The 59852-nt window shown below is 50.0% G+C and overlaps 1 protein-coding gene across 2 annotated transcripts; it reads right to left on the reverse strand.

The window, feature by feature from the left end:
* Positions 1 to 1589: 1589 nt before the first annotated feature.
* On the reverse strand, positions 1590 to 54599 carry WDR74 (WD repeat domain 74). 2 transcript variants are annotated; one of them, XM_075325829.1, is made up of 11 exons: positions 54518 to 54599; positions 54284 to 54390; positions 49314 to 49435; positions 48294 to 48357; positions 47610 to 47753; positions 42196 to 42297; positions 37425 to 37525; positions 34193 to 34248; positions 33960 to 34102; positions 25097 to 25153; positions 1590 to 2059 (listed from the first exon to the last, which is right to left on the reverse strand). In XM_075325829.1, the coding sequence occupies exons 1-11, from the start codon at positions 54573 to 54575 to the stop codon at positions 1874 to 1876; spliced, it is 1140 nt and encodes a 379-aa protein (XP_075181944.1). In that variant the 5' UTR covers positions 54576 to 54599; the 3' UTR covers positions 1590 to 1873. The 2 variants fall into 2 exon arrangements, with proteins under 2 accessions (XP_075181944.1, XP_075181945.1); XM_075325830.1 differs by lacking the exon at positions 25097 to 25153.
* Positions 54600 to 59852: the final 5253 nt, after the last annotated feature.

Here is a 59852-nt window from a genome sequence, read left to right on the forward strand (position 1 = left end):
GAGTGTGTATGACGTCGAACGCGTCATTCACCGCGGCTTCAGAAGGACGACAGAGGCGGCGGCAACGAAAGATGGCCAAAAGAAGCGGCGCCAGTACCGGAAGATGAGAACGTCCATCTGTGCCACCTCCACCGCAGTGACGGGTTTAGGCGAGTATTATAAAAAGTGTTTATGTTGTACACAGCAGCCTGGGCTCTTATATACAACATGTTAGAATACTGTATATAAGAGCTCAGTGGTGGTGGCTGCAGCTTATAGGGCAAAAAAAACAAAAAAAAAACAACAACTTGACAGGTTCCCTTTAATCCAATTCCCTGTAAAGCAACCACTCTAAGTACCTACTTTCCATGTTTTGCCCAGTAATTTACGCATATCTCAGCTGGCAGCGGATGCCACCCTCGGCTTGTGTGCGGTCATCAGAGGTTTAGTGCATGTCCAGGACTCTGGCTATAGAAGTTTCATGCTCTCTACTAACAGTAGTAGTCTCGGGCTGAGTGCACATCCTAACATGGGATAAATATTCTAGAATCACCTTATGGAAACCAGAACCATGACCCGAGATAACCCCAGTTATCAGCCATTAACAGTTCAGATTGCTGTAGGGATATAGATGTAGCCACATGAACACATTCAGAATTTGGTCAGTATTTTTCATCAGTATTTAGCCAAAATCAAGAGTAGAACAATCAGAGGAAAAGTATAATAGAAACACGGGCACAGATTCTGCATTTCTTACCCACTCCTGGTTTTGGCTTACAAACACTAATGTAAAATACTAAGCAAATACTCGACGTGGGCCAAGACTGAGCCTAGTTTATCAGCATGTACTAGCTATGCATTCTGCACTACTACATCTTTGGAGTGTGCTTTAGACACGAGCCTGCATGTATCCTGCATATGCATCTCCGGTCTTTTTTGTTGCACAGGCTGGCAGTATAAATGTCTCCACAGCCATCATTCAATCAAAGAGTTACACAAACTGATATCTGGTTATTACGGATTTATGTACAATGTCAAAGTGGCAAACCATATGACAAATTTGGGAGGTAGGTTATCTTCACCACCCCCCTAGTCTCAGATCTTGTGCATCTGCTGTAAAAGCAGATGGTATTAAAAGGGTTATTCCCATATTTATAGTATAGGGTATAACTGGTTGCTAGGAGCAATCCTATAAACCACAAGAATGGCGTTCTCTACAGAGCCCCTTCTTGAATGGAGCGGAGGTGCACATGCTCGCTCTTCACTGCATTTGTTGTCTATGTGACTGCTACACATAGTCGAGCGTTCGACGCTGCTTTCTCCAGGAGTTGCCTAAACAATAAATTCAGGGCTATGATTAGAGTTGAGCGAGTACCCAACTATTCGTACTCGCTATACTCATGACGAGTACTGTCTAATACTTGTGTATTCATTCAGAACGTCAATGGGGAAAAACTCGCAATGTAACGAGTAACCCGAATTCCGCACTATTCACTACTCGCACGAATAGTACGGAATTCAGGTTACTCGTTACTTTGCAAGTTTTTCCCCATTGACTGGCATTGCACACGCTATTCAGAACAAATACACAAGTAGTAGAACGTACTCGTTATGAATATAGTGAGTATGAATAGTTAGATACTCACTGAACTCTAGCTATGATGGAGACAGCCCCATTCTCAGGCTCTCCAGGGGTCCTGGTGGTCAGACCCTCCAGCGATCAGCAAAGGTATCCCCCATCTTATGGATACAGGATCATTTACTATTTTGGGAATAACCTTTTAAATATAAGTCTCCAATAATATTGTGTCTAAAGCAAGGTGCACAGTCCTGTTGCATTGGACACTGATGATCAGCGAAGTATAAAATGACAAAGTCTGATATAAAAAAAAAATTAAACTGCTTTCTTCTTTTTCTTCTTCTTTGAGGTCTTTTCTGTTGCTTCATCCACCACACTGGGCTCCTGTGCTTCTTTCCTCTTTTTGGAGCTGGTTTTTTCCATCACTGTGTCCATGTTGTTCCAGACCTCATCCTCTTCCTCTTTTACATCTTCCGCTTCAGCTGGGGTTACATCTTCATCCTGAAGATTTAAGAGTGAAATTAATGTATACTGCTAATATATGTGCAGTGAAAACACGTATCTAAGTGCATAGACTTCCTATCATCCTCGTAAGTGATAAATCTGTTTTTTCTTTTTCAGATGCAGTAAGTGCACATTAAGATGTGCTGAGCACGGCCATTAAATGACGGCCGATCGGCTACACGCTCTTGTCCAGCACACACATAATGGCCTGTTCAGACCACAACGCTGTGCACATAAAAACTACTGACTGCATTAATAATCATTCTGTATATATAGAGAATCATGTTATAGGCAGCAGATCATCTGGTCACACAGGATAACGCGTTACTGGCTCTAAAATACATCACCCCACAACAAACAAGGATTAGGCTAGTTGTCGAATGTTTGCGGGCTGATTGTCAACGAATGTTCCTATGTATTCCTATTCCCAAATTATCATCCCGTAGAGCTGGGCCATTGGGCTCAATTAGACGTCCATAGAGTTCAGTCCGATATCGGATTGCAATACAGGGACTGGCCACTGGTCTCCCAACCCAAGCAGGACAGATATGAGGCAGTCACAGTTGGGACGGTGGAGGCCAGGCTTTAGGGGTCTGCGCAAGGACCAATTGGCACAAATGCCTGAATGAGCCTTTACTGTGAAGCTTCAAATTACATAAATCACCTCTTTTAAAAAAGGATTTGATGCCTCAAGGACAAGCCTTTTTCAGGGCGGCACGGTGGCTCAGTGGTTAGCACTGCAGCCTTGCGGCGCTGGGGCCCTGAACAAATAAAGTACTTTGTATGTTCTCTCCATGTTTGTGTGGGTTTCCTCCAGGTTCTCCGGTTTTCTCCCACACTCCAAAGACATACAGATAGGGAATTTAGATTTTAAGCCCCAATGGGGACAGTGATGCCAATGTATGTTAAACACTGTGGAATTAATGGCGCCATATGTTATGATTATTATAATTTAGCAAGCAATTATGTATCTATTTTAATAACAAAAAAGGCAGCAGAGAAAAAAAAAAAAGGATGTTAGGATGATGTGATGAAATCCTCTTGTTGACTCGTCCTTCACTGATGTGTCCTACATGTACACAGCCTCTGCAGCAGACTTCAGGCCTTGGCAGTCTTGTACTATGGCACGTCACCACTGAAGTCAGAGATAAGTGATACGTAAACATGTAGGACATCATCTACAGGACAAGTCATGATGATGGATGAGGACCAGAAGTGCTGGAGCAGTAGGCGGACTTTGACCTGTTGAACAAGGTAGAAGTACATTCGAAAGATGACAAGTAGACGCCCTGTTGATGACATACTCGGACATGTTCCCTCTTGACCCTCCTAGGGGGGACGTGGGGGTGGACTACAAAATGTCCTAATATCTGGCATCAACAAGTTAGGTATAGGGCATCTCGCTCTTTTTTTATATACTTCTGGGCTGTCCTGTGTTCAGATTGTTTTGTTTTTTGGGAACAGACAAAAGGATCCAAAGTCAAATGGATTTGTTGTATTACTAATTTACTCATGTAAACTGAAGCAGAGGGAACACATTAATGATGATTATGGGGAACATACAGGGTGGTCCAAAAGTAGGTGGACAGTATGTGTAATAGGGTTATCAAACATGGTGTAAAGTGAAACTGACTCAGTTGCCCTTAGCAACCAATCAGATTCCACCTTTCATTTTCCAAAGAGTCCGTGAAGAATGAAAAGTGGAATCTGATTGGTTGCTAAGGGCAACTGAGTCAGTTTCACTTTACAGCATGTTTGATAACCCTATTAGGCTACATGCGCACGTTGCATCTTTGTGTTCACAAACTGCAGCCAAAGCTGCACGTTGTCAGAGAGAGCCTGGAAAGGTCACAAAAAATTGTAATTGCAGGTGCGTTTTTGCTGCGTTTTTGGTGCATTTTTCACAACATGCCTTTTTGCGGTGTTTTTGTGACAAATGTTGACAAACGCAGGAAGAATGAACATGCTGCATTTTTTTGTCACAAAATTTTGACAAAACACTGACAAAAAAAGAGAATTTTGTTACTTACCGTAAATTCTTTTTCTTATAGTTCCGTATTGGGAGACCCAGACAATGGGTGTTTAGCTTTTGCCTCCGGAGGACACACAAAGTACTACACTCAAAAGTGTAGCTCCTCCCTCTGAGCTTATACACCCCCTGGAGAACCAGATCTAGCCAGTTTAGTGCAAAAGCTGAAGGAGAATAGCCACCCACAAGTAAAAACAGAGCAAGAACCGGAACAACCGGAGACTCTGTCCACGACAACAGCCGGTGATAACACGCGGAACAAGAAACTGCCAACAGGCAACAGGGAGGGTGCTGGGTCTCCCAATACGGAACTATAAGAAAAAGAATTTACGGTAAGTAAACAAAATTCTCTTTTTCTTTATCGTTCCTATGGGAGACCCAGACAATGGGACGTCTCAAAGCAGTCCATGGGTGGGAATAAACATAAAAACTAAGAAGTAGGCGGAGCCTAACTTCACAAATGGGCGACAGCCGCCTGAAGGATGCGTCTGCCCAAGCTCGCATCTGCCGAAGCATGAGCACGCACTTGGTAGTGCTTTGAAAAGGTATGCAGGCTAGTCCAAGTGGCAGCCTGACAGACTTGCTGAGCCGTAGCCTGGTGCCTGAAAGCCCAAGAGGCACCGACAGCTCTGGTCGAGTGTGCCTTGATCCCCGGCGGGGGAGGCACCTGAGAACACTGGTAGGCATCCGAAATGGTCGACCTAATCCAACGGGCTAAGGTCGGCTTAGAAGCAGAGAGGCCCTTGCGCAGACCTGTGGTTAGCACAAAAAGAGAGGTGCACCGCCTAAGAGCAGCGGTGCGAGACACATAGATCCGGAGAGCACGCACCAGATCCAGAGTATGCAACGCTTTTTCAAAGCGATGAACAGGAGCCGGAAAAAAGGAAGGTAGGGTAATGTCCTGGTTAAGGTGGAAAGGAGAGACCACCTTAGGAAGAAAGTCCGGAGTCGGACGGAGAACCACCTTGTCTTGATGAAAAAACAAAAAAGGTGACTCCGAAGAGAGCGCAGCCAAATCAGAGACTCTCCTGAGGGAAGTTATGACCACTAGAAAGGCCACTTTCTGTGAAAGACGAAACAAAGAATCCTCCCTAAGAGGCTCAAAGGGGGGTTTCTGCAAAACCGTGAGAACCAAATTGAGGTCCCAGGGATCCAAGGGCCGCCGGTAAGGCGGAATGATGTGAGACGCGCCCTGCAAGAAGGTGCGGACCTGAGCCAGCCGGGCGATACGCCGCTGGAACAGCACTGACAGAGCCGAGACTTGTCCCTTGAGAGAGTTGAGGGACAGTCCCAGCTGCAGACCGGACTGTAGAAAGGACAGAAGGGTCGGCAAGGAAAAAGGCCAAGGAGGATGGCCGGAAGAGCGACACCAGGACAGGAAAATTTTCCAAGTCCTGTGATAGATCTTGGCAGAGGAAGACTTACGGGCCCGAGTCATAGTGGAAATGACTTCAGGAGGAATACCAGAAGCCGTCAAGATCCAGGACTCAAGAGCCACGCCGTCAATCTGAGAGCCGCAGAATTCTGGCGGAAAAACGGACCTTGTGAGAGAAGGTCTGGACGGTCCGGAAGATGCCACGGCACCTCTACGGACAGATGGAGCAGGTCTGGGTACCAAGCTCGCCTGGGCCAGTCCGGAACAATGAGGATGACTCGACAGCCCTCCATTCTGATCTTGCGCAAAACTCTGGGCAAGAGAGCTAGAGGGGAAACACGTAGGACAGACTAAACTGGGACCAGTCTTGAACCAGAGCGTCCGCGGCGAATGCCTGATGATCGTGGGAGCGAGCCACGTAAACCGGAACCTTGTTGTTGTGACGGGATGCCATTAGGTCCACGTCCGGAGTGCCCCACTTGCGGCAGATTGACTGAAACACTGCCGGATGCAGGGACCACTCGCCACTGTCCACGGTTTGACGGCTGAGATAATCTGCCTCCCAGTTTTCCACGCCTGGGATGTGGACTGCAGATATGGTGGACTTGGAGGTACAGCGCATCCTTCAATGGGCGGAGGACTCCAACATTGCCAGGCGGCTGCGTGTCCCGCCCTGGTGATTGATGTAGGCAACCGCTGTCGCGTTGTCTGACTGGACTCTGATGTGCTTGCCCGCCAATAGGTGGTGAAAAGCTAGGAGAGCCAGAAGCACGGCTCTGGTTTACAGCACATTGATCGAGAGGGCTGACTCGGACGGAGTCCAAGTGCCCTGTGCTCGGTGGTGGAGACATACCGCTCCCCAGCCGGATAGACTGGCATCCGTGGTGAGGATCACCCAGGACGGGGCCAGGAAGGAGCGCCCCTGAGACAGAGAGAGGGGCCGAAGCCACCACTGAAGAGAGCTCCTGGTCTGTGGCGACAGAGCCTCTAACCTGTGCAAGGAGGAAGGCCGCTTGTCCCAACAGCGGAGAATGTCCAGCTGCAGTGGACGCAGATGGAACTGGGCAAAGGGAACAGCCTCCATTGACGCCACCATCTGACCCAGCACCTGCATCAGGTGCCTGATGGAACAACGGCGGGGCCTCAGCAGAGAGCGCACCGCCAGTTGGAGGGACTGCTGTTTGATTAAGGGCAACTTCACAAGTGCCGGCAGAGTCTCGAACTGCATCCCTAGGTACGTGAGCCTCTGGGTCGGGGTCAGAGTGGATTTGGGCAGATTGACAAGCCACCCGAATTGGGCTAGAGTGGCGAGAGTGAGCGAGACACTCCGCTGACAGTCTGCGCTGGATGAAGCCTTGACTAGAAGGTCGTCCAGGTAAGGAATCACTGCCAACCCCTGGAGGTGCAGAACCGCAACCACTGCTGCCATGACCTTGGTGAATACCCGAGGGGCCATGGCTAACCCGAAGGGAAGAGCCACGAATTGGAAATGTTCCTCTCCGATTGCAAAACGTAGCCAACGCTGGTGTGAAACTGCAATTGGCACATGCAGATAGGCATCTTTGATGTCGATGGATGCCAGGAAATCCCCTTGGGTCATTGAGGCAATGACTGACCGCAGAGACTCCATGCGAAAATGCCGCACCTGAACATGCTTGTTGAGAAGCTTGAGATCCAGGATGGGCCGGAAGGAACCGTCCTTTTTGGGGACTAGGAAGAGATTTGAGTAGAAACCTCTGAACCGTTCCCGGGCGGGAACCGGTACAATTACTCCGTTGGTCTGCAAGGATGCCACGGCCTGAGAGAAGGCGGCGGCCTTGGAGCAGGGGGGAGTTGACAGAAAAAATCTGTCTGGCGGTCTGGAAGAGAATTCTATCCTGTAGCCGTGGGAGATGATATCCCGCACCCACTGATTGGAGACGTGTTGAAACCACGCGTCGCCAAAGTGGGAGAGCCTGCCACCGACTAAGGACGTTGCTGGCGCGGACAGATAGTCATGAGGAGGCTGCCTTAGTGGCAGCAGCTCCTGCGGTCTTCTGGGGACGCGCTTTTGTGCGCCAGTTGGATTTTTGGTCCTTGGCTGAGTTAGTGGACGAGGCCGAGGGCTTAGAGGACGACCAGTTAGAGGAACGAAAGCTCGACTGATTCCTACCCTGGACAGGTTTCCTGGTTTTGGTTTGTGGCATGGAAGTACTCTTCCCGCCAGTAGCTTCCTTAATAATTTCATCCAGCTGTTCACCGAACAGCCGGGACCCAGCAAAAGGGAGTCCAGCAAGGTACTTCTTTGAAGAAGCATCTGCCTTCCACTCTCGAAGCCACAAGATCCTGCGGATAGCGAGGGAATTAGCCGAAGCCACCGCAGTGCGGTGAGAAGCCTCCAGCATGGCAGACATGGCATAGGATGAAAAAGCTGAAGCTTGGGAAGTTAAGGTAACCATTTCGTGCATAGATTCCCTGGCGAGGGAATGCATCTCCTCTAGAGAAGCAGAGATGGCTTTGAGAGCCCACACTGCTGCAAAAGTCGGGGAGAACGAGGCCCCTGCCGCCTCATATACAGATTTGGCCAGAAGGTCAACCTGGCGGTCAGTGGAATCCTTAAGAGAGGTGCCATCAGCCACTGATACAACGGTCCGGGCTGAGAGTCTAGACACCGGAGGGTCTACCTTTGGTGAATGAGCCCACTCCTTGACCACCTCAGGTGGAAAGGGAAAACGGTCATCAGAACCACGCTTTGGGAAGCGTTTGTCAGGACAGGCCCTGGGCTTGGTCACAGCGGCCTGAAAACTGTAGTGGTTAAAGAACACACTCTTTGTCCTCTTAGGCGAGGTAAACTGGTGCTTTTCTGCCAGAGAGGGTTGTTCCTCCGATACTAGCGGATTGAGATCCAGTACAGAATTAATGGACGCAATCAAGTCACTAAGATCTGAGTCACTTTCGGACAGATCAATGGGGCACATGGAGTTAGCCTCCGAGCCCCCTGTAAAGGCATCCTCCTCGTCCTGCGAGTCAGCTTCTGAAACAGAGCTGCGGGACGAGGAAGGAGAGGGAACCCTGCGTCTCCTCTTAGGAGGACGGGGTCTGGGACCAGATGATGAATCCTCTGTGAGCTCCGCTGAGAGAGCCCTAGCAGCAGAGGCACCCTGTGAAGGGGGCTGATGCATGTTCAGCAAAGTCCTGGACAGCTGTCCCATGGAGTCGGCAAAAGACTGGGAGATAGACCTAGATAAGGATTCTACCCAAGCCGGTGGTTCAGCCACAGGAGCCGGAGCGACCACTGGGGGTGCGATTCCAGGCTGAGGCATCGTCAGGTTAGAGCAGGCATCACAATGTGGATAGGTGCTCGGTTCAGGCAGTAGGAGCTTACATGCAGTGCATACTGAATACAGCTTTGGAGCCTTGCTCCTCGTGTGAGACATGCTGCTGGAGTGGGGGCTCTGCCAGAATGACCCCCAGAGAGTATATACAGAGGTCCACAACCAGAGGTTGTGGCTTACCAGACCGCTGGAGAGGTGTTGTGTGCCCTCCAGATCCCGAAGCCCGGACCCCCAAGCACCTCAGCAGGGATGCTGCAGACCAGTGCTGATCGCAGGGAAAACGCTGAGAAAATGGCCGCCGGAGCGAAGAGAGGGGGCGGGACTTACTCTGGGAGCGGGATCTGGAGGGCCATAGAGACTTACAGGGGAGGAGACATGTACTCAGTGAGGAGTGTCCCTTCCCTGTGCAGAACGGCCGCTGGGCGGAGCCGCGCTGTCCCTCTGCATGAATGACATGCGAGGGCAGTGAAACCGAAACTAGGCCTCCGGCGAAGCCGGGGCCTAAATTTGAGCGGTGCGGCCGGCGCGCAGGCACCATCGGCGCGGTTCTCAGGCGACAGCCAGAGAACCCGCCGGAAATGTCATAAAACTCACTCAGCACACTCTCCCACAACAATAAAGTACAAGGGACCCCCAATATATAAACGTCTCAGGTACTTAGCTTGCTGAGACGCAGGGTTCCAAGTCCCTGGGGATGAGTGCTCCGGTCCAGCAGGATCCTGAAGGGCTGCGGATGGAGACCGGTCTCCTGCCAAGCATGGAGAACCGTGCTGGCTCCCACTTCAAGCCAGAGCCCAGGAGGGATGGTGAAGGAGCACGGCATGTAAGGCTCCAGCCTTGGAATCAACCTTAAAAGGGGTTATCCGGCTTATTTTGTTTTTTTTTCATTATTTCCCTATTGGGCTACATTGGGGCAGGTAAGTAGATAGAGACCACTTACCTGCCCTGCTGTCAGCCCCTCTCCCCCGGCTCAGAGCGGTCATGTGACCGCTCCTGTCGCGATTTTGCTGCTTCCGGTCATTTCATGTCAACATGGGCAGGGCCATGTTGACATGCAAATGTGTTACAGCATGTCGCCTCCCTGCTGGGTGTCTACAGTAGGAGGAGTCCCCGCCCCCTTCCCTGCACCCTCCCACACATTCCCCCGCACCTCTTTTACTCTCCAGTAACCTCCCCCTGCACTGCTGTGGGGTCCGTGACCTGGGGGCGGGGCCTGGCGGCAGCTGCCGTGGTGTCAGCTCCAGCACCGGGCCCCCTGCTCAGGATCACACATTCAAATGTACCGGCATTACAGATGACAGATCACCGATGCCGGTATATTTGAAAGTGCTGATGAGAAGGAGCGCAGCGCTGCTTCTCATCACTGTCCCTCCGGCTGTCTGTGCTCTCTTCAGCACAGCGGTGACGTCACTACTGTGCTGATATGTCCAGAGCACAGACAGCTGGCGAACGTGCAGGAGCGGCGGGGACCGAGGACAGGTGAGTATGTACTCCACATGTGTTCCCGATGGGGATGGGGGGGGTTGCAGAGCCATATGTGTGCGTGTGCAGAGCCATATGTGTGTGTGTGCGCGGTGCAGAGCCATATGTGTGCGTGTGCGGTACAGAGCCATATGTGTGCGGGTGCGGTGCAGAGCCATATGTGTGCATGTGCGTGTGCAGAGCCATATGTGTGCGTGTGCAGAGCCATATGTGTGCATGTGCGTGTGCAGAGCCATATGTGTGCGTGTGCAGAGCCATATGTGTGCGTGTGCGGTGCAGAGCCCGATGTGGGGCTGTTATTTGCAATGCTGTAGTGATGCCAGGTCAGGTGCTGGGGAAGAATACTGACAGGGAATGTGTGTGCAGGGGGCGGGCAGAGGGCGGGGCTGGACACTGGGGTGGGCGGTGACAGCTCTGACTGAGGTTTTGCACAGGAAGTGGTCAGTTTGCTGGAGCTGAATGTAAACAAGAGCTGCAGAGAATAAAGGGATAATTCAAGAGGAACAAAAGTTAGAAAACAAAAAATAACAATGTAGGTGTGATTTATATGACAATACAGCACAGATAAACTCAAAAATGTTTGTTAAGACTTCCGGCTCCTGCGCTGATCATGTAGGACACAGGACGCCTGAGCTCTGTCATTCCCTGCAGCTCTGACATATATACCGGACAACCCACCAGCCTCCCCCGCTCCATTCCACCGGTGAGTGAAGTTGCTACATGCAGGGAAGTTCATGGGGAGCCGTGGAGATAATTACTTGAAACAGCGCGGTGAATTTCGCTCTCCCCCTCCCTCTCAAGATCTGGCAGCGTGATAAAGATGGCGCCGGAGCCTTCCCTGCACTAAAATCAGATCTGTACACAGAGAGCAGGACGCAGCTTACCTTGCACTCACTCCCCCAGCACTAAGCAGTTAACCGGCAGCAGAATAATAAATCTCCTGGAGTCCTGATAAGATATCAGCAGCAAACAACACGCTACTGACAAGTTCTGCAAAGAGCTAAGAGTTAAAAAGCTGGGAATCCCTGGGCCCTTCCCCCATCTTGTCCAGACCTGTGCATAAGCAGGTGCTGAATCTCTAGGCATACAGACTCAGTGCAAAGCTCTGGAGAAAGTGAAAGAAGCTGAAGGAGGGAAGTTTAAACATACATCCCTGCAAAGTTTCAGGACAGTGAGAATTCATATAACTCTGGCAGGGGGGAGAAAGGGGTGAAAGTGAGAATAAACAAAAGGGGGAGCAGAATCAAGATTTGTCTGACAACCCACACTAAATCAGTGTCAAAACTTACGTCCCTTCATTCACTATTTGATGGAAAGATACCTGCTGCGCAGCAGCTCCAAAACACAAAATCCTCATACATCCAGCGTACAGTGTGAAAAAAAGATTGTGACTGCCCATACAGAATTAAGTGTCCCTCGGTCACCTGAAAATACTCATCAGATGGAGATGGAGGATTCCCCGGGGACCCCGGATGTATTCAAAACAGTGGAGGGTATGGATTATAAGCGTCTGGCTGATGAAGTCGCCAATCGTTTGCTACCTGACATCTCCGCTACAATTAAAGCATCAATAGCAAAAGCTCTCAGTGCCATACAGAACCAACTTGATGAGACGGTGGAACAGGTTGCGGCTATGGAAACCAAAATGTCGACGTTAGAGGAGGACTTCAGCTCTGACCACACTACAGTCATGCGTCTGGCCAGGGAGAATCTGACCCTGAGGGACCGTGTGGACGATCTAGAGAACCGCTCCAGAAGAAGCAATTTGCGCATTGTCGGCCTGCCTGAAACATACCCGGTTGGTGAGCTACGTACATTGTGTGAATCCACTATTCCTACAACCCTGGGAGTAGCAGGAAGGAGAAAAGTGGAAAGGGTGCACCGCATTGGTCCGCCAAGGAGAGGTGATGAGAGTGAAAATAACAGACGCCCAAGACAAGTCATAATGAAATACTTGGACTTCTCCGATAAACAGGAAATATTACAGGCATACAAGAAATTGAAACATCCCTTGGAGGTGAAAGGCTCGCGCATCTTGCTCTTCGAGGATTTTTCTGCGGAGGTCACACGGCAGCGGAGGGCATTCTCATACATATGCTCTGCCTTATTTAAGAGAAATATACGCTTCCAGTTAAAGTACCCGGCAACGTTGATTATCAGACATCAGGATGGATCCTACAATTCTTTCTCAAGTCCAAAGGAGGCAGAGGCCTTTATTGAGCGGATCAGCAGTCCTCGTGACCTCAGGAATTCTCCAGGACAAGGGCGCAACGACTCACCGAACCAGAGAGTGACCAAAGGGAGCTCTGTGAAGCACGCTACAGCTTCCCCGAAGGACCGGAGACAACAAAACAAGGAACTTAAGGGAACCTGAGACAAATAGACAAATGTCGGATGTGTAAAGTTCAAGGTGGGACACCTGTTTTTGATTTAGGCTGGAGAAGCCGCAGTGGAAAAAGTTCAAGAAATCTGAGGCGGAGGAAAGGAAAGAGAACTTTTCTTTTTTTTTTTTTTTTTTTCCTTCTCTCTCTTTCTTTGTAGGTGGGACACTCCTTTATATTGGTTAAACGCTATAAGTATAAGGTTGACTGAGCTTGGAAAATGATCAGAAAAAAGTGAAGTCTGAGTATTATGGTATAGTTGGGGGGGGGAGGGGAGGGAGATGTTTGAAATGTTTGGGGATTTTGGATTCAAGTGAAGTAGCAAAGATTTTACACAGAGTTATTATTACTACTACTCTCACTATTGCAAGTGAGCACTATGTTCAATTGTCTAATTGGTTGAATTTTTTTTTTTTGGCAAGAGAGGGCAGCAAAAACATGGTAAACGAAAGTCAGGATTTCCATTTATTACATGTGCTTTATGAGAATAGTCACCTGGAATGTTAAGGGGTTACGTTCCCCCCAAAAAAGAATTAAGATATTACGCCACCTTAATCGCCTCAAACCGGACATTGCGCTCCTTCAGGAAACTCATCTGGAAGGTTCAGACATGCAGAGGATGGGGAAATTATGGGTTGGAGGAGTCTATGGGTCATCTTCAGTTAAAAGGAAAGCAGGGGTTATTACATTAGTAAGTAGGAGATTACAACATCAAGTCCTGGAAACATATGCAGACACGGAAGGTAGGGTTCAGATGATCTCAGTGGAGATACCTGGAGGAATTTATAAAATCTTTAATATTTATGCCCCGAACGAAAACAACAAATCATTCTTTCAACGACTTGAGGCCAAAATTTTAGAACATGCCCATTTTAATCTAATAATTGGGGGGGATTTCAACTCGGTGGTATCTGTGCTAGAGGACAGGAAAAATGCTAAAGGCCCCCCAAATGTACCGCGCGGCCATGATAAAGTTATGCGTCCTCTGTTAAATGCCACGGCCTTATGGGATGCGTGGAGACTACTGCACCCTCAGGATAGGGAATTTACGCACTATTCACATGCTAATAGCTCCTGGTCTCGCATTGACTACTTTCTTATTTCAGGGAACCTGGTACGTGCGCTCCACTCAGCTACTATCCAGGATTTGGTGATTTCTGACCATGCCCCGGTGGTGCTAGACCTAGCAAACATTTATCCCAGAGGAACGGACTATCTGTGGAGATATCCTTCCTTCCTTAAAGATAACGAAGATTTTTCCTTGAAATTAAAGGAATGGTGGACGGAATTTATGGTACATAATGATCAACATAAAGACACACCTATGTTATTATGGGACACGGCGAAGGCAGTATTACGGGGCAGAACGATAGCACATGTTTCCTATTTGAAGAAAAAGGCTCATCTTAAATTTACTGAAACCTCCCATAAATTGAGGGAAGCATATACTTCTTTTCAAAAGCATCCTGATAGGGACCATAGAGATAGATGGGTAATAGCCCAAAGAGCTTTTAATGAGTGGGCGGAAAAACGGGAACAAATGGCTAGGTCAATGCAAGAAGCTACATTACATCGCTTTGGAAATAAAGCAGGGAAAATACTGGCCAACTTAGCGAAAAATAGGATTATAACTCAGGGACCCATGGAAATAAAAAATCAAAAGGGGGAGATACACAAAAACCCTAAGACAATAATTGAGTCTTTAGGCACGTATTATAGAAACCTTTATTCGTCGGAAAAGCGAGACAAATTTCCTGATAATAATCTTTTATCTAAAGTGACACTACCTCGACTCACAGAAGAGCATCGCACTTTTCTGAATGCCAAAATTACGGGGGAAGAAGTATTGGGGACAATCAACTCCATGCATAATTATAAAGCCCCTGGCCCTGACGGATTTACGGGAGAATTCTATAAAACAGTAAAGGAAGAGATCTTACCTACATTACTAGAGCTGTATAATAGCATACTAGACGGTAATGCGTCTTTCCAAAATAATAACCGGGCATATATAAAATTGATCCCTAAACAGGGGAAGGACCCGAAGGAGCCGGGTTCGTATAGGCCCATATCACTTATCAACCTAGATATGAAGATAATGTCAAAGATTATGGCAAATCGTCTAGCTATAATTCTTCCCCAACTGATTTCCCCAGCACAGGCCGGTTTCATTCAGAAAAGATCAGGGACACTAAATATTAGAAAAGTTCTTCTTGTCCTGGATAGGGTTAACCTTCGGCCTCTGAAAGGAGAATCTCCCGCTTTGCTTACAATAGATGCCGAGAAAGCCTTTGACAATATTGAGTGGTCATGGCTTTATAGAGTTCTAGATGAAATGCGTTTTTCGGGGTCATTTTATACCTACATTAGAGAAATTTACACAAATCCGAAGGCTGAAGTTTACATTCCAGGATATCTGTCAGCCCCTTTTCCGCTACTGAAAGGAACCAGACAGGGTTGCCCCCTTTCCCCATTACTTTTTAATCTGGCTCTGGAACCATTGGTACGATTGTTATCTACACATAGCACCTTCCAGGGTATTTCTGTAAATAATAGACAAATTCAGTCAGCTTTTTTTGCGGATGACATTTTGCTTTTCCTTTCGAATCCAGCTCAGCAGGTCCCCGAGATTTTACAAATTTTGCGAGAGTTTGGAGCGTACTCAGGCTTCAAGATTAATGCGTCAAAGTGCGAGCTCCTATACCTGGGAGGGACAAATGTTCAAACACGGGAGCAGAACCCTTTTGAAGGAATTACAGTGGCTAAGTCATATATCACATACCTGGGAGTTAAAATAGGTAAGGTTCCGGCAACCCTTTATAGTCTAAACTATCCACCCCTTCTGAGCCAAATAGAGCAAGATCTTAAAAGATGGCACGACCTTCCATTGAACATAATTGGTAGAGTCCACCTAATTAAGATGATGTCGATATCAAAATTAATGTATCATCTTCAAACACTTCCCCTGCTTCTCAAGCATAAAGATATTGTCCAGCTAAATAGAGCTTTTTCACACTTCATTTGGAGGGGGAAACGCCCTCGTATAGGGCTTAAGAAGCTGATGGCATCTAAGGTTCATGGAGGTCTGAGTTTGCCGAACATTCGGGGTTACAATATAGCCTGTTTGACTAGATATATATTGGATTGGATTAAAGGCTCTAGGCATTATTCAGCGTTGGAGCTTGAGAGAGACTATGCACAACCTTGGGATCTGGTGGCATTGCTTCATACTAGGCAGGCTAATCTCCCTGTGAAAATCAAGCACTCTTCCTTATTTAAAGACACGATTGCAGCGTGGAAGGCGTTGAGGAAAAACTACAAACTTCCCCATAAAATATCCAAATACTTGCCTATATGGGGGAATCCAGAGTTTGTGCAGGGGACAAGCAATAAGCTGTTTGAAGAGTGGAAGGTGAGGGGTATAAGGACTGTTGCTCATCTCTTGCACACCTCAGAGCCTAGATGGTTGAGTAGAGACGAAATTATAGCGCAGTATGGCCTGGGGACTAACCAAGTAATCCAATATGACCAAGTGAGATATAGTATTATGACTCAGTTGCATGATGTGACCCAGGAGGTAGTATTTAACTCTTTTGATTGTCTGGTAAAGAACTCAATAACTTCATCATCTATCTCTTTTCTTTATGGAGCCATGCGTGATCTATTAATAGGACAGCACCCGGAAGGTTTATTTAAATCTTGGGAAAAACAATTTGAGGACCCGTCTATGGGGGTAAAAATTAGGGGAGGGTGGAATGCTCTTCGTAAATCAATTTTAAATGAGAATTGGCGAGAAACCCAATTTAGAATTATGCACAAGGCAATTTATGGTTTTAATCTCCCTCCATCAGCAACAAAGCCAGACAGGCTTACGTATTGCCCTAAGTGTAAGAGTAGTGGAACTGATCTCCTTCACGGGTTGTGGTCCTGCCCCCATTTGAGTCCATTATGGTCACAGATCAAAAGTTGTATACAAAAGGTGTGGGGTCTTGAAGTTCGGCTCTCACCTGGGTTCGCTATTTTTCACCATTGGGAGGAGGGGAACGATACCAAAGGGAAGATGACTAACCCACCCAGACTTATACATGTGATACTTCTGGCAGCCAAGAGAGCGATACTAAAAAATTGGTTGGAGTCTAGGGTCCCCGCGATTGAAGAGATCTTGGGTCAGCTCATGCATCTTCTTGAAATAGAAGGATTGGATGCAGAAAGGAGGGCGGATAGAATACGACAGCACTTTAACAAATGGAAGAAATTCATACTGGCCTATTGTACTCGGGAGGAGATAGTCAGGATTATGTCACCTTTCAAAGACACAGTCTGGTATCATACTGAAAAATTGAAGGATACATTGGATGGCTTGGAGGTGGGGGAGGAAATGCCGAAAGGTGACTAAAAGGAGAGGGGGAAATAACCGATTTGAGTGGGACTTCTTTATTATATGTCATTACCATGTTCACAAGGGTTCAATGGGGGGAATGATAAGAATGATGGGTTAAGGGGTCGCTGCTTTCCTTTGCTTTGCTTTATCTTGCCATGTTATGGTTATTGATTTTAAAAATTGGTATGGAATTTGGGATGATCAAACATGACAATGTAATGTTGAATTTACAATGCTGAATTCGCTTATGCCAATGTTATGTTATTGAAAAATTTGAATAAAAATATAGTTAAAAAAAAAAAAAAAAAAAATGTTTGTTAAGCTAATGTCGGACAGCTCCTTTAACAGCACCGCCGACACAGTGGGGTGAGAAGGGACATGCCGGGAGTCCAGACTTGGACCCGCTTTTCTTCAAACTCTTTCCAAAAATGAAAAATCAGATGAGAATGCATGTGTGGATGTATGCCTCCTGAACACAAAGCGATAAACTGGCTAGATCTGGTTCTCCAGGGGGTGTATAAGCTCAGAAGGAGGAGCTACACTTTTGAGTGTAGTACTTTGTGTGTCCTCCGGAGGCAGAAGCTAAACACCCATTGTCTGGGTCTCCCATAGGAACGATAAAGAAAATTGTAATTGTAGGTGCGTTTTTGCTGCGTTTTCAGTGCATTTTTCACAACATGCCTTTTTGCGGTGTTTTTGTGACAAATGTTGACAAACGCAGGAAGAATGAACATGCTGCATTTTTTTCGTCACAAAATTTTGACAAAACACTGACAAAAACTGCTATGTGCGCATAGCAAATCTGACTTTTCATAGACTTTGCTGGGAAGTCAAATGTCAGAAAGTTCTGACAACAAAACTGCAGCCAAAAACGCAGCGTGCGCATGTAGCCTAAAGCCCCCGTCACATTTAGCGACTTACGAGCGATTCCGAAAACTATGCGACCTGATAAGGATCGCTGGTGAGATGTCACACAGTCAGACCTTACCAACGACTCCGTAACGATACAGGTCGCAGTAGCAACCTGTATAACGATCTCTGCTGTCATTGGGACCATGTCACACAGTGTCAAACATAGCGATGCGTCCTGCCCAGCAGGACATTGCCTTTGAAGAAAATGGTCCTGACCATTCAGCAACAACCGGCGACTTCACAGCAGGGACCTGATCGCTGGTAGGTGTCTCATAACAAAATCGCTGCTGCGTCATGAAAACGGTGACGCAGCAACAATTAGCGATCTCATTAGCGATCTCGTGTGTGACGGGGCTTTAAGGGGCAAGATGGGAGGGGAGTTGTGAAAGACGAATTTTCTTCCGTTTTAGGCCTCCAACACATCCGTTAACACGCACATGCCGCGAGACACGTATTTTCCCTGCGTGTTGCGTTTGGTAAGTAAGTGTCTCGGGTATGTGCGGTCCACATGTGTTCTCCATGTGCTATCTGCGATAACACACGGAGAACCGGTAATTTGCATACTCACGTGGTCCGCGCTGCTGTCCAGGGTTCTGATCTTCGGCTCCAGCCCCGCCCACTCCCGCTGACGCTGCTTCCGGCCGAGCGGAGGGGCGGAGATCAGCGCCCGTGACCGCACTCCCACCTCCTTTACTCGCTCATAACGAGCTGCGGCCGGCAGGAACATTTTGCAGTGGAAGAATCTGCGGGGCTGGTGGAGGTGAGTATGTGGTTTTTTTTATTTTTAAATTAATGACACGTGTGTTTCTCTGGCGCGTGTCACACGGGACCGCATCCACACTACATCCGTGTGGTACGGGTACGGGCTGTGTGACACCCGTGCTGCCGGAGAATACGTGGACATGTCATCGTGAGAAAATCACGGACGCACGTAAAAACGGAACGGACACACGTTCCGTTCCAAAATACTTACGTGTGTCTAAATAATGAAACCATAGGTCCACGTGTCTCCGTGTCGCTGGTACGTGAAAAAACTGGCAAACACGTACCGGCGGCACGGATGTGTGTCTTAGGCCTTAGAAACAGACAACGCAACCCAGACAATAATCAATGATGTCCCTCTGCTTCCGTTATACAATTGATCTGAAGTGTGACTTGAGCCCAATCTCTTATTGATCATAGTTGTGTCCTTTACACAAAGAAGGGAATTTTGTTTACTTACCGTAAATTCCTTTTCTTCTAGCTCCAATTGGGAGACCCAGACAATTGGGTGTATAGCTATTGCCTCCGGAGGCCACACAAAGTATTACACTTAAAAGTGTAAGGCCCCTCCCCTTCTGGCTATACACCCCCAGTGGGATCACTGGCTCACCAGTTTTAGTGCCAAAGCAAGAAGGAGGAAAGCCAATAACTGGTTTAAAGACCAATTCAATCCGAGGAAACATCGGAGAACTGAACCATACCACATGAACAACATGTGTACCCGAAAAAACAGAAAAACCCCGAGAAAACAGGGCGGGTGCTGGGTCTCCCAATTGGAGCTAGAAGAAAAGGAATTTACGGTAAGTAAACAAAATTCCCTTCTTTTTCGCTCCTAATTGGGAGACCCAGACAATTGGGACGTCCAAAAGCAGTCCCTGGGTGGGTAAAAGAATACCTCGTGATAGGGCCGTCAAACAGCCCTTTCCCACAGGTGGGCAATCGCCGCCTGAAGGACTTATCTACCTAGGCTGGCGTCTGCCGAAGCGTAGGTATGCACCTGAAAATGCTTGGTAAAAGTATGCAGACTCAATCAGGTAGGTGCCTGACACACCTGCTGAGCCGTAGCCTGGTGCCGTAATGCCCAGGATGCACCCACGGCTCTGGTAGAATGGGCCTTCAGCCTTGAGAGAACCAGAAGCCCAGTAGAACTGTAGGTTTCAAGAATTGGTTCCTCGATCCCCCGAGCCAGGGTGGATTCAGAAGCTTGCGACTGTTTACGCCGACCAGCGACAAGGACAAAGAGTGCATCCGGGTGGCGCAGGAGCGCCATGCGGGAAGTAGAACCTGAGTGCTGTCACCAGAACCAACAGATGCAAATCCTTCTGAAATTGATGGACTGGACGAGGACACAAAGAAGGTGAGGTGATATCCTGATTGATATGAAAGTGGGATACCACCTTAGGGAGAAATTCCGGAATCGGACGCAGAACTACCCTGTCCTGGTGAAGGACCAGGAAGGGAGATTTGTATGAGAGCGTTGCTAGCTCGGAAACTTTCCTAAGAGACGAGACCGTTACTAGAAGGCCACTTCCCGAGAAAAGCGGGAAGGGAGACCTCTTTCAAAGGCTCGAAAGGCGGCATCTGGAGAGCAATTAGAACCTTGTTCAGATCCCAGGGCTCTAACGGCCGCTTGTACGGAGTGCTGAGACGACAAACTCCCCGTAGGAACGTGCGTACCTGAGGAAGTCGTTTCTGAAAAAATACAGATAGCGCTGAGACTTGTCCCTAAAGGGAACTGAGCGACAACCCTTTTTCCAACCTAGATTGCAGGAAGGAAGGAAACATAGACGATGCAACCGGCCAGGGAGAAACACCCTGCGCCGAGCACCGAGATAAGAATATCTTCCACGTCCTGTGGTCAATCTTGGCGGACGTTGGTATGCTAGCCTGTCTCATGATGGCAACCACGTCCTGAGGTAATCCTGACGACACTAGGTTCCAGGACTCAATGCCACACCATCAGGTTGAGGGCCGTAGAATTCAAATGGAAGAATGGCCCTTGAGACAGCCAGTCTGATTGGTCTGGTAGTGCCCCCGGTTAGCCTACCGTGAGGCACCACAGAACCGGGAACCACAACATCCTCGGCCAATCTGTAGCGACGAGGATGGCGCGGCCGCAGTCGGTCCTGATCTAGCGCAGCACTCTGGGCAACAATGCCAGAGGTGGCACATAAGGTAGCTGGAACTGCGACCAATGCTGAACTAAGGCGTCTGCCGCCAGAGCTCGATGATTGTGAAACCGTGCCATGAAACTGGCACATTGTTGTTGTGCCGTGACGCCATTAGATCGACGTCCGGCCTCTGTCAGCGGCGCCAGATCTCCTGAAACCCGTCCGGGTGAAGAGACCATACCCTTTCGGCCACACCCCGGCGACTTAGGAAGTCAGCTTCCTAGTTTTCCACGCCTGGGATGTGAACTGTGGATATGGTGGATGCCGTGTCTTCCACCCACATCCGAACCTGCCGGACTTCCTGGAAGGCTTGCCGGTTGCGCGTTCTTCCTTGGTGGTTGATGTATGCCACCGCTGTGGAGTTGTCCGACTGAAGTCGGATTTGCTTGCTGTCCAGCTGCTGTTGGAAGGTTTGTAGGGCAAGATACACTGCTCTGTGTTCAAGAACATTGATCTGAAGGGTGGACTCTTGCTGAGTCCACGTACCCTGAGCGCTGTGGTGGAGAAAAACTGCTCCCCACCCTGATAGACTCGCGTCTGTCGTAACTATCGCCCAGTATGGGGATAGGAAGGACCTTCTTTTTGACCATGAGGTGGGAAGAAGCCACCACCGTAGAGATTCCTTGGCCGCCTGAGAAAGAAAGACGACTCTGTTGAGGGAGGTCGACTCCCCGTCCCATTGGCGGAGAATGTCACATTGTAGTGGACGCAGATGAAACTGCGCGAAAAGAACTGCCTCCATTGCTACCATCTTACATAGGAAGTGCATGAGGCGTCTCAATGTGTGCGACTGGTTCTTAAAGAAGAGATTGCAGCCCGTAGTGAATGCTGTTTGTCTAGCGGAAGCTTCACTATCGCTGAGAGAGTATGAAACTCCATGCCTAGATATGTTAGCGATAGGGTCGGGGTCGGATCTGACTTCAAAAAGTTGATGATCCACCCAAAACTCTAGAGAGTCTCCAGCGCAACGTTCGGGCAGTGTCGGCATGTTTCCTAAGAGAGTGCCTTGACAAGTAGATCGTCTAAATATGGGATCACAGAGTGACCCTGAGAGTGCAGGACTGTGACTACTGCTGCCCTGACCTTGGCGAAGACCAGTGGGACTGTCGCTAGCCGGAAGGTAGAGCTACGAACAGAAGGTGTTCGTCTCCTATAACGAAGCGTAGAAACGCTAGTGCTCTGGATCAATCGGCACGTGTGGATAAGCATCCTTGATGCCTAATGATGCTAGGAAATCTCCTTGGGACATTGAGGCGATGACATGGCGGAGGGATTCCATCCGGAACCGCCTGGTGTCCACGAGCTTGCTGAGCAGTTTTAGATCCAGAACGGGACGGAACGGCCCGTTCTTATAGGCACCGCAAATAATTTGGGGTAAAAACCGTGACCTTGTTCCTGAAGAGGAACGGGGGTCATCACTCTTTCTGCCTATAGAGTGCACCCTGTTTGCAGAAGAGCAGCGGCTCGGCCGGGAGGTGGAGAAGTTCTGAAGAATCGAGTTGGAGGACGAGAAGTGAGCTCTATCCTGTACCCGTGAGACAGAATGTCTCACACCCAACGGTCATTGACCTATGGCAGCTAAATATCGCCAAGGCGGGTGAACCTGCTACCGACCGAGGATGCGGAGAGAGGAGGCCGCAAGTCATGAGGAAGCCGCCTTGGAAGCGGGTTTTCAGACTGTCTCTTTTTTGGGCGTGACTGAGCCCGCCAAGAATCTGAGCTCCTCTGATCCTTTTGAGTCCACATTGGACGAGGAAAAATGGGACCTGCCCGAGCCTCGAAAAGACCGAAACCACGACTGCCTCCTGCTCTGTTGGGGTTTGTTGTGTCCGGGCTGAGGAAAGGATGAATCCTTACCCCTGGACTGTTTAATGGTTACATCCAAACGCTCACCAAACAGTCGGTCAGCAGAAAAAGGCAACTGGTTAAGCAACCTTTTTTGGAAGCAGAATCTGCCTTCCATTCACTTAACGAGCAGACCAGGCTCTGCTTAAAAACACGGAGCAGCGGAGGCTACTGCCGTACGGTTCGCAGAGTCTAGGGCAACCTGAATCGCGTAAGAAACAAATGCAGACATTTGAGAGGTTAAGGATGCCACCTGCGGCACAGATGTACGTGTAACCGTGTCAATCTGTGTAAGACAAGCTGAAATAGCTTGGAGTGCCCCAAGGGTGAGAATGCTGGAGCCAACGGTGCGCCGACAGTCTCATAGATGGATTTAGACCAGAGATCCATCTGTCTGTCAGTGGCATCTTTAAGTGCAGCTCCATCTCCCACTGCAACTATGGATCTGGCTACAAGCCTGGAGATTGGAGGATGCCGCTTGGGACACTGAGTCCAGTCCTTGACCACGTCAGGGGGCAGGGATAACGTGTATCCTAAGCCGTTTGGAGAAGCGCATATCTGGATAAGTGTGGTGTTCCTGGACTGCCTCTCTGAAGGCAGAGTGGTCCAGAAAAAAACGTGAAGCTGACTCCTCCACTGGAGGAGCTGTGAGAAATAACCAACATTCTATTGATGGACGCTATAAGATTATTCACTATGGCGTCACCATTAGGTGTATCCAGATTGAGAGCGGTCTCAGGATCAGAATCCTGAGCCGCTACTTCCGCCTCATTACACAGAGAGTCCTTCTGCTAGGACCCTGATGAAACCGAGGGCCGCTCATAGTGAGCCCGCTTAGGCTGTCTGGGACTGACGTCTGTGCAGAGCCGTGACTCTGGGATGCGTGTGACATTCCCGGAGCTGTTAGTTGTTCACACTGAGGGGGGCCATGGATCAATGATTCAACAGTGCCCATGTTGTGAGAGACATGTCCGGACTGCTAGGCTTCTAGTATCATAGCCATAGTCTCAGAAAATCTGTCAGTAAATACTGCAGACACCGTCCTCATCCTCTGGCCATTAGCAGAGACTCCGGCTGAGTTGGATATAATGGGGGTCTATGTAACCTGCCGGCCGTATAGCCGTACATGCTGTACCGGCTGCATAGAAAAACATGTGGTTCTGCACCTTTGTTTTACACAGAGAATATGCTGATAACTCCTCCGCACAATCCAGGAGGGTATATACAACGTGCGACCAAACAGTGCAATGTATATAGTACAAGCATATCTATAAGTGCACTTCTGCACTAGTGGGGTTAGCACCACAGGTGCTGCTTAACGCCTGTTGCAGCGATTGTGTGACTATCAGAATGCCAGGGTCTTCCACACTTGTCTCTGTATCGTACAGAAACTGACACTAATGGCTGCCGGCGTCCTTGTAGAGAAGGAAGCCGTGGGCGTGCCTGAGAAAGTGCGGGAATCCGGTTTCACAGTGCACACAGTGAGAGGGGTGGAGTATGCAAAACATACTCCAGCTCTCAGCGCTGCTGTGCTATGCAGCGTCACGCCCCTACCCTGACTGTCAGGCCTGTGGGCGGTAACGAAGGGAGACTAGGCCCAGAAGCCGGGGACTCGAGTTAATAAGCGCGGCCGGCATATCAGTGCTGGCCGGCGCGGAAGTCCCCGGCGCACCACAAATCCCAGCGGCGCCTTAAATAAAAATGGCAGCGGCGGTTAGCGCAGTAGTCACCCAATACACTAACACACCCAGCAACGCTGTGGTGTGCGATGGCACTAGTGCGGACAGCGCCGCTGTCCCTGGCGCACTAACACACCCAGCAGTGCTGCCGTGTGTCTGCGCGGTCCCCACAGGGACACAGAGTACCTCCATGTAGCAGGGCCATGTCCCTGAAGATACTCCGCTCCATGTCCAGCAGATACCAGGGGCTGTGGATGGAGCACGGTCTCAGTGCCTGGAGACCGATAGAATCCCACTTCACCCAGAGCCCTGTAAAAAGGGATGGGGAAGGAAGCAGCATGTGGGCTCCAGCCTCCGTACCCGCAATGGGTACCTCAACCTTAACAAACACCTCCGACATGAAGTGGGGTGAGAAGGGAGCATGCTGGGAGCCCTGTATGGGCCCTCTTTTCTTCCATCCGACATAGTCAGCAGCTGCTGCTGACTAAACAGTGGAGCTATGCGTGGATGTGTTGCCTCCTTCGCACAAAGCACAAAACTGGTGAGCCAGTGATCCCACTGGGGGTGTATAGCCAGAAGGGGAGGGGCCTTACACTTTTAAGTGTAATACTTTGTGTGGCCTCCGGAGGCAATAGCTATACACCCAATTGTCTGGGTCTCCCAATTAGGAGCGAAAAAGAAATATGCAAACTATAAAGCTTACCTCCCACTTGTCCCGTGACGTCAGCAGCAGGCAGTTTAGCCGTGACTTTAGATATACCTGAAGAAGGCAAACAGATGACTAAGTGATGCAAGGCTTCAAAAGAAACTGCTGAGCAAATATCCAAGGCTGGAGACACTTTTTTTTTTCCTGATAACTATTCAGAGTCACCACAACGGCAGATTAATGATGTGACGTCAAAGACATTTATGGCTATGTTCACACGTTTCTTTTTTGCTGCAGCCAACACCTGGTCTCTTGGCAGTAAAAAAGCTGCTTACATAAAGAAGGTTTTGCCGCTTTTTTGTTTTAGTTTAGTTTGATTCACTAAAAAATGCAACGATTACCTTTGCACTCAATGGCGTGTATAAAAAAAAACCGCTGCAGAATCGCTAAAAGAATGGACATGCTGCAGTTTTCGGTCTATCCGGCACCTACTTTATTAGTATTTAGTACTAAAGCATGTGAAATATTTTGGGACATGGATGGTGAAGCGTTCCAATGATTGGACAGATTTCATTACTAGTAATTGGTAATATGTGAGAACAGACAAAACCACTGCAAAAAGGTATATAGGTAATATATATATATATATATATATAAAAAAAAAAATCATCTTTTTGACTAAATTAAAAGATTTTTGATCAGAGGATCGGTGCTTCACATTAAAGGGTCTCTGTCACTGGGTTTTTGCTCTCCATCTGAGAGCAGCATAATGTAGAGATAGAGACCCCGATTCCAGCGATGTGTCACTTACTGAGCAGTTTGTCATTTTGATAAAAACTGTTCTCTGCTGCAGATCTAGCATATATTTCAGTGTAGAGGAAGATTATAATGAGCTCATGCAGCTGCTGGACTACCTGGCAGCACGCCAAGTAGTCCTGTAAAGGTAATTACCTGCTAATTAAAACAGTGATTTTATAAAAGCTACACCAGGCTGTCAAGTAAGTCACACATTCCTGGAATCAGAGTATCTATCTTATGCTGCTCTCAGATTAAGTGGCAAAAACCTGGTGACAAAGCCCCTTTGACTGCATCCTCCAGCACGGCGTGCCACTCTCTGGACAGGAGCGGGTCAGCTGCATGTATTTCTATGCAGCTGACCTGCTCCTGTCTAGAGAGTGGCAGGCCGTGCCAGTTGAAGCAATGTGATTCACTCGCAAGTGTGACTCCGGCCTAAAGGAACTCCTTTTTAAATGCTCCTGGTCCAGTTCTCTAAAGTTCCGTATACAAAAGGACCAACCTAAGGCACATTATGGACACCAATCGCTAAACTTTTACCGATCTGTGGTTGTTTGCCTGTGTCTACACAAGCAAACTATGCACACTGAACGAACTATGCTACTATAGGCTGACATTCTTCTCAGAAATACGAGTTCTGCTTACGCAGGACGATGCACTACTGAAAATGATTATCTTTTGTGCAAGAGCGATGATTTTTTTTTGTGCAGTACAATACAAACACTTCACCCAATGAACGAGCATTTTGCTCATTCATCGGGTAATAGTAAGCCAGTTTACACGTCAAGGTAATCCTGACATGAGCAATGAAGGGAATTTTGTTTACTTACCGTAAATTCCTTTTCTTCTAGCTCCTATTGGGAGACCCAGACAATTGGGTGTATAGCTTCTGCCTCCGGAGGCCACACAAAGTATTACACTAAAAAGTGTAACCCCTCCCCTCTGCCTATACACCCTCCCTTGGATCACTGGCTCCTCAGTTTTGGTGCAAAAGCAGGAAGGAGGAAACTTATAAATTGGTCTGGGGTAAATTCAATCCGAAGGATGTTCGGAGAACTGAAACCATAACCAAAAGAACAATTCAACATGAACAACATGTGTACACAAAAGAACAACCAGCCCGAAGGGCACAGGGGCGGGTGCTGGGTCTCCCAATAGGAGCTAGAAGAAAAGGAATTTACGGTAAGTAAACAAAATTCCCTTCTTCTTTGTCGCTCCATTGGGAGACCCAGACAATTGGGACGTCCAAAAGCAGTCCCTGGGTGGGTAAAAGAATACCTCAATAAAAGAGAGCCAAAAAACAACCCCTTCCTACAGGTGGGCAACTCGCAATGCCCAGGACGCACCCACGGCTCTGGTAGAATGGGCTTTCAGCCCCGAAGGAAGAGGAAGCCCAGAAGAACGGTAGGCTTCAAGAATCGGTTCCTTGATCCACCGAGCCAAGGTTGACTTGGAAGCCTGCGAGCCCTTACGCTGGCCAGCGACCAGGACAAAGAGCGCATCTGAACGGCGCAGGGGCGCCGTGCGAGACACGTAGAGCCGGAGTGCTCTCACTAGATCTAATGAATGCAAATCCTTTTCACACTGGTGAACTGGATGAGGGCAAAATGACGGTAAGGAGATATCCTGATTGAGATGAAAAGGAGATACCACCTTAGGGAGAAACTCCGGGACAGGACGCAGAACCACCTTATCCTGGTGAAAAACCAGGAAAGGGGATTTGCATGACAGCGCTGCAAGCTCCGACACTCTTCGGAGCGATGTAACTGCCACTAGAAATGCCACCTTCTGCGAAAGACGTGATAAAGAGACATCCCTCAGCGGCTCGAAAGGTGGTTTTTGAAGAGCCATTAACACCCTGTTAAGGTCCCAGGGTTCCAGCGGACGCTTGTAGGGTGGAACTATGTGACAAACTCCCTGCAGGAACGTGCGGACCTGCGGAAGCCTTGCCAGGCGCTTTTGAAAAAATACTGAGAGCGCCGATACTTGTCCCTTGAGAGCCGAGTGACAAACCCTTGTCCATTCCGGATTGAAGGAATGAAAGAAAAATGGGTAAGGCAAAAGGCCAGGGAGTAAAACCCTTATCAGAGCACCAGGACAAGAAGATCCGCCACGACCTGTAATAGATCATGGCGGACGTTGGTTTCCTGGCCTGTCTCATAGTGGCAGTGACATCCTGAGATAAACCCGACGACGCTAGGAGCCAGGACTCAATGGCCACACAGTCAGGTTGAGGGCCGCAGAATTCAGATGGAAAAACGGCCCTTGTGACAGCAGGTCTGTGCGGTCTGGAAGCGCCCACGGCTGACCCACCGTGAGATGCCACAGATCCGGGTACCACGACCGCCTCGGCCAATCTGGAGCGACGAGAATGGCGCGACGACAGTCGGATCTGATCTTGCGTAACACTCTGGGCAACATCGCCAGAGGAGGAAACACATAAGGGAGTCGAAACTGCGACCAATCCTGAACTAACGCGTCCGCCGCCAGAGCTCTGTGATCTTGAGACCGTGCCATGAAGGCCGGGACCTTGTTGTTGTGCCGTGACGCCATGAGATCGACGTCCGGCGTTCCCCAGCGGCGACAGATCTCTCGAAACACGTCTGGGTGAAGAGACCATTCCCCGCATCCATGCCCTGACGACTGAGAAAGTCTGCTTCCCAGTTTTCTACGCCTGGGATGTGAACTGCGGAGATGGTGGAGGCTGTGGCCTCCGCCCACAGCAGAATCCGCCGGACTTCCTGGAAGGCTTGACGGCTGCGCGTGCCGCCCTGGTGGTTGATGTACGCGACCGCCGTGGCGTTGTCCGACTGTATGCGGATCTGCCTGCCCTCCAGCCACCGATGGAACGCCTTTAGGGCTAGATACACTGCCCTTATCTCCAGAACATAGATCTGAAGGGAAGACTATCGGGGTCCAGGTTCCCTGAGCCCTGTGGTGGAGAAAAACCGCTCCCCACCCTGACAGGCTCGCGTCCGTCGTGACCACAGCCCAGGATGGGGGCAGGAAGGATTTTCCCTGCGATAGAGAAGTGGGAAGAAGCCACCACTGAAGAGAGGTTTTGGCTGCAAGGGAAAGAGAGACGTTCCTGTCGAGGGACGTCGACCTCCTGTCCCATTTGCGGAGAATGTCCCATTGGAGTGGGCGCAGATGGAACTGCGCGAAGGGCACTGCCTCCATTGCTGCCAACATCTTCCCCAGGAAGTGCATGAGGCGCCTCAAGGGGTGTGACTGACCCCGAAGAAGAGATTGCACCCCTGTCTGCAGCGAAAGCTGTTTGTCCAGCGGTAGCTTGACTACCGCTAAGTGAGTATGAAACTCCATCCCGAGGTAAGTCAGTGATTGGGTCGGTGTCAACTTGGACTTTGGGAAGTTGATAAGCCACCCGAACTGCTGGAGAGTCTCCAGAGCGACGGTCAGGCTGTGTTGACACGCCACCCGGGAAGGTGCCCTGACTAGGAGATCGTCTAAGTAAGGGATCACCGAGTGGCCCTGAGAGTGTAATAAAGTGCGAAGAAACGAGTCGGAGGACGAGAGCTGAACTCCATCCTGTAACCGTGAGACAGAATGTCTCTCACCCATCGGTCTTGGACATGTGGCCACCAGGCGTCGCAAAAGCGGGAGAGCCTGCCACCGACCGAGGATGCGGCTAGGGGATGCCGAGAGTCATGAGGAGGCTGCCTTGGAGGCAGTGCCTCCGGCGGTTTTTTGGGGGCGTGACTTAGACCGCCACGCATAAGAGTTCCTCTGGCCCTTCTCTGGCCTGTTGGACGAGGAGGATTGGGACTTGGCTGAGGGCCGAAAGGACCGAAACCTCGGTTGTATTTTCCGTTGCTGAGGTCTCTTCGGTTTGGACTGGGGTAAGGACGAGTCCTTTCCCTTGGATTCCTTAATAATTTCATCCAATCGTTCGCCAAACAATCGGTCGCCAGAAAACGGCAAACCGGTTAAGAACCTCTTGGAAGCCGAGTCTGCCTTCCATTCGCGTAGCCACATGGCTCTGCGGACTGCCACCGAATTAGCGGATGCTACCGCTGTACGGCTCGCAGAGTCCAGGACGGCGTTCATGGCGTAGGACGAAAAAGCCGACGCCTGAGAAGTCAAAGACGCAACTTGCAGAGCAGAGGTACGTGTGACCGCATTAATCTCAGACAGACAAGCTGAGATAGCTTGGAGTGCCCACACGGCTGCAAAGGCCGGGGCAAAAGACGCACCTGTGGCTTCATAGATGGATTTCACCAGGAGCTCTATCTGCCTGTCAGTGGCATCCTTGAGCGATGAGCCATCTGATACTACAGATCTAGCCGCCAGTCTAGAGACTGGAGGATCCACCTTGGGACATTGAGCCCAACCCTTAACTACGTCAGAGGGGAAGGGGTAACGTGTGTCATTAAGGCGCTTAGTAAAGCGCTTGTCCGGAAATGCTCTGTGCTTCTGGACAGCATCTCTGAAGTTGGAGTGATCGAAAAACGCACTCCGTGTACGTTTGGGAAACCTAAACTGGTGTTTCTCCTGCTGTGAAGCCGACTCCTCTATAGGTGGAGCTGGGGGAGAGAGATCTAGCACCTGGTTGATGGACGCTATAAGGTCATTTACTATGGCGTCCCCTTCAGGTGTATCAAGATTGAGAGCAACGTCAGGGTCAGAGCCCTGAGCTGCGACGTCCGCCTCATCCTCCAGAGAGTCCTCAAGCTGAGACCCCGAGCAGTGTGAGGAAGTCGGGGAAAATTCCCAGCGAGCCCACTTAGCCGGTCTGGGACTGTGGTCCGTGCAGGAGTCCTCCACGTGAGACCTAGGGGCTACCCCGGGAGCACGCTGCGGCGCAGACCGAGAGGGGCCTGGAGGCGATGATCCAACAGTGCCCGGGGGGCCTGTGTAAGGACCGGTCTGGACTGCAAGGCTTCTAGTAGCTTGGCAGACCATTTGTCCATAGACTGAGCCATGGATTGTGAAAGCGACTCAGTTTCTCAGCAAAAACTGCAAACTCTGTCCCTGCCGCCTGGACAGGGGAAGCAGGAGGGTCTGCCTGAGCAGAGGGGCCCACTAGTGACCGAGGCTCCGGCTGAGCAAGTGCAACAGGGGTCGAGCATTGCTCACAGTGAGGGTAGGTGGAACCCGCAGGTAACATAGCCCCACAAGAGGTACAGGTTGCAAAAAAACCCTTTGCCTTAGCGCCCTTGCTCCTTGTGGACGACATGCTGTTGTCTCCTAGGAGAGTGATCACTGAGGGTATATAGCCAAAAGCAAACAACCCGGCCGAACAGAGAAAATATATACAAATTATATTATAATAATATATATATATATATATATATATATATATATATATATATATATATATATATATATATATATATATATATATATATATATATACACACTCCGGCACCCTAGGGGGACCAGCACCGGGTGACCGGTGTGGCTTACCGACCGCCCAAAGCGGAGTGTGTGTCCACCAGATTCCCTGCCTTATGTCTCCCAGTGAAATCCTCCACCGGCAGAATGTTGTATAAAAAGCTGCCGGAGCTCTCAGGGGAGGAGGGAGCCGTGGGCGGCGACTATTAAAGTGCGGGAATCTGGTGCCCCACAGTGATCAGTGAGGGGGGGGGGAGGAAACCTAAAGTATGCTCCAGCCCTCACTGCCGACGTCAGGTCGACCGTCCCGCCCTTACCCCTGACTGACAGGCCCGGGGGCGGGAGTTACGGTACTAGGCCACAATGAAGCCGGGGACTAAATTTAATACCGCGGCCGACAAACAGGCGCGGTCGGCGCGGAAGTCCCGGTCTTCACAAACCAGCAGCTGCTGCAGCGTCTGTGAAACAAGCGCTCCATGCACCGTCCCCATGGGGACACAGAGTACCTTTAGATGCAGGGTCCTGTCCCTGAGGATACATAGACTCCTGTCCGGCAGATTCCCACAGGGGCTGCGGAGGGAGCCCGGTCCCAGTGAATGGATGACCGGTTAAGATCCCACTTCTCCCAGAGCCTCTAAGGGATGGTGAAGGAAAACGGCATGTGGCTCCAGCCTCTGTACCCGCAATGGGTACCTCAACCTTAACAGCACTGCCGACTTAGTGGGGTGAGAAGGGAGCATGCCGGGGGCCCTGTGGGGGCCCTCTTTTTTTCCAACCGATAAAATCAGCAGCTGCTGCTGACTAAAATGGAGATGCATGAGTGGATGTGTGCCTCCTTCCACACAAAGCATAAAACTGAGGAGCCCGTGATCCACGGGAGGGTGTATAGGCAGAGGGGAGGTGTTACACTTTTTAGTGTAATACTTTGTGTGGCCTCCGGAGGCAGAAGCTATACACCCAATTGTCTGGGTCTCCCAATGGAGCGACAAAGAAATTAACATTTATTCACAATTATCTTGCAGTGTAAATACCCCTTTACTTTTGATCATCTGTAGTTGTCAATGGGAGTAACTATGTTTAAGGCTGAGGGCACACAGGGGTATGTGCGAGTACTCGCATGACACTTTGCTCACGCTCGCAGAACAGCGGGAGCCAAGTGTCATGCAAGGGTCATGCGACTGTGGTCCAATAGTGCGATCAGACCACAGCTGCAGAGGGGGGGGGGGGGGGCGGCGCTGCGGAGGAGAGGGATTTAGCTCCATCTTTTCCGTTGCCGGCTGATGCGAGAATCCCACTGCTCTCGCGTTACACCGGTGTAACGCGAGAGCAATACAATGTTTCTCTCGTCCCATAGACTTGTATGGGTGCGAGTGGAACAGGATCACATTCCACCCGCAGCATGCTGCGACTGTTTTCTGGGTCAGATTAGGGATAAGAAAATAATCGCTCATGGGTGCTGGCCCATAGAGTAATATTGCTGAATAGGATAACTGAAGTGAGCACTAATATATATATTATGAGTGCAAGTCAAAAAATACCATAGCCATAAAAATATTATCTATGTTTGATGTGCAGCCTTATCCTTTGTATAGTATGTATTTTTTGGCTTGCACTCATAATATATATATTAGTGCTCACTTCAGTTATCCTATTCAGTTATATGTAGTTTTTTTCTGAATGTGAACACAGCTCCGCCCCTTTCGGCCATGTTTTTTCCATCTCCTATATAAGAAAGTCCTTAGTTACCCCTCTCCACCCACAGCAGTTTTTAATTGCAATGAGATGACACACAGTTAGGGTCACAGAGCTAGGGACCCCAATATAGAGATATACCTTGACGAGGTCTTGGGGCTCAGTTACATTGATCAATGCGATTGCCAAATATCTCCTTTTTCCTAATATTCATGGCAAGTATGCAATTCATTATTCACATGTTCAAATTGGCAAGTAGCATTTTTCATTGTATTTTCCAATATTTTTCCATATGCTTGAGGCATTATACCATTATCTATGTTTGATGTGCAGCCTTATCCTTTGCATAGAGTAATATTGGTCCGAGTGAAATGCGATTTTTTTTTATCGTATTCCACTAGCCCCTTATTCTCGCCGTGTGTCCTAGGCCTAAAAGGGGTATTTCCATCTCAAAGATCCTGTCCTAATATGTAGTAGGTGTAATAATAATGTTAGAAAATACCTCCAATTAGAAATGTAGCATAGCTCCTCTAATCCACTATGTCTATTAACTCGTGCAGGGCATTGCAGGAACTTGGGTATCCATAGTTACCACCACGCATATAGTCAGTTAGTTGCTCTTGGTTGTAACCATGGATACCCAGTTCCTGCAATGCCCTGCACATGAGGTAAGATGCATAGTGAATCAGAGGGACTATAGTACATTTCTAATTGGAGGCATCTGCTAATATTATTAACAACACCTACTATTGGGATAGGGTCTTGGAGATGGGAATACCACTTAAATGCACGGATGGGCTGGATAGTTTGCTTAATCGAGGGTTCTTCCCAATGGTGTCCATATGAACTATGAAGACTGGCTGTAGTCATGAGTCGACCCCTTTAAAAAGAAACCCTGTAGTAGGCATTAAGTACTAACTTCAGTCATATTGGCCTTCTTTAAGATGTGTGAAAGAAAGGATAGTTAAATTGACAAGGCCTATCAGGGAAAGGGACTTCTAGATGCTGCCATTGTACTGTAGATGTACAGCATTGCAGAATATGTGGGTGCTGTGTATTTAGCAGGAATAATACACACCTTATGTAATAGCTTCTTGTCACTTAAGCTATGAAGCCTTAAGAATCGGTCCAAACCGCAGGAAGCCACGACAGGCAGAGACTTATGACACTGGATGGAGCGCACCGAACCTGAATTGCCCTTGAGCCCACACAGCAAACGACCTGGAAATATAAAGGATTGGAAACATGTAAAAAAAAAAAAAAATGCCCATACAAGATTCTATAGGTCACAAAGAGTAAAGTATAACCTACCTTTCCTTAGATCAATCACACCCATGTGACCATGAGAGGTTCCAACCACCACTGACCTGTACAGGAAAGAAAAGGATGCGAATGTGTTTGTTCTACTGTACTAAAGTCCTACAATAGTGAAGAATTAAGGTGAAAAATAAAGTAATATAGATGTGAACAAAAGAAGTTAAAAGAATTAACTAGTCATAAATAGACAAAGAATACAAAAGTAACTGGGACAAAAGCAAGAAGGGAATTTTGTTACTTACCGTAAATTCCTTTTCTTCTAGCTCTTATTGGGAGACCCAGACGATTGGGTGTATAGCACTGCCTCCGGAGGCCACACAAAGCAATTACACTAAAAAGTGTAAGGCCCCTCCCCTTCTGGCTATACACCCCCAGTGGGATCACTGGCTCACCAGTTTTAGTGCAAAAGCAAGAAGGAGGAAAGCCAATAACTGGTTTAAACAAATTCACTCCGAGTAACATCGGAGAACTGAAAACCGTTCAACATGAACAACATGTATACCCGCAAACAAACCAAAAATCCCGAAGGACAACAGGGCGGGTGCTGGGTCTCCCAATAAGAGCTAGAAGAAAAGGAATTTACGGTAAGTAACAAAATTCCCTTCTTCTTCGGCGCTCCATTGGGAGACCCAGACGATTGGGACGTCCAAAAGCTGTCCCTGGGTGGGTAAAGAAATACCTCATGTTAGAGCTGCAAGACAGCCCTCCCCTACGGGGAGGCAACTGCCGCCTGCAGGACTCTTCTACCTAGGCTGGCGTCCGCCGAAGCATAGGTATGCACCTGATAGGTACCTCAACCTTACAAGCACCACCGCGGGTGAGAAGGGAGCATGCTGGGGGCCCTATATGGGCCCTCTTTTCTTCCATCCGATAGAGCCAGCAGCTACTGCTGACTACAAACAGTGGAGCTATGCGTGGATGTCTGACCTCCTTCGCACAAAGCAGAAAACTGGTGAGCCAGTGATCCCACTGGGGGTGTATAGCCAGAAGGGGAGGGGCCTTACACTTTTTAGTGTAATTGCTTTGTGTGGCCTCCGGAGGCAGTGCTATACACCCAATCGTCTGGGTCTCCCAATAGAGCGCCGAAGAAAACACGATCCAGATATCCATGGTCCGGCTGCAGATTGATGTGTGGAGCAACCGCAGTTCTACAGGTCTGAACTTACAGCCTCATATATCCCATTAAAGGAGGATATATCTCTCTCTCTGATATAGAGATATAGATATATCTATATATATCTATATAGATATAAATATAGATATATAGATAGATATAGATAGATATAGATAGATAGAGAGATAGATATAGATAGATAGATAGATATAGATATAGATTATCTATCTCTATATCTCTATCTATCTATATCTATATTAAAAAATAAGGATGTCTGCCTTGGGCCACATTCATGCAGCCGTTATTTCACAGTCTGTACACGGACTGCAATGCACAGGAACTGACCATGAGTCTCCTGCTGTAATAATGATGGATAGGAAGACTTATAGTCATTTTGTGCATAGAGTTGAGAGAGTACCTAACTATTCGTACTCGCTATACTCATAACGAGTGTCTACTACTCGTGTATTCATTCAGAATAGCGTGTGCAATGCAAGTCAATGGGGAATACTCGCAATGTAACAAGTAATCCGAATTCCGCACTATTTGCTACTCGTACGAATAGTGCGGCATTCGGGTTACTAGTTACATTGTTAGTATTCCCCACTGACTTGCATTGCACACGCTATTCGGAATGCATATGTGAGTATTAGACAGTACTCGTTAGGAGTATAGTGAGTGTGAATAGTCAACGCTACCTGCGCATTGTGCTCCGTATACAGTTGTGGAGGCTGTAATTTTGGATAGGGAGACTTGTAGTTAGCCTGTGCATTGCGGTCTATATACAGATTGTGAAATACGACACAGTTCAGATGGCTGTAATCCAAGGTTAAAACCACATGATTTGTTTTCTTTCCTTCAGGAAGAGCTATGCAACTTTAAGTCATGGGAAAATACAATTGTCGTTTTTTTTATCCAAATTATCAGATCATGACAGTAATATTTCAGGAAATTGTTGCAAGGCTTTAAAGGGAACCTGTTACCATTTTTTCGGCCTTCAAGCTGCGGCCACCACCACTGGGCTCTTATATACAGCATTCTAACATGCGGTCTATAAGAGCCCAGGCCGCTGTGTTGAATGTAAAAATCACTTTATAATACTTACCTAACAGTCGCTGCGATGGAGTTGGGTCATATGGGCGTCCCTGTTCTCCGCTGCCGGCGCCTCCTCTTTCGGCCATCTTCGTCCTCCTTCTGAAGCCTGTGTGCATGATGCATCCTACATCATACACACTCGCCGATCCCGCCCAAGCTCACTACAATCCTGCGCAGGACCTCAATGCCGGCGAGTGTGGATGACGTAGGACAAGTCATGCACCCTGGCTACAGAAGAAGGAAGTCAAAGATGGCCGAAAGAGGCGGCGCCAGCACCAGAGAACAAAGACGCCCATCTGACTAGAATCCACAGCAGCGGCCATTAGGTCCTTCTTCTGTAGCCGGGGTGTGTGTGACACGTCCTACATCAGCCACACTCGCTGTCATTGAGGTCCTGCGCAGGCGCACTTTGATCTGCCCTGAGCAAGGCAGATCAAGGCATTGTAGTGCGCCTGCACGGGAACGGCGAGTGTGTATGACGTAGAATGCGTCATGCACCCAGGCTTCAGAAGGAGGCACAGACACCGGAGAACGAAGACGCCCATCTGACTAGAATCCACCGCAGCATGAACGTTAGGTCATGAAGTGTTTTTTATGTTCTACACAGCGGCCTGGGCTGTTATATACAGTGCTAGAATGCTGTATATAAGAGCCCAATGGTGGTGGCCTCAGCTTATAGGCTGAAAAAAATGGTGATATGTTCCCTTTAATGAAGTGGTTTTAGCGCACCTCAACACATCAATCATGTCTGTGAAGCCTTAAAATATAAGAATCTGCAGTATAAACCGCCAGCTGCTTAGTTTATGATACCGATTGTGTGGATTACATTTTATACAATCTAATCCACCATGCAATTGCCAGCAGATTTCATCCTTAAAATTTGGATTGAAACCTAATGGGTATCCCACCTGTGGAAACATACCCTCAGTGTTTGAATGTCCCACAAAAGGTGATATAAGCTGGTTCTGTTGGTGCACCGCCGCTAAATGTGTACACCATGTCCGGCCAGAAGCTTACCTGCCATCAGGGGTGATGCTCAGAGCCGTCAATGGATCTTCACCAAAAAGAACCTCCAGGACAGGTCGCCTCTGGGTGGCGATGGGGTCATATATTCTAACCTGTTAAGGGTGAATTAAGTCAGTTGTGACTGCACACTTCATAATGGACAATTTTTTAATACATTTAATAGACTAGAGGTAGTAACTGCAAAAGTAGGATTTTTGTGTACTCACCGTAAAATCTCTTTCTCTGAGTCTTCATTGGGGGACACAGCACCCACCCTGCTTGGTTTTTTGGTTGATTCAATTGCATTTGCCTGCTATTTTTTCAGTGGTCTTATGTTCATAGACCTCTTGTTTGCACGGCTGCATTGTTTTAGTTACAACTTGTGTTTATGTATGGTGATTCTGGTACTCCTCCTACTGCTTGTGCACCAACTGATCTGAGCCCGCCTCCGGCTCGGGGTGTATGCTGCTAGGGAGGAGCTAACTTTTTTTATGTTTACTTAGTGTCAGCCTCCTAGTGACAGCAGCATAACCCATGGTCCTGTGTCCCCCAATGAAGACTCAGAAAGAGATTTTACGGTGAGTACACAAAAATCCTACTTTCTCTATCGTTTCATTGGGGGACACAGGACCATGGGACGTCCAAAAGCAGTCCCTGGGTGGGAATACCGAAAAACCCGCAGAGGCAGACAACAACAACCTCCCTCGGCGGGCTTGCACTATAATTGAATGCTGCCACCCTATTACAGGTGCGCAACTGCTGCCTGCAAGACCTTTCTCCCAAAAATAGCATCTGCCGATGCTTGGGTGTGAACGTGGTAGAACCTAGTAAAGGTGTGCAGGCTAGACCAGGTGGCGGCCTTGCAGACCTGGTCGGCCGACGCCTGATGCCTAATCGCCCAAGAGGCGCCCACTGCGCGGGTAGAGTGCGCCTTTACCCCCCGCGGCGGAGACTTGTCCCGAATCCGGTAGGCCTCTGATATGGCGGAACGGATCCATCTGGCAATTGTGGCCTTGGATGCCGATTCACCCTTCTTGGGACCAGAAGGGAGAACAAACAGACCATCTGACTTACGGAACGGCGCGGTCCTGGAGACATAAATTCTAAGTGCACGCACTAGGTCCAGGGTGTGCAAGGACCTCTCCAAGCTGTGAGAGGGGCCAGGACAGAAGGATGGAAGGATGATTTCCTCGTTAAGATGGAACGGGGAGACCACCTTTGGGAGAAAAGCGGGATCTGGCCGGAGAACCGCTTTGTCCTGGTGAAAAATCAAAAAGGGGGAACGACAAGAGAGAGCTGCCAGCTCTGACGTCCTGCGAATAGAAGTGATGGCAACAAGAAACACCACCTTCCAAGACAGGTGAGACAGGGAAGATTCTCGCAAGGGCTCGAATGGGGAGCCCTGAAGTGACCCTAGGACTAGATTAAGGTCCCACGGTTCTAGAGGCCGACGGTACGGCGGTGCCAGGTGGGCTACTCCCTGGATGAAGGTCTTAACCTGTGAACGAGCGGCCAGTGGCTTCTGAAACAGGATTGATAACGCCGATATCTGGCCCTTTAGTGTTGCGAGCGAGAGACCCGCATCTAGGCCTGACTGCAAGAATGCCAACAGGGAAGGAAGGGAGAAGGCGAGAGGAGAAGAAATATTCTGCTCTTCACACCACCTGAAGAAAACTTTCCACGTGCGGTGGTAAATCTTTGATGAAGATGGCTTCCTGGCCCTAATCATTGTCTGAATCACTCTTGAGGAAAAACCAGCCTTAGCTAGAACCCAGGATTCAATGGCCAGGCCGTCAAATTTAGGACCTGTGAGTTCTGATGGAAGAGAGGCCCCTGCTGCAGGAGATCTGGACGGTCTGGAAGGCGCCACGGAGCATCTGCGAGGAGCTGAGTTAGTTCCGCGAACCATGCTCGCCTGGGCCAGTCCGGAGCCACTAGGATGACCGGTATCCCTTCCGCCTTGATCTTCTTGAGGACCCTCGGAATTAGAGGGAGCGGAGGGAAGATGTACGGGAGACTGAACTGGCTCCATGACAGGGTGAGGGCGTCGACTCCTAAAGCCAAGCGGTCGCGGCACCGCGCTACAAAGTGCGGAACTTGACGGTTGAACCGGGAGGCCATTAGGTCCACGTCCGGAACTCCCCATCTGTCGCAGATCTGGTTGAAGACTTCCCGGTTGAGGGACCATTCTCCGGAGGCGAGGCCTTCCCTGCTGAGGAAGTCCGCCGCCCAATTGTCCACGCCTGGGATGTGTACCGCTGAGATCAGGGAGTGATGACACTCGGCCCAGTGCAATATCTTCTTGACTTCTCGCATCGCCCCGACACTTCTTGTGCCGCCTTGGTGGTTGATGTACGCCACCGCCGTCGCATTGTCCGACCGGATCCTGACCGGGCAACCCTGTACTAGGTGCCGAAACTGCTGCAAGGCTAGCCGGATGGCTCTTATCTCCAAAATGTTGATCTGGAGACAACTCTCTCTCGGTGACCATCGGCCCTGCGCTGTGTGATGTCGAAACACTGCTCCCCAGCCCTGGAGACTGGCGTCGGTGGTCACTATCTTCCAGTGGAGCGGGAGGAAAGACCTCCCTGATGCGAGGTTGCGCTGATTGAGCCACCAACGGAGGGAGTTGCGGGTCTCCGGCGAAAGATGAAACCTGCGGTCCAGAGAAAAGGGAGATCTGTCCCACTTCTTCAGCAAGGCCAGCTGGAGTGGCCGGAGATGGAACTGTGCAAAGGGTACCGCTTCCATCGCCGCCACCATACGACCGAGGACTCGCATGCCGAACCTGATGGACACTTGGCGCTGACGCCGAAGAGCGCGGAGTCCTCGTTGTAGGGAGGAGATCTTCTCCTGTGTGAGGAAAACTCGCCCTTGGATGGTATCGAATACCATGCCTAAAAAGGTGATCCGACGGGCCGGGATCAGAGAGGACTTCTTCCGATTTATCAGCCACCCTAACCGTGAAAGGGTGTCGATCGTGACCTGAACCCCGAGACGACAGTCCTCGAAAGAAGAGCCCTTTATCAACATATCGTCCAAGTACGGGATGACCATGACACCCCTGGCATGCAGGACGGACATGGCAGCAGCCATGATCTTCATAAAGACCCTGGGTGCGGATGCGAGGCCGAAGGGAAGAGCTGTGAACTGGAAGTGATCTTCCGCTATCGCAAAACGGAGGAACTGTTGGTGAGAGGTGGCTATCGGGACATGAAGATAGGCGTCTTGAATATCCAGCGATGCCAGGAATTCGCCTACCTCCATGGACGCGATGACGGACCGGAGTGACTCCATTCGAAACGGCCGAGGTCTCACCGACCTGTTCAGAAGCTTTAGGTCGAGGACGGGACGGACAGAGCCGTCCTTTTTGGGGACCACGAAAAGGTTGGAATAGAACCCCTTGAAACGCTCTGCGGGAGGGACTGGTACCACGACTCCGGTTCGGAGGAGGGAGTCTATGGAGTGAAAGAACGCGCGAGCCCGCGCGGTAGACTCGGGAGGGCGAGATAGGAAAAAACGTCTCGGTGGCTTTGCCTCGAATTCTATTTTGTAGCCTGATGTGATGATCTCTCTGACCCAGGCATCGGCGGTCAGGGGGATCCACACATGCTGAAAACGAGACAGGCGCCCTCCCACAAGTCTGGCGCTGTTGCGCGCCGACCGCGAGTCACCTGGAGGAACGACGGCGGTAACCAGAAGAGGATCTCGTGGACTGGCGGGGGGCGTGAACGCCAGGCGGGATTGGTCTTGAATGACGGGGTCTTCCTGTCTCTCGGAGGAGAGCGGCTTTTCCGCGGCTGGGGATTGGAGCTGAAGCTGCGAAAGGACCGGAAACGAGCGGTGGAGCGCCGATTCTGGAAGCGCTTGGGGCGCAATTGGGGGAGAGATGTACTCTTTCCTCCCGTTGCATCGGAGATCAGCTGGTCCAGCCTATCTCCGAAGAGACGCTCCCCTAGGAAGGGCAGGGAAGTTAGTGACTTCTTAGAGGCCGCATCCGCGTTCCAGGAGCGGAGCCAAAGGGCTCGACGGATGGCCACATTGTTGCTGGCGGCCTGGGTCGCGCAACTTGCAGACGCCAGGGCTGCATTGAGCAAGTACTCACCCGCGAGGGAAATCTGCGAGGCGATGGGAACCAGGTCCGGATTGGTAAGAATGGCGCGGAGACCGCCGCGTAGCGTGTCCGCCCAGGACATCAGGGCCTTCGCCACCCAAACCGAGGCGAAGGCCGGAGAGAGGGATGAGCCCGCTGCCTCGAAGGCGGAACGGGCCAACCTGTCAATAGTACGGTCCGTAGGATCTTTGAGAGACGTACCGTTAGTGAGTGGAAGGACTGTGTGAGAAGACAGGCGGGAGACTGGGGGGTCAACCACAGGGGAACCTGCCCAATCCTTTCGAAGACCCTCAGGAAAGGGATAATGCAAATCGATGGACTTACCGCTGGTAAATACCCTGTCCGGCTGTTGCCTGTGGCTGCGCAGTAACTCAGCGAATTCTGGATGTCCGCTGAATGTGTTCTGGGCCCGCTGAGAGCGATGAGCGGCGCCGAAATAAAATAAAAAAGCGCAAAAACATACATGGCTGAGGGGGGCCGAGACGGCCCACATCAGCCTCCTACGACACTAAGCTAAAAACTGATCTGAGCCCGCCTCCGGCTCGGGGTGTATGCTGCTAGGGAGGAGCTAACTTTTTTATGTTTACTTAGTGTCAGCCTCCTAGTGACAGCAGCATAACCCATGGTCCTGTGTCCCCCAATGAAACGATAGAGAAATGTGACACTCACCTGATGATGACTTGTGCACGTCACTATTTTATCTGACTCTGGAATAAAATCCAGGTCACGAATCCAAACCGGCACCCGGAGATCCAACCAGTCATTCCTGACCTGAAGGAGGAAACACATGAACATGCGGCAATACTGTGCTTAACATATGCAAAGAAGCATGACAAACTATGAATCCTTCACATGTCGCGTGTATAATGAAGTAGTAATTAATAGGTGTTGTGAAGGTTTAACAAGAAAGTCTGCAGTCACTGTGAATCCTCACAGTGCACACTGTCAGGATTCTCCAGCAGTCATGTGACTGCAATTATGCGATATACACACTTCCAATTACATTAACAAAATATTTACATAGCGCCAATATACACAAAGCATAAAACTGAGGAGCCCGTGATGCACGGGGGGGGGGGGGTGTATAGGCAGAGGGGAGGGGTTACACTTTTTAAAGTGTAATACTTTGCGTGGCCTCCGGAGGCAGAAGCTATACACCCAATTGTCTGGGTCTCCCAATGGAGCGACAAAGAAATACTGCACGATACTTTACTGTTGAGGGGGGGGGGCATGTACAGACAATTAAAAAGTAAATACATAGTTCAACAAATACAAGAGTGAAGATCCTGCTTACAATCTATAAGAAAATAACAGACAATAGGTAAACAATAATAATAATAATAATATTATTAATAATAAATTATTCATTTATATAGCACTATTAATTCCACAGCACTTTACATACATTGGCAACACTGTCCCCATTGGGGCTCACAATCTAAATTCCCTATCAGTATGTTTTTGGAGTGTGGGAGGAAACCGGAGGAAACTCACGCAAACACGGGGAGAACATACAAACTCCTTGCAGATGTTGTCCTTGGTGGGAATTGAACCCAGGACCCCAGCGCTGCAAGACTGCAGTGCTAACCACTGAGCCACCATACAGTGCTAACCACTGAGCCACCGTGCCGCCCTGGGAGTTATGATATAAAAGGTGCATGTTCCGATCATCAGTCAGTAGTGGTCTAAGTGCAGTTATGTGCTACTGGGTGCACGGAGGACGTGGAGATAGGAATATGAGGGTGCAGATTATGATTAACATTTAGAAGGAGGGAACAGATGAGAGTCAGATTATTTAAGAGACGTGATCGGATTCTCTAAAGTCTGTTTTTAAAGCATGCTTATGTGGCACCCCTGAGTACATCAGGGTGCCACAGGGTACTGCATCCTTACCCAGGGTGCAGGGCCTACCCCCCCATGGTTCCAGGTACCCAGAAACCGGTGTCACCTCCATCAGCACCACAAATCCCAATCACACCTCACATGACCTGTCACACACCAGTGGGTTGGTCTAGCTGGAAAAGGGCCACCCACCTAGGGGTCAGGCAGACTGGTGGGAGGAGTAAGAGAGTCGAGTCAGAGCCCTCAAAGAGAGAGGAGCTGGGGAGAGTGTTAGCTCCCGGGGAGCTAGACAGAGGTTGAGTCATGGCAGTGTGAAAGTGTCTCTCACAGCCGGTCAGGATGATGGAAAAGTTGTGCCCCTTGCCTGTATGGAGGATGAGAGGATGGTGCTCACTGCCTGTCAAAGGGAGTGGCAGACAGCCCCCCTAACCTGCCAGGGAGATAGGAGAGTTGTGCTCCCTACCTGTCAATGTGATGAGGTAGCAGAACCCATAACATGCCAAGGTACGGAGGAGGGTTTTTCCCCAGCTGGCCAGGACGATGGGAAAGTTGTACCCATTGCCTGTCCGGATGATGGGAAATTTGGATCCACTGTCTGTCAGAGTGATGGGACAGATGTACCCACCCCCTGTCCGCATGGCGGGAGAGAATCTTCCACCACCTGCCAAGATGAGGGACTCACGTGGCCCACAGCATGGCAGGGTGATCGGAAAGTTGTATCCCAAACCTGTAATCCGGGGGACCAGAGGAGTCGGGGACCGGTGGCAGCGACATTGGAAAAGGGTGCAACGGACATAGTCTAGGAGGACTGTCGGCACCAGCAAACCCCAAAGAAACTGACCGGTACCGAGCATGATGGGGTCCAGGACCCTAGGTCAGGAGCAGATTCAACATCCTGGCAATTATCCTGCAGAGGAAGGGGACCTTCAGGGACCTTCCCACAGAACTCAGAGATTGGGGATATCAGCACACCGCGGGGGACAGGGTTTTCCAGCGAAAGCAACCCACTAGTGCCAGCCCTGGGGAGCAAATCTTCACCTAAAAACTGAAGAGCGGGACCTTATAGTTTCAGGCTATAGGGGGGGGGGACCAACACGGACACGAAACTGTGCACGAAGGCAGGCTCCGAATTACTGTGTAATACCGGTGGGACCGGGTACTTGGACGGGCTCCCCGCAGTGACTGTGGCTCACAGAGAACTTGGTTTACTTGCAGCGTGTGTGTCGCCTTTATAATCCTCATCCAGCACCACGATTACCCACAGTGAGTACCCTGATCCCACTGCACCCTGCTCTCCCAAATAACCACCAACACCCCTGAGCCCGGGGCCTTCCCTACCTGTGGAGGGACCAACATCAGACTGCTTAACTCCATCTGCCCCGGTACTCCTTACAGCAGCAGCGGTACTCCCATTACCGCAACACACAAGTGGCGTCACAAACTTCTCCCCTGTAAATACCCCCCTTTCACGGATCAAAGTGTCCGCCAACCCAGGCCCCTCGAGCCACCACAATCCCGGATCTGAGCAGCCCGACTAACACTGGGGCAGTACACTTAAAAATGTAGGGGCTAGGCATTAGTTGGATCGTTTGGGGTAGTGCATTCTAGAAAACTGGCACAGCACGAGAGAAGTCTTGGAGACGAAGGATGTTAGTCTTCGATAAGTTGCAGAGAGAAGAGCACAAGTAGGGTGATGGGTGAGGGAGGAGATATATGGTGGTGCAGAACGGAGGACAGCTTTGTGGGTTAGGGGGATAAGTTTGTATTGTATTTTGAAGTGAATGGGTAACCAGTGCAATGACGGGCACGAGAGGGAGACATCGGTGATGCAGCTGGACAAAAATACGACGCAAGCTGCTTCATTCAGAAGGAATGGAGATGAAAATGTTTTGTTAAGTGGCGACAGATCAGTAGAAAGATGCAGTAATCCAGGCAAGAATGAATAAAGAGTGACCGTAAGGGTTTTTGCAGTTTCAAAGATGAGAAAAGGTCAGATTCTTAAAAGGTTTTTAAAGATGCAGGTGACATAAGAGTGTGTAATTGTCTTCTATAATCCCAAGACAGTGAGCGTGCTAATTGGGAGTTCTGGTTGAACCACCAAAGGCATTTCCAATACGAGGGGCTGCTGATTAGTCTTTGGCTTTGTGATCTTTTTTTATTTCTATGATAACGAATGTTACATTACATGAAAGCCTTGTGTCTAATATATGTTTTCAAAATTTTGTCTGTTGCTTATGGCAACAGTGTTCTACGCACGCGGGAAAACAAAATAGCGGAGTCTAATGCGATATTCACAGCAACTGAGAGCAGAGGAGGGATAAAATTCTTGTTTCTGCAATGAAAGTTTACGAAGGCTATTCATGGTGATTATGTCGCAGACATTGGGGGATCAATGCCCTTCATATTCCACAGTTAAGAACTGGGTTGCCAAATTTAAACTGGGCCACTTCAGCACCAATGATGAGGAACGTCCTGGACGCCCGAGAGTGGTTGTTGTTCCGGAGATCGTTGATGCTGTGCACAACCTCATACTGGAGAATCCAAGAATTTCAGCTAAAGCAATAGCAGGCATCATGGGGATTTCCCGTGAACGTGTTTGTGTCATTATCCATGAACATTTGGACATGAGGAAGCGATCTGCAAAGTGGCTCCCCAAATGTGTGACAACAGATCAGAGAAGCAGCGGGTGTAAACTTCCCGGTCCATTTGTCAGCGTTTCCGGACTGATAAGAACTTCCTGGATCGACGGGTCACTACGGCGGAGACATGGATTTATTTGTATGACCCTGAAAACAAGGAGCAGTCAAAAGAGTGGAGGCACAGTGGTTCTCCTCGTCCAAAGAAGTTCAGGGTGCAAAAATCAGCCACTAAGGTGATGGCGTCTGTGTTCTGAAATAAGGAGGGTGTGCTGCTAGTGGACTACCTTCCAAAGGATTCCACCATCAATGCAAAGTATTACATTGAATTTCAGGACCAATTGAAGGCAGCTCTGCAGACCAAAAGGCGCGGCAAGCTGTCCAAGACAATGCCTCCGCTCACACTGCACAAGCGACCACGGTAAAACTGGCAGAGCCGGGCTTCCAGCTGGTTGACCACCCACCTTATTCACCAGATCTAGCTCCCTCCGACTATCATCTGTTTCCAAACCTGAACAAACACCTCAAGGGACCAAATTTCACACCATTTCTGATGCCATGGCTGCTACGGATGCCATGTTTGAGGCACAACTGAACTCCTTTTTGCTAGGCTTACAGAACTTGGAATACCGATGTAAGAAGTGTGGTGACATCAGTGGAGAGTATGTGGAATAAACGTAAAGTTCCATCATCCCATCTTGTTTCTTTCTGGGTAAAGCCAAACACTTATCAGCAGCCCCTTGTATCAGGTATAACTAGGTTAGTAAAGGGAGAGAAACCCCCCCCAAAAAAACGAGAAGTTCCGTTTTGGAGAAATGGAGTTTCAGATAAAGAGAGGACATGATGTTAGAGACCAAAAACAGACAAATCACTGGCATTTTTCAGTAACGCAGGTGTTATTTCAAGAGATGATGTGTATAATTGGGTGTCATCAGCATAGCGTTGATAATGGAAACCAAATCTGCTGTTGGGTGGTCCAATAGAGGCAGTATATAGGGAGAAGATGAGGGGGCCGAGGACTGAACCCAGATAGTAAGGGTAATAGGAGCCGGCAGATGATACAGTGAAGGAGAGGTCAGAGAAGGAGGAGGAAGAGGACAAGTAACTCGTTTAACAAGCACACTCCCAGAACGGATTGTTCTCGTTAACCAAGGTTCCACTGTACTTGCATTCACATCACCACCTGCTCCCAGACAATCCTGACAGTGTGCACTGTGAACGCTGAGAGGATTCAATAGTCTGAAGCCACAAAGTGACTGCAGACTTTCGTGCAAAACCTGGACAACCCCTTTAAGTGCTGGTCTTAAGGACTGCAGCAATGGAACGTTATAAACCATTACACTGTGAAACTCAAGTGTATAAAAAATAAAATGTACAATCTAGCAGTACAAACGCTATGTTATATACTTGGCTGTTGCGAGGACAGGCCTGCTTCCATTACATTCCGTCACAGCAGCCTTCACCATTACTTTACATCTCAGACTCTAGAATAATGGGGTACTCTCATCCTCCACAGAATATGTCATGATATGAGAATTAATACCTTGTTAATCCCTACATGCTTGAAAACTTTACAAACATCCCAACAAGTCTCTTACAACTCACATTTTTGGCTTTGAAGATCGGCTCTTCAGGCCTCTGCAGATCCCAGATTTTCAGGTCGTTTTCTTTGCCTCCCGTTCCTACTTTGTTGCGCTGAGTGTCGCACAGTCGCATTTTCTCTACTGCGGCACCAACTTGCACCTCCAACTACAGAACATATTTAAGGGCACAAACATTATACAGGTTTTCCATGCGAGTCTGCGACAGGGTCATAAGCGCATTTGGATAATAAATATATGTTTGGTACATTAATAGAGTCAATCATCTGCAAACAACCAATTTTGGAAGAGGTCCGAGACTAGGAACCCTAAAAAGGTATACTGGATCCACACACTGAGGGGACAGTGACTTATGTCTCGTGATATCTGGAGGGTCGCGTGCATGATTGACATTTATCAGATGAGAAACTGACAACCTTCCATGTGGAGTGAGCAGAGCAGGACTAACAATAACCACAGTTTGTTTCCGATAGGGAAGTTTATTTGCAGGATTCAAAACCAGATTGTGCAAGAAAAAATAAATTAAAAAAAAATTATATATACAGAGGGAAGAGGACCCTGCCATTGCGGGCTTACATTCTATAGGATTTAGGGGAGGAGACAGTAGGTGGGGTGTAGGTTGGGGCGGCCGCTGCGCACGGTGGTATATATATTTATATTATCTGGGAAAAAAACAGGTTCAACTCACATTTTCATTTGATCCTTCTTTCCACACCTTTAGCAGTCCTGACTCCACACAAGTTACAAGAGCGCTGAAAAAGAAAAAGATTCCTAAGATTCAGCAGTGCAAAGATATCCAGATGGAGGCCATGCCTTCCTTACAATAGGTAGTTAGCTGCTAGGCAAGGGTGATGGGGGGGATGCATTAGAAGAGGTCTGGGGGCACGAGATGAAAACATCATTCTCCTCTGTACAAATCACTCGGCAGACCACACTTTGAGTATTGGCTGCAATTTTGGGCGCCGGTGCTCAAGAAAGACATTACTGAACTTGAAAGGGTTCAGAGGCGGGCTACTAAAATAATAAATGGAGTGAGTGCATTACAATACCCAGAGAGGTTATTAAAATTAGGTCTATTTACTCTAGAAAAGAGAAGGCTTAGGGGAGACCTAATAAATATGTACAAGTATATCAGAGGGCAATACAGAGAACTCTCCCATGATCTGTTTGTACCAAGGACTGTGACAAGTACAAGGGGGTATTCTCTCCGTTTGGAGGAAAGAAAATTTCTGCACCAGCATAGAAGAGGGTTCTTCACGGTAAGAGCAGTGAGGCTCTGGAACTCTCTTCCTGGGGAAGTGGTGATGGCCAACTCACTGAATGAATTTAAGAGAGGAATAGATGCTTTTCTTGATATCAACAGTATAGAAGGTTATAAATAGCAGAATATTACAGGTAAATAGTGGACCCAGCTTAGGAGTCGGGAAAGAATATTTTTCCCTATGAAGAAAACTGGCTTCTACTATGAGTTTTTGCCTTCCACATGTGCAACACTGGAGAACAGCGGCACTAAAATAGTCTGAACTAGATGGACATAAGGTCTTCCTTCAGCCTTAGAAACTATGTTCAACTGAAGAGCGGACAGGATTGGAGAACAGCCAGGACTGCCCAGTGCTGCCCCAATAACTACAAAGGAGCGGGACACAAAGCGATAACACCGTCCCACTGCACAGACCAAACTAATAAGTCACAGTGTGCAGTTACTCACTTGTCCAGCACACCAAGACCTCGAAAGACCCCCTCGCCTCCTCTGCACTCATGAAATTCAGTAAATTTTGATTTTTCAGTGTTGAAGACACGCACAGTCCCATCTCGGCACCCCAGCAGCACCTGAGTAGACAAGAGGAAGGTGGAAGGGGGAAGGGGGAAGTAGGTGAGTGTATACGCCAAACACCAATAAAGTAAAAACACAATATAAATATTATCTACACATGACACTGAGCTATACAAAAGAAGAGGACTGGCTACAAAAAAATATTGTGACCTTAGTATAAGGCTAAGTTCACACATCCTGTGTTTTGCATCAGTCACAATCCGTCGCCTTGGGGAATTACGGTAACCTGCAAAATATTTTGCAGGAATCCTGTATTTCCCCATAGACTTATATTAGCGACGGATTGCGACTGATGACCCTGCGTTGCATCCGCTGCGTCGCGGTCCGTCGTTTTTGACTGACCGCCGAGCGGGTAGCAACGCAGAATGTAACGTTTTTCGGGCCGTTGAAAACAACGCACCGCGCAGGAATCCGTCGCGATCCGCCAAGCTTGTAATGCATGTCTATGGTGCAGGATTCCGTTGTAATCCGTCTTACAACGGAATCCTGCGCAGGATTCCGTCATGCTCTACTGAGCATGCCCAGCATGTTTGGCACGCCCACTGGGCTGTCCCAAACACAGACGGATCATGACTGATCCGTCAAAAAACGGACGCACAGCGGATGTAACGGACGCAACTGATCAGTTTTTTCACAGGATTCCTGTGAAAGGAATCCTGTGAAAAACACATCAGTTGCATCAGTTGACATCTTGAAAATGACTGATCCGTTGCTGACGGACCTGACGGATTGAAAACACAGGATGTGTGAACTTAGCCTTAGGCTAAGTTCACATTTCCGCTAAAATCTATCAGTCACAATCCGCTGCTCTTGTAAACAGCGGAATCCGTTTAGCGGATTCCGCTGCTCCCATAGACTTGTATGAGCAGCGGATTGTGACTGATGATGCTGCGTTGCACCCTCCGCCCGACTGATCAGTCGTGGAACGACTGACCGCCGGGCGGGAGGAACGCAGCATGTAACGTTTTTTGAGCAGCGAGATCCGTCGGATTTCGCTGCGCATGCTCTCTGGCTCCCTGCACACGTCACCAGCTTTGGTTGGTTACCCGATATTTACCCTGGTTACGGTGCAAGGAGCCAGCGCTAAGCGGTGTAGGCCCGTAACCAAGGTAAATATCGGGTAACCAAGGTAAACATCGGGTGCTTTGCTGTTACCCGATATTTAGGCTGGTTACGTGTGCAGGGAGGCCGACACTTCCCCGCTCGGCCCCGCCCCCTCCCGCACTCTGCACATGTATGTACACACACACACACACACACACCTGTCCCCAGCCATGCAGACAAGCACTGACACCCTCGTCTGGCCCCGCCCCCTGCTCGGCTCCGCCTCCTCCCGCACTTTGCATGTGCACACACATACATACATACACACACACACATACATACATGCACATACACACACTCACTCACACATACACTCACCTGTCCCCAGCCATGCAGATCGCAGCACTTCTACTGACATCCTCAGCGCCTGGCCCCGCCCCCCGCTTGGCTCCGCCCCCTCCCGCACTTTGCATGTGTACACACATACATACATACATACATACATACATGCACATACACACACTCACTCACAGATACACTCACCTGTCCCCAGCCATGCAGACCGCAGCACTTCCACTGACATCCTCAGCGCCTGGCCCCGCCCCCCGCTCGGCTCCGCCCCAGAACTCCGCCCTCCGCACACAACGGAATCCGACAAAGAATTCTGTTCTTTGTCATCCGTTGTACAGCGTTGAACAGCGCATCAGTCACATGCGTCAAGCGACGCATGTGACTGATACAAATCAACGGAAATGTGAACTTAGCCTTATACACTCCTGAATGGCAGAGCGTTCTGTGGTGCACTGCTGACTATACTGCGGCATTACTAGGCCATTTTGCACCATACTGTCCTCAACTTAAACTTTACTGACAATGTACTGTAGCAACAATAAATTACACGCATTATTCTAGACGCAAACTAAAATCACCCTACAGGTCATAGTCAGTCCATACGACGCCAGCGCACGCCCCCTACAGGCCGGAGCCAGTCCATACGACGCCAGCGCACGCCCCCTACAGGCCGGAGCCAGTCCATACGACGCCAGCGCACGCCCCCTACAGGCCGGAGCCAGTCCATACGACGCCAGCGCACGCCCCCTACAGGCCGGAGCCACGGCGCCAGCGCACGCCCCCTACAGGCCGGAGCCACGGCGCCAGCGCACGCCCCCTACAGGCCGGAGCCACGGCGCCAGCGCACGCCCCCTACAGGCCGGAGCCACGGCGCCAGCGCACGCCCCCTACAGGCCGGAGCCACGGCGCCAGCGCACGCCCCCTACAGGCCGGAGCCACGGCGCCAGCGCACGCCCCCTACAGGCCGGCGCCAGCGCACGCCCCCTACAGGCCGGCGCCAGCGCACGCCCCCTACAGGCCGGCGCCAGCGCACGCCCCCTACAGGCCGGAGCCAGCGCACGCCCCCTACAGGCCGGAGCCAGCGCACGCCCCCTACAGGCCGGCGCCAGCGCACGCCCCCTACAGGCCGGCGCCAGCGCACGCCCCCTACAGGCCGGAGCCACGGCGCCAGCGCACGCCCCCTACAGGCCGGAGCCACGGCGCCAGCGCACGCCCCCTACAGGCCGGAGCCACGGCGCCAGCGCACGCCCCCTACAGGCCGGAGCCACGGCGCCAGCGCACGCCCCCTACAGGCCGGAGCCACGGCGCCAGCGCACGCCCCCTACAGGCCGGAGCCACGGCGCCAGCGCACGCCCCCTACAGGCCGGAGCCACGGCGCCAGCGCACGCCCCCTACAGGCCGGAGCCACGGCGCCAGCGCACGCCCCCTACAGGCCGGAGCCACGGCGCCAGCGCACGCCCCCTACAGGCCGGAGCCACGGCGCCAGCGCACGCCCCCTACAGGCCGGAGCCACGGCGCCAGCGCACGCCCCCTACAGGCCGGAGCCACGGCGCCAGCGCACGCCCCCTACAGGCCGGAGCCACGGCGCCAGCGCACGCCCCCTACAGGCCGGAGCCACGGCGCCAGCGCACGCCCCCTACAGGCCGGAGCCACGGCGCCAGCGCACGCCCCCTACAGGCCGGAGCCACGGCGCCAGCGCACGCCCCCTACAGGCCGGAGCCACGGCGCCAGCGCACGCCCCCTACAGGCCGGAGCCACGGCGCCAGCGCACGCCCCCTACAGGCCGGAGCCACGGCGCCAGCGCACGCCCCCTACAGGCCGGAGCCACGGCGCCAGCGCACGCCCCCTACAGGCCGGAGCCACGGCGCCAGCGCACGCCCCCTACAGGCCGGAGCCACGGCGCCAGCGCACGCCCCCTACAGGCCGGAGCCACGGCGCCAGCGCACGCCCCCTACAGGCCGGAGCCACGGCGCCAGCGCACGCCCCCTACAGGCCGGAGCCACGGCGCCAGCGCACGCCCCCTACAGGCCGGAGCCACGGCGCCAGCGCACACCCCCTACAGGCCGGAGCCACGGCGCCAGCGCACGCCCCCTACAGGCCGGAGCCACGGCGCCAGCGCACGCCCCCTACAGGCCGGAGCCACGGCGCCAGCGCACGCCCCCTACAGGCAGGAGCCACGGCGCCAGCGCACGCCCCCTACAGGCAGGAGCCACGGCGCCAGCGCACGCCCCCTACAGGCAGGAGCCACGGCGCCAGCGCACGCCCCCTACAGGCAGGAGCCACGGCGCCAGCGCACGCCCCCTACAGGCAGGAGCCACGGCGCCAGCGCACGCCCCCTACAGGCCGGAGCCAATATATAAGACAATATATAGAGCGACAGCATAAGCACCCTTCAAGCCGGAGCCACTATATAGAGACAGCACACACGCCCTAAAGGACAGAGCTACTACATACAGCACCAGTGCAGCCCCTCTTATAGACATACGGCGCCAGCACACACCCCCTATAGACCAAAGCCAGTACATACGGCGCCAGCACACACCCCCTATAGACCGAAGCCAGTACATACGGCGCCAGCACACACCTCCTATAGACCGAAGCCAGTACATACGGTGCCAGCACACACCTCCTATAGACCGAAGCCAGTACATACGGCGCCAGCACACACCTCCTATAGACCGAAGCCAGTACATACGGCGCCAGCACACACCCCCTATAGACCGAAGCCAGTACATACGGCGCCAGCACACACCCCCTATAGACCGAAGCCAGTACATACGGCGCCAGCACATACCCCCTATAGACCGAAGCCAGTACATACGGCGCCAGCACATACCCCCTATAGACCGAAGCCAGTACATACGGTGCCAGCACACACCTCCTATAGACCGAAGCCAGTACATACGGCGCCAGCACACACCCCCTATAGACCGAAGCCAGTACATACGGCGCCAGCACATACCCCCTATAGACCGAAGCCAGTACATACGGTGCCAGCACACACCTCCTATAGACCGAAGCCAGTACATACGGCGCCAGCACACACCCCCTATAGACCGAAGCCAGTACATACGGCGCCAGCACATACCCCCTATAGACCGAAGCCAGTACATACGGCGCCAGCACATACCCCCTATAGACCGAAGCCAGTACATACGGTGCCAGCACACACCTCCTATAGACCGAAGCCAGTACATACGGCGCCAGCACACACCTCCTATAGACCTGAACATACAGCGTCAGTGCACACCCCTATAGACCAAAGCCACTACAGCCTGCGCACATCCCCTATAGACTGGATCCAGTACATACGGCGCCAGAGTGCGCCCCCTGTAGACTGGATCCAGTACATACGGCGCCAGAGTGCGCCCCCTGTAGACTGGATCCAGTAGATATGGCGCCAGAGTGCACCCCCTACAGGCCGGAGAGAAACTTGCAGCCTCTCTCACCTCACTCTCCTGGGGGTCTCCATAGCACATGGCGGTGATCTCCTGGCTGTGGTCCAGTGAGGAGACCTCCGTGTAGTTGGCTGCCTGCTTCTTCACCAAGTTGATGCCTGCAGATGTGAAGAGTGAAATAAACCCGATATGAGGGCACAGGCCACACGTCCTCCTCTGCGGGGTCTGCCGCCCCTTACACACACATAGGGGGCTCACTACATAACACATCGCTCATATCCTCACCCTTAAGGATCCCGGTCTCGGTACCGACCCACACGTGGTTCTGTGCAGGCGCCGCCATGTTTACGAGTGATGAAAAGCCACTTCCGCATTGCGACTTCCTGTCCCGACGAGGAGGCTGATGGGAAATGTAGTCTGCGCTGTCAGATAGAGCCAGAGCGGCTTGTCCGCCGCAGTTGGTGCGTTTTTGTTGCGGAAATGTTGCGTATTTCATCCACTGTGATTCATCCGCAGCAGTTTTATTTCCGTGCTAGATTTTGATGGCTGTTTTTGTAGTATAACCACTAATCCACTGCAATTCTGCTTCTGATAAGGATTCAGGATTGAATCAGGCAGAGTTCACACACAGAGGCGAGACACGTGCGGCTTCCTCCACACTGACAAGTAGACAGAGCAGCTATAGATAAAGCACATGGGGCCGATCCATTAGTTCTGTGCCATATTGATCTTTGTATCTGCCCCTTTTGTGCTCTCCTGATTTTTATGCGTTTTTGACAAGTCTCATGTTACTTGCTACTTGTCACAACTTGGCTGTTTTATTATTTTGCAATATGAGAGCTCTAAAATAGGCGCTTCAAAGCAAGTCTCAGGCTGTAAATGACACGCCCACCGGGGCCGTGGGGCACTCGGAACCGAGCCGGTTCTGTCCTGGGAGGATGTCAAGATGGCAGGGCCCGAGTCTGACCTCGGTGGTGTCGTTTTAAATATGATTCGACAAGATGAGTTAATGAATCGTGACGCCCCCTGTGGTGTTCGGCCAGAGATAGCCGACGCTGCTGGATTGGGGCCGCGGGGGCACATGGTGACGCAGCTTAGATGAGGCCCAGCCCCCCCATTTAAACTTCCCCTGTATTTAGGCCCAGCTGTGATTATGGCTGGCTGCATGTGGGCAGAAGACCGAACTACCCAATTGGTGATATCAGTTGGGGTTCAGGTTAAGTCTGGGTCCCAAACCGAACGTTAGGTTGGAGTCACACTTGCGAAAGACTCATATCGCATCACCCGGCACGGCCGCACACTCTGCTGACAGGAGCGGGTCGGCTGCATGTATTTCTATGCAGCTGAGATGCTTCTGTCTGGAGAGTGTGCGGCCGTGCCGGGTGATGCGATGTGAGTCTTTTGCAAGTGTGACTCCAACCTAACATTCAGTTTGGGACCCAGACTTGACCTGAACCCCAACTGAAGTCACCAGTTGGGTAGTTCGGGACTCTGCCCACATGCAGCCAGCCATAATCACAGCTGGGCCAAAAAACAGGGGAAGTCGAACTTCCACGGGTCCGCTCATCTCTAGTCATAAATGTCTGATCGTCCAGGGTCCATCAACTGGCATCCCCACTGATGAGCTGTTCTCACTGCCGCAGCCATGTACCGCACATCTGCCTCCCATTCAAATCAATAGGAGGTGGATGTGCAGTACCCGGCCTTGACCGCTATATAAAGACGGGGCAGTTCCGTAACTGAGCATTTCCGGCTGCTATCGCCAGCACCAAGAATGGCTGATCAATTGGGGTGCAGAATGTCAGACCCCGGCCGATCAGACATTGATGGCCTATGCTAACCTTCAATGTACAAGTAGTAGACAACATCTTCAAGGCCTCATTCACGCATCAGTATTTTTGCATCAGTGTTTGCTTAAGGCCTCCGACACACTCACGTGAAAATCACGCACGTGCCGCGAGACACGTATTTACCCTGCGTGTTGCGTGTAGGTAAGTACGTGTCTCTGGTACGTGCGGGCCACGTGTGTTCTCCGTGTGCTATCCGTGATAACCAACGGAGAACCGGTAATTTGCATACTCACGTGGTCCTTCCTGCTGTCCGTGGTGCTGATCTTTGGCTCCAGCCCTGCCGTCTCCCCGCTGCTGCCGGCCGCAGTGAAGTGAATATTAAATGAGTATGATGAGTGGCGGTCGGCAGCAAGTGACAGCAGCGGCAGAAGACAGGAGGGCAGGAGAAGGTGAGTAACGATTTTTTTTTTTTTTACTCTGACGTGTGTTTTCTCTGGTGCGTGTCACACGGGACCACATCCACACTAAATCCGTGTGGTACGGGTGCGGGCCGTGTGACACCCGTGCTGCCGGAGCAACACGGACATGTCAGCGGTTTTAACACACGGAGACACGTAAGTACGTAACGGACACACGTTCCATTCCAAAATACTTACGTGTCTCCTAACCATAGGGATTACCTAGGTCCCCGTGTGCACGTGTCTCCGGTCTGTGTAAAATATGGCACACACGGACCGGTGGCACGTGAGTGTGTCGGAGGCCTAAGTCAGGAGTAGAGCTTACAGAGCACGTGTATATATTGAGTATTTGGTAAGTTTTTACCTCAGTATCTGTAAGGTTGGTTGAGCATTTTATGAGTTTTTAGCCTTAGCATTTAAGGTCACGTGCACATGTTGAGTTTTTAGTGAGTTTTTTACCTCAGTATCTGTAAGGCCACGTGCACACTTTGAGACTTTAGGGAGGTTTTTTTTACCTCAGTATCGGTAAGGCCATGTGCACATGTTGAGGTTTTTTTGTGTGAGTTTTTTACCTCAGTATCTGTAAGGCCATGTGCTCACTTTGAGAATTTGGGGAGCTTTTTTACCTCAGTATCGGTAAGGCCACGTGCACACGATTTTTTTTTTTTGTGAATTTTTTTACCTCAGTATCTGTAAAGCCACGTGCACACGTTGAGTATTTAGTAAGTTTTTTACCTCAGTGTTTGTAAGACAAAACCAGGAGCGGTACAATGAGAGGAAAAGTATAATAGAAACATGGGCACCACTTCAATATTTATCACCCACTCCTGGATTTGGCTACAAATACTGAGGTAAAAAAAACCTCACCAAATACCCAATGTGTGCTCGTGGCCTTCTGTAAAAATTCTCTGTTTAGTTGTTTAGTCAGCGCACCATACCCTTCTTCTGAATGCAAGTTCTCATGTTCTAGCGCTGGCAGCTGCCATGTTGGGTGGTGGGATTCCACAATGCATTGTAGACCATTATTGAGGTATCGTAGCGTTTGGGTTTTATTGTATAACATATACATACAATATCTACTGCATGAAAAAATGCCCATGTTCGCATGATGCATCCACATTTTCTGAAAATCGAGGCAAAAAAATTAACACGGTCAGAGGCCTCTTTCACACATCTGTGCATTTACGCATGTGTGACGGTCTGTTGTGAAGGTACATAAAGCAATCTGTGTGTGTTCTACGTGTGCTGTCCCTGTGATATCCGGATAGCACACGGACAGCATGAGCTGGTATACTTGCCTGTCTCCGGTGCTGCTGTTACTTCTGAGTACGCGGCCAGTGCGGTGAATATTCATGAGGTATAATGAGTGGCCCAGAAGCAAAATGCAGCGCCACAGACAGGTAAGTATAATTTTTTTTTTTTTAAGGGACATGTGTTTACTGCTGTACGTGTCACACTGATGTCACACAGATCACATCAGTGTGCAGTCCATGTGACACCCATGCTGCCAGCAAAAAACGGACATATTACCATGTGGAGCACACGAACACACGTGTGCTTCACATGGTCCGTGGGAAAACACGGACGTGAGCGCAATCCCATTGATTTTAATTGGTCTATGTGTGTTCCTGTCTTCGGTACGTGTAAAAACGGACGTCACACGTTCCGGAAAAAAATGTTGATGTCATTAGTTCAGGTGCCGGTGAAGGCCACGGAGCAGCCTGTGATGAATTGATGTGGCTGACAGCAGGCGAGTATGGGATAGTTTGTTATTTTTTTTTTCCAAGTTTCAACTTTCGGATGAAAAACAAAAAAAGTTTCTCTATCAGTCCATTAAAGGCCCCCTTCACACGCACGTGCCTCCGGTACGTGTTAGGTCCGTTCCTGCACGTACCGGAGACACGGGCACACGTACTCCAATGTTAATCAATGTACTGAGTTACACGTTCGTTTTTACATACGGAACGTGTCCGTGTGCGTGATACGTCTGTGCGTTAAACACGGAAGCATGTCTGTTTTCCTCACAGAACACGCACACACGCAAACTCAATGTTTCAGTGAGCACACGTACGTGACACGGCTGCATCTCCGTATGGTTCATGTCCGTTTTTTGGCAAATATGGCAATGATTATATCATTTTGTAACAGGTGCATGTGGTTAGAAAAGGTCCCTAGGAAATAGCAATTATCTTGCAGGACACAGTGAGGGTGAGTGTATTGAACACACTAGTAACATATTATCCCATTCATTACATGCCTTTTTCCAGCTACACGTACTAGCATAACGGATGGCATACGGATTACATACGGACTACAAACACGGGGACACACACATCTCATACGGACATACGGATGACACACGCATCACACACGGAGCCAGAAAACGGACGTTAAAAACGCAACATGGACATGAAATACGCGTACGTGATTTACACGCATGTGTGAAGGGGGCCAAAAATGGCATCTAACTGCTGTCTCTGAGGTTTTTTATAGATCCATAGATGCTCAGGATGCAGGCAAAAGTAAAGAAAAAATAGGCAGCAGAGGGTTGGAGATACTGTTGCGGGCTCGTGGGGTGTTGCGGTGGGCCCCATTGATCTGGCGGCGTGCTCCTTTGAATTTCCCACAGTTGATGAGATCGACTTCAAGAAAATGGCCATAGTGCGTGTGCAGATCGACACAATGGACTTCAAGAAAATGGCCACGGAGTCCTATCTGCACACTTGCCGTTTTCGCGGTTATTTTCTTGAAGTTGATCTTGTCAACTGCAAGAGATTCAAAGCAAACCACAGATCAATGGCGCTCGCCACCGCGACACCCTGCAGTATCGCCGACCCTGCTCCACCACTGCCTCCCCAATAATCCATATGTAGTTTGTAAGATGCACCCCCTCCCTATTTTCCCCCAGTTTTGAGGGGAAAAAAGTGTGTCTTACAAATCAGAGAATACATTATTTTTTATTTATTAAAAATTTGTCTGCGAGCCAGAGGCAGCTATCAAAAGAGCCACATCTAGCTTGCGTGCCAAAGGTTCCCGACCCCTGCCGTAGACCATTATATGTACAAGTGCTATCCATGAAAAATATGGATACAACTCGTATGTGAAATAAATCGGTTTCTGAACAAGACCTTAGACTTATAGCCTTTTATTGTGCCACTACAAATGTATTTCTCCTAGTGCCCACACTATATGTTTCTTCTTCCCTGGAGCACGGTAAATAAGGCCATTTTTTTCCATACTGTGCCTGGAACCTTTATGTCTGACACTGTATGTATACAATTATGTAGGAGGCTCAGCTGTTTGATGTCAGGGCTTATGTAGAAGTCATTTTCTCATTCATGGTGTCCCTAAAACCTGCTCTCATTCGGTTTG

Source organism: Anomaloglossus baeobatrachus, chromosome 10 (assembly GCF_048569485.1).
Source record: "Anomaloglossus baeobatrachus isolate aAnoBae1 chromosome 10, aAnoBae1.hap1, whole genome shotgun sequence".
NCBI classification, from domain to species: domain Eukaryota; kingdom Metazoa; phylum Chordata; class Amphibia; order Anura; family Aromobatidae; genus Anomaloglossus; species Anomaloglossus baeobatrachus.

Excerpts from the sequence above, each read along its gene's own strand:
- WDR74 (XM_075325829.1), bottom strand. The coding sequence starts at position 54,575 with ATGGCGGCGCCTGCACAGAACCACGTGTGGGTCGGTACCGAGACCGGG. Across the intron at positions 54,391-54,517 it reads CGAGACCGGGATCCTTAAGG|GCATCAACTTGGTGAAGAAG; the intron begins GTGAGGATATGA and ends TCACATCTGCAG. Across the intron at positions 2,060-25,096 it reads CGTCACGGGACAAGTGGGAG|GATGAAGATGTAACCCCAGC; the intron begins GTAAGCTTTATA and ends TTAAATCTTCAG.